The sequence below is a fragment of the Paramisgurnus dabryanus genome, chromosome 15, assembly GCF_030506205.2.
Source record: "Paramisgurnus dabryanus chromosome 15, PD_genome_1.1, whole genome shotgun sequence".
Taxonomy (NCBI): Eukaryota; Metazoa; Chordata; class Actinopteri; order Cypriniformes; family Cobitidae; genus Paramisgurnus; species Paramisgurnus dabryanus.
The window spans coordinates 1,545,569-1,605,879 of NC_133351.1; the positions used below are offsets into that span (position 1 = coordinate 1,545,569).

The following is a 60,311-nucleotide window of genomic DNA, read 5'->3' on the forward strand; positions in this document are numbered from 1 at the left end:
CTAAACTTGAAATTAAGGATTGCATGTCCCTTATGAAAATAAAGCATGGTTTTACTACGGATAAAACTAAAAAGAACAGTTAAAGTACAGTATGTTGTGTTTTTCAAGCAATTAATACAGAGCAATAAGTTACATTTAGTGCTGGGAAAAGATTAATCGCGATTAATCGCCAACAAAATAAAAGTGATTTTTGGCATAATAGATGAGTGTGTGCTGTGTGTAATTATTATGTATATAATAATTCAAAAATTTATATATAAATAAAAAAATATGTTTGTGTGGTTAAATATACATAATAATTACACACAATATGCCAAAAATCACTTTTATTTTGTATGCGATTAATCGCGATTAATTTTTTACCAGCACTAGAATATTCATTTGAATTCACTTCAACCAAAATGTTTTCTCCCGTCATTCAAATTGAGGAATTGAATGCCGCACAATCGTGAGGAGAGCTTGTGATTGTCAAGTGTTTTTCTGCTTTGGTCTCATCATCATATGAGGTAAATGGGCTCAATTAGACATCAGACCCTTTCCTGTAAGGCTCTATAGGGAATTCTTGAGGGGAAAATAATCATAGGTTCTCTATTTCAGTGAAGTAACAGAAGCGCTGCCCCGTACGGCCGTGCGTGAGCCCCCGTCTCTCTTTTCCCCCGGTGTCTTTACAGCAACTTATTATGGCAAACTAATTGTGCAGGAAAGCAGATTATGAAAGTGTGAGGATGTAACTCCTTGACCGTGCGCTAATGTGATGTCAGGGTTTTTTGTGGTGGTGGTAGTGGTGCTGATGTTGGGGGGGGGGATGAGACCGTCAGCCACATGCCAGGACACTCTTTGGCACAGCTGATAATCTGCCTTTGGTATTAACGCAGCAAAGCGGTTTGTTGAAGTGTGTATCCTTCACTAATTATTGCTACAAGAAAGACTTATATTGGCGAGGTTGATCTGTCATTAAGCGTGCTGTATGGAAAGGCATTGGCAGGCGTACTACATCCTTGGAGGATACATTGTCACCCCGGGGGCACAAGGCTTGCAAAAGCATCTTACAGAGGAGGAAGGGGGCAGAAAATTTGGGTCAGGCGTGTTTGCCAAAAACATGAATTTCAGGTCCTGCTTCAAAGGAGATACTTTTCTTCCTGCCTTATTCGCTTGCGATAAACAAGATCAATTTGAGCGTATTTGCAACAGTGTAATATGTAGGATTTTAATTTTCTGTCCTGTGCGACTGATGAGACCTCTCTAATATTGTATTTAAGAAATTAAGTAACTTTATTGAAAAGTTGCACATAATTTGCCACATGCACATAATTCAGAGCTTTCAATTATTTGTAAATATGTATCAGATAGGCCAAGAAATAAATGCAATGTATAAATAATCTACTGTATAATGATTTTGACAGAGAGTAGATACTGCTGTGTGTTATACTTCAGCGCTTGTATTTATAGAGCTCTCTGCTTACCGTCTGTCTGCCGGTCGGTCGCCTTCGCTCATCCTTAAACCCACCAGTCTGTCACCTCTGATTGTAAATCAAATTACTGCGACATCATAGATACTTAGAAACTCAATATCCAAACACCACAAAAGCTTTGCGATACTTGTATTTATCCAGGATCAAACTGCATTTGTTAAACTAATATCTTGAGATTTGTTAAACAGATTGACATTAGACTGTAATGATTCTGACATTAACAGTCTAATGACTGCATTTACACTTTGGCCTACATACATAAATTTGCGTTGTGACATTTTCTGTGCAGATTTTACCAGTTTAAGTCAAAACATGTTGCTTTTTGAAAGCATCGCTGAAGGGTTGACAATAAGCGTACGGTAAGGAGCTGAGGTTATTCTAGATTTCAAACATGCTCGTGGGTTAGAAAAGAACATGAAGATGAATACAAACAACACCAATGTGAGTACAAAACTTCCTAGAAAAGTTTTCACTGTTGACATTTTGTCAGGAAGAGAAGGGGAAGATACAATTCATGAGCAATGCAACTTCATTTTAATATTTGTGCATTGTCAAAAATACAATAATAAACAAGTGAAGAGGAAAAAAAATTCAATGTTACTTTGTAATTTTTTTAATAGCTATTTAGATTAGAGAACATCATATTTATAATTTCCTCTAGTTTTTCTGATATTCTGTATAAACTGAAGCACAATATTTTTCTGGTATGTTGATTAACCTTTCACAGTCATACGTTATAAAGATTGATGGGTTATTAAAATACAATTTGTCCCAGCTATGCACATAACCCAACCATGATAATGTAAACATTAAATACTGTTTTATTAAATACTGCGGGTGTTGCCACGCAATACATTGAGTTCAGTTGCACTGCTCATTCATAAAACAAACAGCATGCCTCTCCATTAAAGTTTTTATTGTTATTTTAGAAATATTGATGTTTATTTTATCAAATGGAAGTGATTATTGAGAAATATATGCATGGCATGTTCTTATGTTGCATTAACAGTATTTAACCTCGGTACTGAAGAGGGCAGTAGAGATTCAGATGTCAATGTGCAATTAAACTGGATGTGCTCTTATTAAATAACAAAGTATAAATATTTGACTGTACATTGTTGTCCTCTTAAAAGAGAAAGCTGTGAAATGCAGTAATCCTATTGCTCTGACAAACACAAAATGGCACAACACACAAAATTAAGCTGATAAATAGCTTGAAGCATTCATATAGATGTATTTACACAGAATCAGGACAAGAATTAAACACCCAATGTCAAAGCTTAACCACGCACATACTGACATAGACAATGTTTGGCCTCTTTAGCATTGAAAGTGTTTACAATATAGCACCAATAATCATACCAGACTGCTCACGATATATATTAGTGTACTTGCCAGAATTTGTGTGCACATTTCATTTACAAATCCATATGTAAAGTGATTAAATGTATAGCAGTTCAAACCAGGACATGCTTAACTAAACCTGTTAAAATGGGAATAAATAAAGCTGTATGAAATGTCAGTACTTTGCTTCATAATTCTTTATTTTTTTCTCTCATAAAAGCTTTGGGGATGTATTGTGGAACTTTTTGATCACATTCTCATTAAAGCTGTAATCTCAGCTCCCACCCGACACATCTGCATGAAAATAATAATAATGTGTTTTATTAATGGGCATATGTTGGTTCAAGTGTTTCCACTGTCAGGTACTTATCTGGTTTTGGCCATGCGCTGTCTCACATGATGATATTATACTAAGACTTCTCCTGAGGCCAAAAAGATTTAGTGTTTTTATTTCACACAAATGCATAATACCCTCCAGCACACAGACCATTAAGTATCATATCACATCATATCACTTTCTAAGACGCAACATAATTAATGCATGTTTATTTTTTTATTTTAAGCGCATTTGAAAAGATTAAAAATCCTCATTTTTAATCAATATTTTTGCATGCATTTTCAAAGATGCTTTAATAACCATTATGGGTTAAATCTTTCAAAACAAAAAATTCACGACAGCGTTAATGTACTGCTAATAATGGGATTTTTCAAAGTTTTTAGTTTTACAATAAATAAAGGAGCATCCTTTGCTGTTTCGTGTTGTAAAGTGCTTTTTTATGAAGTATGAGATATTATGTTATATTCTATTTTAAACCGTAAGGGCCAGTTTCCCAGACAGGGTTTAAATTAATCCAGGACTAGGCCTAAGTTATATAAGGACATTTATGTAGTTTTTATAAACGAACCATAACTGATGTGCATATTGAGACAAAACAATGGCACTGATATATTTTAAGATATTGCAGTGCAAGCTAACATCAGTTATGACAACTCAAACATTTATTTTAGACTTATGCCCTGTCCGGGAAACCGCGCCTACGTGTTTAGTTCTGTGTCAGATGTATAATAATAAAGTTTGCATATCTTCAGACAGTATACTTCATTTATTTTTGCATTTCAAAACTTTTATTATCTCATATTTTTATGAAAATGTGAAATTCACTTCAGCAATAACAATAAGAGGACGACCATCTTAAAAATATCATGTTGCAATTAATCCCCAAAAGACAGATAACCAAAAATGAATTTATTGGAACAACATCATTTCTTTAAATAAAAAATGATTAAAGATATTTGTTTTAATAAAAACCTGTCAGTATAAAGGCAACATACACATTTCTTGTATAAATGTAGATTAAATCATTAACTAATGGTGTTGTTTAGTGTATTAAAAATCTATACACTTTTATGATTAAAATTTTATGTAATTGTTTCCATCTTACAATTATGATTTATATTTTGTTGTCTAATTTTACAATGTTTGTCATTTTGACAGCACACCACCACAGAAAGCACACAGTGAACCAATATAAATAAAGATCATCTGTTGGTTTAAACCGTGTGGCCCTTCATGGAGACGATGACAGCCGGTTTGTTTATAGTCATTCTGTCACCTATATCTCTGGTAATTCATTCTGTAAGTGTGTCTTTCCAATTTCTATCATGTGATATTTTGCTCTCCTGTAGGCAGTTGCTCGTTGTATCCAATGCCCTGACACAAACTTCCTCTTTTAAGTGAAGAGTTCAGACTTCAGAGGACGTGTGCTGTTTATGTGAGCGTGGATCTCATTTCTGTTAGTGACCTTGGGCACAGGGACACGAGCGAGTTCTGAAGCTCCGATTTGACACGTCAAGATGTTGTGCTAAAGGTGGAATGAGAGATAATTTTGGGGGCTTTTACCTCCTCGGAGGGAACCGAGGTTAGGAAATGTGGCAGAGTCCTTCTGCAGAGATTACAGGTAATACAGTTCATTGCTCCCATAAACATGCTTGACACAAGGCCCCCGTGATGGAGCGATTGCTCCAGGAGAGACTTTTTCACACTTTAATTTGCCTTAAATGAGCTGGAGAAGTCAGGCAGGGCTTTGAGAGCTCGCGCTCGGTGTAAACTAGATCTCCAGAGTCCTGAAAAATGACATCAAATTACATCAGGTCCATATCTGCATGCAACTTTAGCAGTCCTCATTTTAAGTTGATTTATGCTCATCTAGGATTGGACACAAAAGCAGAATCAAAGTTTTCATAAAGCAAAGAAACAATAACAAATTAAGACACATAGATATAAAATCTTGTGTTGTGTTATGGCTGAACTGCAACCTTTGGTTATTTTTTTATCTTGTCTACTTTAGCTGGTGTGTGTAAACTTACACTCGGCACGTACAGAGATCATAAATCTTTAAAGGACATTTTTGCATATATATTCAAAACTCAAATCATTTACCACCAGATTTAGGATTATTGTGTGATGCTTGCTTTTGAGGATGTTTTTAAGGATTAACAGTAAATTTATTTTAGTCAAAATTTGTTTAAGTGTTTTAAATACAGTTTCTATTCTAATACAAAATGGAATGAGTTTAAAATGCTTAAAATCACCAAGATGTGTTTAAGCATAAATATCATTGATATGCAATAATGTTTGTAAAATGGGCAGCATTTATTGTATTTCATATTGTAGTAGATAGGAAAAAATCCTCTTCATCTTTGTGTTAATTTCTGGCTAATAAATAGCTAAAGTATTTAATTGTAACAAATTGCCAGATAAAAACTGACTCCAATAGTTGAGTTGATATAATTTGCGTGATTTATTTTTAATACTATATTATACTGAAAGAGATTTCTATAACATGCAACGGGATTATTATTTTATTTGAAAAAAAAATTATTTACCCTATTCATGTTTCACCATGAATACTCCAATCTGTGAGTACATGTGAAACATCAAAATTTTCTGTCCTTGTTTTTTTATAAGTGTGGTTTCTGTTCACGTCAGACATTGCTCATACTGCAGCTGATACAGTACAGAGGAGACACTTTGACACGCTCGGTGAAAAATCTTTTGTGTGTTGAAGCAACACGGATGATATTTGAGTCATAGGTGGAAACTTCTATTATCACGGCTGTTGTGTTTAGTGAAGTGAGTCTGAAAGGGATCAAATGACTAAAAATCAATGAACGCTAAAAAGACAGTGAATCTGAGTGTGTGTTGACCAATCATCCGTAAAGGATTTTTAGCTTGGATAAATGTGTTTTTTATCTTGTCTGATGCTTTGGTTTGTATAGTCATCATTGAATCAGTTGACATTACTCTGTTTTAGCTCTTTTGTGGTTAAGATATCTTTCTTAATCTTGTGTGATATCCGTCAAGTTTTGTGTAATACCATCCTAACTATTTGTGACAAAAAAAATCTCAGTGAAGCAGAAAGATGATTCAGTGTGTCTGAGGTTACAGTAAAACATGCTGATGTTCTTGAGCTGATATCTGATGTATGTTTACATTTATGTATTTGGTAGACGCTTTAATCCATTACATTTTTATCAGATGTGTGTTGCTTGGGTTCAAACCCTTGACCTTTTGTGGTGCTATGCAATGCTTTCCCACTGAGCAATACCTTAGCCAACACACAACGATAATGATCTGAGAACTGGAACAACACAATCGAAACAAAAGATATCGAGATGTCTACACTTACCATTTTGGTTTCTTATTTGACTCGCCACGAACTTTTTGGCCAAAGGAAGCCGGTTTTTGATTCGTTCATACAAAGGGACAAATTTATGCATTAGTCCATCAAAAGACTTTCTCATGTGGTTATTTGAATAGTTGCATCTCTACGTTTCCCATTGGATCTACTTTCCAAAACCCGAAAAGAAGAGGGAAAAGCATATCTATTCAAAAGCCATTTAGTTCGTTCCTTTTCTTGGCCTGTAAACCTATTCATCAATTGTTCTGCTTTTGTAGATGGCTTTCTAATGCTAATCTGCCGTGTTAAATATCTTTTTGTTCCCCTTTCATTCAGTTTATCCAGTTTTGGTCACCCATTTTATTTATTTATGCGCCTGGCTCCATTCATGTCCTCATGTATTTTTTATTATGTTGTTTTACTGTCATCCAGTGTCAACTCACTCTATTCAACGTGGGCTACTTGAAGGACCGAGAGGGACAAAGCGTGTACACATTGCAGCGCTATTCACCCCGGCCAGCTGGATGGCCTGAAAAAAAGGGGGTAAGAAAAAAAGCTTGTGAAAAGAAATCTTTAACAATGAACACAGAAGAAGTGCACAATGCTAACAGTTTTCCAAATACCACTGATTGCTTAAAGCACAATGAGAGAAAGCAGGCGCTTTTAGCTGAGCTCCACTTCAACAAACAACGGGCTCACAAAGGCCTCCCGACTCGTGTTTTGTTCCTAGACAAAACCTCCTCGACTGTCTAAATGCTGCTCCTGAAGGAAGACAAAGTTCTTTCACATACAGCCTCCTTTTTTCCTCGGGAGTGAAGATGAGGGAGAAAAGAGCGCATAAAGGGGAACGCTCACCAATGTGCATTCTTCTGCTGTAGAGCTGATGACAGATTTGGTGTGCAAACTGTTTTAGAGACAAATTCATGCATTGTTTTGGAAATAAAAAACATTTTGCTCTAATACCTAAAAATATGCTAATATGCGTTTATTCAAGTTAAAAAGAGTTTAATTTAATATCATCATCATCACAATTTTTTTATGGTAACTCATGTTAATAACAGCTTACAATGTTACTTTACTCCTTATATTACTACTGTTGCTAAAATATTAAATTTGAATAAAACATTATCCATTGGGAACATTAAGGCTTAAATTCTAATATAAGTCTAAATATTTCATTCAGCCAATTCTACTATTTGGTTTTTCTCTGTAACTGCTGTTTAAAATAAAATAATGATTTCATGTGATGCATGGCATACAGGACAAACCCTAAAAAAGTTACTAATTCTAGGTTAGTGTTATTTTATTTCTAGTAAACATAATGCACATGGGCCCATGTTTCTTCTGGATCATAACAAGTGAAAGAAGGTCAGTTCTGTGGAGGCTTACAATAGAGAATACAGAGCAGTCAAAAGATTCAATTAAGCGTGTCGGAGGTGATTATCCCTGGACAATCCAAATTAGTTTTCCATAATTGGTCTGAGGGAAATGAATTAACTTTTTAATGTCATCTAACAGGACCGTTTCCTGTATGGACATGTGATTTTTTTTTGTACATTCTTAATAGAAATTGCTGACTTTCTGTCCAAATCTATGTGTATTTATAAAGTAATACTATAGGACATTAAGACAGTGGTTTTTTCATCATGCATTTTTTTTTTAAATAAAACAAATAATATCCAACCGAATGTTTTATTGTCACGTATAATGCGCCTTATTTGGTTCTTGCCTAAACGGTTTCGTTTTTCCGCTTGTAGGGCTTAAAAGTAGACTCCACCGTTTTTATCTTCCTTCCTATTCATGATGCGAGTTGTGATAAATCAGGATTATGGCTCTTGATTACAAAGACTTGCTTTAGATTTCTGAGTAATTCTATTCAAAGCCTGAACAAAAGCGTCCTTTAGAGGAAACTTTACACTTCACCTGCTCCCACCAACTCAAGGCATTCAAGATACAAATCTTGTTCTCCATTCATCAAGAACTACAGAGCAATTTCCTTTTTTACCGCATTCTCTTTATTATATCCCCTCTGTTCAATAAATGAACAATAGGCATTTAGGTACATGTAGAAGTGGAATTATGCAAAACATATAACATACAATTTCACTTGTAGTTAGTAAAAATCGGACTGACGCATCTGACAGTCGTCTGTGGTGGATGTCGACGGACCAGCAGCACCCTTGAGATTTCAGAAACTTGGGCATGTGCGCATTTCACCTGTTTTTCTATATCAATAAATTACACTGTGTAAGTGCTCAATGGTCTCCCTTTTGTGCAAATATCTAAGGACACTGCGTGTCCCACGAATCAACAAACAGGGCAATGCTTCACTGAACAATAAATATTACATACATCCATGAATAGTATTTAAAACTCAAAATATACACCTGATTTCTAGTCCAACAGCTCCGGCACAGAGCACTAAACGCTTCAATAAAACTGTACACATTTACAGGATATGCTGTTTGATTTTGGGGTGCTGTTCTATAAATCCAAAATGTATAATTAAAAAAAATTATAATAATAATGCACCTTTTTATTATATTCAATACGCAAATGTAACCACGTTAAAAGCATCTATATCTGCGAAATGTGTCAGGACACAGTAAACTAGTTACAGCGTCAACAGGTTAGTGCACCAACCACTGACGTGAAACTGCATGTGGCATCTTTTCAAAACATTATTCACATTAATGAGGGCAAACTGGTTTCGTGGATCTCACTCGACCTGTTCAGCATATTTGACATTAAAATCCTTCCACTCCAAGCTGAACATATAATGTACCTTACATCAAGGCATAAATCATTAGACAAACAGGTGTGATCCATGATAAGATTATCATCATATCACACGTAAAGTTCTGTGCATGCGCCATATGTATTGCATGTAATCTATTTCAAATATCTCACTGGTCCAGAGTCTCATAACGCCGCTGCGTACGCGGGATAGGGTTCGAGTTGTGGTTTGCCCATTCCGGGTAGTAAAATATAGGCAAGTGGTGGCTGAAGCCCCCCGGACGGCCACGCCGCACAGTTACACGGAATCATGTAGCCCGGGTTACCCGGTGACGGGTGCGAATGCGTATGGGTATGCGTCCCGGTGCCAACCGTGCCCGCTCCAGAGAACGCCGCTGTCGGGTAACCCAGCGGTGATGCGTATGGAAATGACGGTGGAGAAAGCTCGCTCATTTTCGACCCGAGGTCAAAAAACGAATAGGGATTGGTGGACATGGACGGGTTGAAGAAGACCCGGGCCGCGGCCGCCGCAGCTGCTGCCGCCGCCTTGTCGGGGTTGCTCAGTAAAGACTCAGAAAACGCACCGCTCGGTAAGCCGCCCACTTTCAGCGCTTCGTGTTCTCCTAAGTTATACGCCATGGGGAAGGCGAATTTGTCTTTTTTCATTAAAGTCTTGGGCTTTCTCCTGGGTCTGTATTTGTAGTCGGGGTGTTCCTTCATGTGCATCGCCCGCAGTCGCTTCGCCTCGTCTATAAACGGCCTCTTTTCGGACTCCGTGAGAAGTTTCCACTCCGCCCCGAGTCTCTTGCTGATTTCTGAATTGTGCATTTTCGGGTTCTCCTGGGCCATCTTCCGCCGTTGGGCTCTGGACCACACCATAAACGCATTCATAGGACGCTTAACGTGGTCCATGGGTTTGGACATGATGGCGCGAATGTGCGTTTCACCTGTTCAGGTAAAAATCCTCACACAGAGTTGTCACTTACCCACAGGGCAGTCAGAAAAGTGTTCAAAAATACTGCGTAATTTATCACTGAAAGTGACCAATGTCTCCAGTCTTCGCTACTTTCAGTGCTTCATCGTGCCGCGCGTCTCCGTGGGAATCAAACCAGTCTGATCGTGCGTAATTTAATTTTCCTGCGTAAAACTTTCACGACAACGATGTTTCCTGAAACATTATAATATCCTTTTGCAAAGTAAACGAGTTCGAAGGCAAGAACAAGAAACTTTCCTGCTCAGATGTGGTCGCTTCTTGTTTTCCTCCTCACCATGGTGAAGTTAACAGCTGCTGATAGTTTAAACTGCGCGAGTGACTGTCAACCGAGAGCGGCAACATGTGAAGTAAAGAACGCACTGGCAGGTACTGAAAGGGCCTCTGGCGCATGCGCACTCCGCCTGTCAAACCCCGTGCGCTCCAGAATCCTACCCGGCGAGCAGACAAGAGTGAAATGATGAAGTCTGTTTGCTCAAAACCAAACAAGTCAACGTACGGTTCAGTACACATCACATGAATGTAGGCTTAATAATAATTGTTATTTTTCTTATCAATGCGCATGGGATTTATACAATAACTCCTCACATTTGACCATTCAAAGGAATTTCTATAGAAACCCGAAGTTCGTCGTAGGAAAACCAGACTGTGTTTATCGAGCTATATCACAATTACTGTGTCCTATACACAATGTGACGTATGTAAATCTTTAATTAAATGATTTGTCCTTACATGCATTAATGATCTTAACGGAAACTTCTTACTGTTGCTATGGTTATTGATGAACGTGTCTTTTAAGTTAAGATACAAGTAAAAATACAACCCTTTAATTGCAGCATTTAAAAAATACTTTCCAAAACATTTTAAAGTAAAGATTGATATTTATAGTTCAAGATAGACTTCTTTTATATAACACTAATAATAGTTAATAACATTTATAAGGTAGGCTACTAAATGTTAATGCAAATAACCCTGTTATAATCTCCTTTCGCTCTTCCGCGTCTACGCAAACGGGCGCGCGCACACACCTTCACAGCTCATCTCTCTCTCTCTCACAAACATGTGACTTACATTCTATTACAAAACCACTGGCTTCTCTCTGGACAAAATTGAACGTAAGTCTTCTTTAATTGATTTTAATGTGTTACTAAAGCATGAAGACATTAATGAGCTTAACCGGATAAAGCACAAGGTATTATCACACTAAGAAAACTTTATTATTTAGGATTCTTTCCGACTTCAAAGGATTTTCCGCCGCAGCGCAAATGAGGATGAAAAACTTCAGTCTGCAATTACAGCTATCAGACCTGCTGTCCTGCCTCCACCTTCACTCTTCTTATTATTAAAATGATGTTTAAAAAAACTGAAGTAGCATAAAAAATCATTGCAAAGTGTTTCACGTGGGTATGTAAGAATATAAATATCAAACATATTATTTTTTACAATAGTTGCGTTTCTGTTTTAAAATACAATATTTGCAATAGTACAATTGCTAAGTGTGTTATGCTATTAATCAGTAATACTGACTTTATAATTCGATTGTTATAATTCATCATTATTAATTATATCCAAATCGACTCTCAAAGCATGTGATTCATTTCAAGAGCTCTTATCAGTGATGATGGCAACATGATTAATAATCATATACATTGAAAGGGAGAGAGAGAGGGGTTTGTGAAGAAACAATGACGATGCAGATAATTAAAAAACATATGAGCAGTTATCGGGAAGCAAGTCATCTGCGTTTTGAACGACAGAAGCATCGCTGAATGTGAGACACAAGCGCTTGAAATCTATTGTTTGCAGTAAGCCTCGTTTCCTCTCCATTATTCGGCCAAACGTGCCTTCTGAAATTTAATTACGCCTATCGAATGAGATTAATGTGCCTGTTCTGTCACTGCCCTCGGCCTTAATATGCATGTGTATTGTTCAGACTGAAGTCCAGCGGGATGAGCTGAAGGTGAGGTTATAGTGATGCTGATGCTGAGGTGATGCTTAGATGATTGACAGCTGCTCAGTGTCTCACCCTGCGGGCGGAATATGTCAGAGATATAACCTGAAAGGACTTAAAACAGTCCGTGATAACAACCAATGTAATATTTGATCATTTAAACACACGTCCTGCTGTTTCTGCTTTGATGCTGATGTTCAGAGTCGGATTTGTTTCAGTGTTGTGACCCACATGTGATTTTCAGTATATTAATCAAATTGAAAGAGAAAAAATAAAGGCTATTCAAAAACTAGGCTGATAATGACAACAATATAACCTGTGGGGTGAAAAAATTAATTTCAGGGTTTTTAACAGGGGGTCCACAAAAAGGGAGGTCTAGGAATGTCTTAAGTCAAAATTCAATCTGTTAGGCAAAGCCATTGTCCACTGCACTGTTTCTATTTCAGGACATACTGTAGAAAATGAGGTAAAATAGTTTATTGTTAGTAAATAAATAATTATATTAAATAAACCAAGAAAATATAACATTTCATACATTATTAGGTTAATTGCAGGTTAACATCGACAATCAGGTGTCATCGAGGTCTATCAGGTGTGAAAAGATCATTGTAGTACTGAATTAGTAAATTCTGAAGGCATGAACTTCTTGTGAACTTGAGTAAAACTTTAGCGTGCACAGTAGAGGAAGTAATTCATAGGAAGGAAACTGGTCTCATGAGGAGTCGGACATTTCTTTGTAGATGTTTTGCACTTTTGGTTATCGTGTTATCGCTTGGTGAATTGCAGTAGACCTTCAAACTAAAACCAGGGTGTGTAGACTATTCAGTAGCTGATGAAAGTGTTGTCATGGAGAATATAACCAGACCTTTATCAGTATCTCTATAGCTGCCCTTCCTTCCTCTAAGACAAAGTTTGAGATGTTTAACTAAACGACGTGAATGAGCTAAATTAATCTTTGAAAGGCGGTCCAAGAAACTAAACTAAAAAAGCCAAATTAAATAAATAAACTAAAAGTAAAAATTATGGTTACAAAAGTCATGTATGCATTTAAATTACTTGCAGAAAAAAAATTAAAGATCCACACATATAACTTACAGTATAAAGCGTTTTATGTAAGTTTCTTTTTTTGTAAAATAAAGCTAACATAAAATGTAATTTATGATGTTTTTGTCTTCTGGTGTGTTAACTATGAGTTATGTTTATGGATTTAAATTCTGATGTGAGTAGCCCAGAAGAATAATGACTAAATAAAATAATAAACCTTTTACAAAATTTCATTTATTCTTTATTAATGAAATGCAAATATGACAAGATCATTTGTTCATTGTTATGACAATGAAATGAATGGATTCATGTTTATCCCTCTCATACTGAACAGACACACACTGTGCTTTAAAGTACATCTGAGAAAGAGACGAGAGGAGGTCCAATACGACACATCTGAAAGTGTTTCGCATCCACCTGACAGTATCTGTGCTCCTCCAGGCAGCTTAGAAATGATGCTGCTTGCCATAACAATCTCAATCATTTACCGTTTGACCTTCTGAGCCGTTTGCACAATCAAATTTGCCTTTCAAAGCTCACCGGCATCTCCCGAGAGCTACACGTTCAACCAAAGTAAAAATAAAGGGGGCCAGGGAAAGTATTCATCTTTTTATGTGTGTACCCCTGCGGTTTAGCAATTGGACTCTCTTCCCCCCTCAGGTATTGTGATGACTTAGTGGTGATACACTGTTTTAAAGCATTTAGCTGGTGCATTATCGCCCAGTTCCTTTTTCTTCATCCGTGCATCTTATCGCTGGTGCATCGCAGCCCGGTCCACACAGAGAGTTGTAATTACCCAGACTGCCACCTGATAGCCGCTGCCTCTATCAGCACCATCATCATCATCATCATCATTGCCTCAAACAGAAAGAGAGAGAGAGCAGGATGTAATGATAGCATTTTCAGCTGGAATCTGTTTAAACTACACAATACTTCTCACACTCACTCTTTTCTCCTATTATCAAATCACAATGCCCGTCGTTTTTTAAACACTTTCTCTAGAAGCAAATGTGAAGCAGCCTGACATTACATGACACACAGTAACATAACACAGCCGTCTGGTTTGTGTTTTCATGCTATAGTAAATCATCAGACAGTCTGTCCATGCTGACGTTTATCAGATTTCTCCAGCTTCTGTCAAGTTACAGATAGATTCAGGCCACAATACTGCAGAATTTCAATTTGATTGACACACGATCTCTGACCTCAGCCACAAAAGATGAGGAAAGCATTTTGTACTCTGTTTAGTTTTATTCAAGCATTAGTTCCCTTTATTAATTTTGATTTATACATTATTCTTCTGATCAAATCTGCAGCTTTAAGAAACAAAAGTAACAACACTGCAATCAAAGGCATATGTAATTTTTTTTATAAAATCTCCAAAAACCACTTGCACAGTGTTATGTTGTTACATTTTCCACTTACATTTCCAAGGATTTGTAAATCCAAAGAAATTCCATTTTTAAAACATGGCTCGTCCCTTGTCATCGTTGCCTGTCAATGACGTAATATCCGCGCTATCCTCAGTTTTCCACTTGTGAATTTTAAACAGCGGATGGTGAAAATGACATCTTTATTTATTCATTAAGCCAATGCTACAACAGAAAGTAAACATGGTGCCTGTGTTTTAAATCTTCAGATAATTTTTAAAAACATTTTCAAATGTTTACTGTACAGTGACGTTGCAGCAGTGCTCATTGAAACGAGCTACACTGTTAACCCAGATATTTTCTTTACTTAAACAATGACATAAACAACACTTAATATTTTGAGTTTTGGACATATACTTATTTACAAAACGTATAAAGTTTATTAAACTAAAACATTCAAGTGTATATAGTGCCCGAATATCTGATTATTTAAGCTTTTTTACAGAATAAGAACTAATAAGAATTACTTAAAAGTTTGTTAATAAAATGTCATAGAGGTTTAAGCTCTTATATTATTAATGCCATGAAGTAACCATTCAGGTGATCAGTACATGTTCAGCACATATTGTTGTATTTCTCTCCACAGTACTGATGTCAAAAATGCAGTTTTGTGTGTGTCATGTGGAGAATCAAGTTCATGACTTGTAGTCAGTCATTAATTGTGTGTTATAATGCCATTTATAACACCAAAACTTTAAAGTTAAGTGGAGATTGATATTACAAATTATTTAAGTTTACTGAACTTGCTGAATTCTATTGGAATAACTAGAAATTTTAAGTTAAATGTAGCCTACTCTTGTTTTAGTTCACATTGCTTTATTCTAATTGGATGATACAGGTATGCATTGTTTTTTGATATACACAAACCTATCAAATGTCTTAAAATAACCACCAGAGCAATGTTTGTGTTAACCGTTGTATAAGAGGAATAATTGACTTCGGAAAATTTCATGTCGTGCCGCATTACCACTTTGCATTATTTTCTAATAATTTAGCGGCTTGTCGTCGATTATTTTGTACAAAAGTACTCTTTAATTTATTATTCATTTCTTAAACCGTAGATCAAGGTGACGTTTCAAGCACCCAGGCTCTTCATCAGTCTGATGAAGAGCCTGTGTGCTCGAAACGTCACCTTGATGCCATGCATTAGTTTTTAATAATAAATATTTTGATATTTTTGGAGCTCTGGTGTTGCCGACTTTGCTTTTCTACACTACTACGTTCTTTTTTTGTCGAGCACCCAATTTAGATTGATGTGCGTGCTTTTGCCTGCTTTTCTTAAACCGTAGATTTAAAATACAGAACACCCGAGTCATCTGAACCATTCTGACATTTATTTGATACTCCTGTGATATTTATTGAGTCTGTCAGATGAAAAGATGATAAAGTTTGGGTACATAAATATATTTTACAGAGCCATGGCTTTTGTACTGTATTGTGTCTTGACCATTAGCATTAGAAAACTACAAATCCAGAAAATATAATGGTTTTTAAAACTTAACGTCCGCTTCCAAGCCAAACCTAAGAGACCTTATTTCCAAACGGCACATTGCTTTGACAGAACCTGTATACACTTGTGTGTCTTTCCCACTCACTTTACTTTACTCATCTTTACTCTACATGGAGAAAATGAATGAGAAGAGTTGAGCGGGCATTCAGTCTTAAACCCCCTGTCACAGCTGGTTGACATCTTGCTGTGCGCCACCGAGTTTTTCTTTCATCAAGCTAAGCTGAAATCTGGACTAATGTGCCTCAGAGAAAGAGTCCCACAGCGTAGCATCTCTCATTCTTCTTCTGTTGTTTTCTCTGGTCATCCACTTGGGATAATTACAGTTTAATTGGGTGACAAGAAATAAACACTGTGTCCACATTATGTAGGATCATCTCCTTTCATCTGCCATGAATTTAAAGATGCTTATGAATCAGAGCGAGGCCAGAGGCATTCAGAAGAAAATACAGAAAGAGAAGATACAGGAGATGCAGATTTTTAATAAATCAATATGATATGATTTCAAAAGGTTGTTTTTACCTTAAAAACATGAGGGACATAACATTGCAAATTCAAATGTTTTTGAAATGACATGTTTTGACTATAGGAGTTTTCCCGTACTGTACTGTTGAGTGTTTGTGTCTCTTTTGACAGATATGCTCACTGCTGTGGTTATACAGTATTTTTAGTGCAGATTTCATCCCAGCAAACAATAATAGCCGTCTAAACACAGCCCAGACATCTAGGCCCAAGTAAGGCAAAAAATTGAGCAGTCAGTTCCTTACGAAAAGTAACTATGGTTTTACTACAGTTAAAAAGAAAAAACCATGGTACTGTAATAAAAGAGGTAAAAATCTGATAGACGTCTAACCATAGACCAAAAATAAATCAAATTAAATAAATAAATGAAAGCAAACAGCTTGCAATCACTGTTGACTTTGTTCACATGATGGGATATATCAGATATCTTATTTTGGCAAAAACGACACCAAATTCAAGTTTATTTTGGCTAGAAGTGGGTTACTCATAGTCTAAAGGGTCTAATTGATGGCTATTGCTCTGGCCTTGCTCACAGTAATCATAATTCACATTTGCGGCAATGATAATAAATGCCATTTCATCATAAAGAATCTCCCCATAACCGACAACAAATGATGAAGCAAAGATCCGAACACTAATAGATGTTGTGGAATAATGAAGAAACGCTGAGACGATGGCGTTATTTGTGGATGGAGACGCAGCTCGGTTCTTTTCATTAGATTCTTTTCTCTGCTTCTCAAACTTCTTTGGGGGTGTGCATGGCAAGGTTATAAACACTGAGTCATTCTCATGGCCTTTGCAAGCTGTACCTTCCCTTTTGTCAGGGCTGTACTCAACTTTAAAAGCCCCTTTCAGGCGACATGAATGCCCTTCATTTTCTCTCAAAGAACTTTGCATTGATAGCCGGCAAAAAGGGAAGGTTGTTTAGAAAAGGAAGGATAGACAATGAGAACAAAAAACCCAAAAGCTTTTCAGATTCCATTATGAACATAGCGCTCCTATTCTTTCCCACTGTTTATACATGTTCTGCAGAATAATGCAGCCCGCTGTAGTATCTTCCTTGTCCTCTTGTTTGAAATGGGCCTTGTATCGAGGGGGGCAGAGATTGCAAACACAAGATGCTGTACAGAACCTCGGCTGCATTCACCAGAAGATCAAGGTAAAGCGAATGGATAAAAAATGCGAAGTAGAAAAAAATGCGATCGCACTGAAATGCAGGTGAGTGCAAAGAGACCTTGCCCGTGCGCTAAAGAGCCATTCAAGCCGCGGTCCATTGTGTAAATATTTAAGGTGGCCTGATGCTTGGGCGAGAGGAGAGACGGCCTTTCTTTGAGATGACAATGCGAATTCTGAAGAGCTTGCGTTCACATTTGATTTGACCTCAGTTGTACTGAAGACCAATATACATGAAGGATACGGGTAGGATTTCTGTTTAGGAGTGTTGGTAAGCCCAGACAAGTTGATTCAACTTAAAAAACATAGGTAACTCACGGCTCTAAAAATAGTAACTTTAAGTTAAATCTACATAACATTCAGAACAGACTACTTAAATTTGTAAATTAAAATTTGTAATGTAAAATGTCTCGTTCTAGCAATATATTCTTGTTAGATTAACAAAACATTTTCTGTTTTACAAATAGTCAAACCCAGTCTCACGGAGTTGCGTAAAAATAGCACAAAGTGTGAAATTGTGCAATACATACGCCAAATTCCAATTTTCCAATTAGTTGTGCATATGATACGCCAGTCCTTCCCATTCACTTAAACGGCACATCTTTTTTTGTCGTTTTATTTATTGGTTTCTCAAATTTTGTTCTATTTTTTTACCATTATCACTTGGGTTTTAGGGTTAGAACAACTTTTTGTTACATAAAAAAGACATCCTAACCCAAACCCCAATTTAAACTCCAACTCCAAGCGATGATGGCTTAAAAATAGACAAAAACATGGAGTAACCTGTATATAAAATAACCTCCTTAAGCAAATATCAAATCTAACCCCAAACCAAAGCGAAAATGGTTAAAAAAACAGAAAAAAAAATTGAGAAGCCAATAAATAAAACGACAAAAAAAGATGTGCCGTTTAAGTGAGTGGGGAGCACTGGCGTATCATTAATTGCACGATTTTCACACTTCGTGCTATTTATATGCATCTACATGAGACTGTGTAGAAAAGTCAGTTTACAATATGAGAAACTTTATTTTATATGTCTTATTTTAACAGTTTTATAAAACATGTAATGTTATAGGCAGGGTTTCTGATTTTGAAACATGCTAACTTTAGCCTACTAGCACTGAAATCACGATCCTACTCTCCGTTCAAATCCTCATCCAAAGTCATGCCTCCTCCGAAACACATGAACATGCACAGACCAGAAGTCCATTCATGTCAACAGTGAGAAACAGTAAGAAAACTTTGCAGGACAAAGTGAATAACATTACCAAAATAACCAACATAAACAACTGGTTTAAATCAGAATTAGATAGTCCACGGTTTCCGTTGTGTAGACGTAACTTAGTAGTTTGCTTGTAATTTGGAAAACATACATATTGTTACGCTAATTCAGAAAGGAACAAAAACTACATAAGCAACACAATGTTTCATCAAATATCTGAATCCATCTAAAGTTTCATACCACGTACCTAACTTTCTTTTCCAAATGAAACAATGCAACAACCTTTACAAACCCTTTTCCTCCAGCAGCTATAAGTTGTTAATTTTGGATTTTTCTTTTTCTTTGCTAATCCAGATGGGTTTTGTTGTTGTTTAAAAATATTTTTTTTGTTTTGTGGCTCCTGTGCAGGTTGCCAATTCAGCATAAAAAAGTTTGTTTACAGAGCGCACGTGAATGCACTAATTATGACGTATGATGTCTGCGTGAACAGGGTGGGCAGTGGCATGCAAAACACGTTCACAGAAGAGGAGCAAATATTGCATGGGTCTAATTATTGCATTAGTTCCAAGTTCAATCATTTGTTGAAAATGTTTGGTCCTACGCCTTTCACAGATGACATATATTTATACAAACACTTTAACATAGTGATTGCTATCAGGATGTGAGGAGACTTTTAACCAACATAACTAAAAATGTTTCTGGATTAAATCAGATAGACTGCCTCTAAGAAAACTCTGTAATCTTTGCCTCTCAAAAAAAGAGGACATCTTGCAAAGCAACTGTAACATCAAGTAACGCAAAAGTTTCAACTTCACACAGACACCTTAACACACAAGTCTCAATAATGGGGAAAGTATGAAATCTCATGTAGTGAAAAGATGAACTCTTGACTTCACTACAAAAATAATTAACAACAATGATAACAAAATATAAATGCAGTAGTATAAATAAAATCAACAAACACTCATAACAGTAGCAGTTAATTTATACATGCTGCAATGCATGATGGGTAAAAGTTTCAAAGGCAGAGATTTAAATAAGCAAAAATAAATTGATTCAACTCAAAATTTCTTGTTGAATAAGAAAAATCATGCAATCAGTGCATTAAACTAAAATATTTGAGTAATGGAGAAAATGGGTTTAAATCTAAAGATGATTAACAGTGTGATATCTTGTTGTTGCTTTGATTTAATTTCATAGGTTTCATCTGCTTTCCTTAATATTTATACAACTTGACACACACAAAAAGGGGGATTGAGTTTAGTAGTGGGACCCATAATGTGATGCTAATGATGTAATCAATTTTACGTTCTTGAGCAACTTGTGTTTTTATGTTTTTCAATTTGTGTTTTTATTTGAATGTTATTATATACATGTTTCAAAAAACAACAAAAACTATTGTTTGTTAGTGTCTTATACTTTTACCTCATTGGTTCTAATACCATAATTCATGGCCTTGAAAAACTACAAAAAGTGGTAGAGAAAACCCTTTGAAATAGAGATGTGTCTTCATGTGAAGTAAAACAGGAGTAAAAAGTGTAACTTTGTATTATGAAATAATAAATTGTTTGAAAGTTAACCAGTAGGATTTTTGAGCATAATAATGTAGTGATAGACCAGATCTGTACAGCAAGCCTATAAAGAATCATCCAGCACTCCTATCATACATCTAACAGTTTTTAAGACCCTGAATCTGACTTAACATTGAATCCTATTCACATCAAAATCTCTCGCAACGCACAGCTCAGCCTTGAGAAAATCCACTCTGGTTGTCAGTTTCTTTCTGCAGATCAGGCCGGACCCATGCAGAGTTGATGATGTTTAACAGTGTTCGGTAGGAGGAGGTGAAGGTTTTGTCGGGTCAGTGCAGACGATCTGTTTTTGTAATTGGAGTGCAAATAAGGTTTGATCAGTGTCCGGTTTAATCAACCGTTGAAGACGTGTTTAGTGGAGTTAAATCAGAGAGACGGAAGACCCCCGGGGGAACTCAGGCTGACACCCGGGACCCTCAGGGACACAAAATGAGAAATAAACCTGCAATGAATAAGCATTGAGAAATGAACTGATTGACTTGCTGGGTAGACACAAACCTGTAGATGTTTGAATCTGTTTGCACTGTGATACAAAACTGCTTTATACAAATAAACGCACACAACATGTTTAAAATATATACTGATAGTCAATAATAAGAGACATTTGCAATCTAATTTTGTGTTTTCTTGGAGAAAACTGATAATATCTGTTACTGTTGGATGGACAAAGATTGTCTGTGAAATCCAGACTAAAGCTTCATAATCTTATGATGAGATTAAGAGCATCAAAGTTTAATTTCACTATGATTTCAATCTTTGATAAAATCTTACTCAATATTTAAGATATCAAAGTTATATGTTCACAGAATGTTCTTTACATTATGTAGATTGGGTTTTGTAGGGTCACATTTTTGTGATGATGATTTTTTTGTATTTCTTCTAATGAATGTAAATGTAGTTTACTAAAACACAAATGTGACCCTGGACATCAAAACCAGTCATAAGTCGCACGGATATATTTGTAGCAATAGCCAACAATACATTGTATGGGTCAAAATTATAGATTTTTCTTTTATGCCAAAAATCATTAGGATATAAAGTAAAAATCATAATACCATAAATATATCAAAACTTTATATTTTTCAGTGCATGTAGATGATAATGACTTCATTTGGACAACTTTAAAAGCAATTTTCTCAATAGTTTGACTTTTTGCACCCTAAGATACCAGGTTCTTAAATAGTTATATCCTAACAAACTATACATCAATGAAAAGCTTATTTATTCAACTTTTATTTATTCATCTAAGTGGCTCTTGACCAGAGAAAGTTGAAAACTAAATCAGATTTCACGCCAAAACAACACAGACCCATAACCATTTCTATGTATTTTACGAGATTTTTCGTACAACCACATTTGCGTATGATTTGCTTTCACCCCTGCGATGTTGTGTTTAGGGTGAGGGTTCATTATTAGTTTGTATTTACATTGAACAAATTCATACAAATTAGCCAACTTGTAAAATATCCACAAATTCCCGTGAAATCAAGCTTGCCAAAAACAGGGGTTTGTGAAAACATCACGCTTTTTGTATTTATTATCTTTATAAAAAGAGAATTAAACATCAAATTCAAAAGAAATTCATCCTTGTGAGTGTGCATGTGTGTGTGTGCTTGTGTCCGTGTGTGTGTGTGTGTCTATCAATCTCTTGGGGAAGTGTTAGCCTAATTGTTTGGCTGAATGGCTCATTTCTTTCAATTACCACGGTTGAGCGTGGAAAAGCTCAGCAGTTTTAGGGCCATATGTGTAAAGAGCTCATGCACCTCCCCACCACCATACATTACACCCGCTATAACTGCACAGCTTTACCACACAACCATCTGTACCTAAACAGGTCATCGCGTTTAATCGTGACACCATCTGAAAAAACATTTAGCCTTTCTGCCTTTTCACATTAGAAACCTGACATCCCAGAGTGTTTGTTTGAAATCAAACCCAAGCAGATTATCAAGAAGAATCGAGCATTATGCAGGCGAGAAAGCCCTCATTCACCTCAATTGTTATGTGTAATGAAAACCTATTGTGGCTTTTACTGCTCTACACGCACAATGAGAAACTGACTGGCGTGAAGGTCTAAGTCACTGACTGTTTTCGAGACGCAATAAACAGCAGCGTTATTTGAATTCCCTCATAACCTGCCACAGGCGTCATTATCAGCGCTCCCGAGATATTACAAAGAATATTCCTATTGTATAATGTTGATTTAGCACGTCGTCAGAATATAAAGCATCTCCAGCAACACTTGAAATGAGCGACTCCGGTAGTCTATTGTATCCGAGCCGCCCCTCCGCCCCCCAAAACCTCCCGACGGTTTCCAAGCAAATTAATTAACAAGAGAAAGAGAAAAAGGTAAGAATGCAAATGGCAGAGCGAAGCCTCGCTCACTTTAGACTCTCGTAAGCTTTTGTTCTCCTTTATTGCACCAAATTATTTAATTGGGTCTCTCTGATTGTGTGCTCACACAGAAAGGATTTCAGGCCTTTGTCAGGAACCCATATAGCTAACAATGCGGTATCAAATTCAATTCCCATCAAAAAGAAAGAACTGGATTCGAAAAAAGCAAGCGAGCCGGGTTCGGGCTGGCCGTGGAGATTAATGACGATCTACAGAATCACCAGCGACTGGATGGAAGATTTCTCGAGCAAAATAAAAGCCTCTTTTCAGAGACAACAATGGCAGTCCTGTGAATGTGACGCGACTCCAGGAGATGTTGAAATAAATCAGACTGTGGGTTGAAGTTTACGGAGCTCTCGGGGTGCCCGAAGCTCAACGCATCTCATCTGGTGATCGAGGTTGCAGGTCCAGCAGCGACCAAAGAAGAACTGCATTGCTACCATTGTGTCCTTTAGTACTTCAGCTTTCTTCTTAGCTTGTGTAGCGCTGCTTTACCCTGAAACTCCATTGACCACACACAGTAATATAAGGCACAAATGCTTGAGAAGAGCTTTTGGTTTATGTACTGCTATTGTTGTGTGTCTTAAACCTGCTCTGTGCTTTCTTCCCCAGCAGCAGATTAGATGCATTTTTTGGTGGAAAAATCAGTTTAATAGATTTATAATTAATAAAATGTGTCTATTGGGACAGTAGACGACTCTGGGCCGGATCCGTGCCAAAGTCATCCGCTCCGGTACGGATCCGGTACAGATCTGGCCCAGTGTCATCTACTGTCTGTGTTTGAACCTGATCTCGCTGCAATTCGTACATATTTTATGAGGTGGTAAGTTCGTACAAAATTAATTCAAGCAAAACGCACAGTTATGAAGAAAAAGTATTACAGATTATGTTGCTAATCTGATTTTGTACAAAACTCAATGTTCTGAAAAGCTCTGTGTCCTCTGATTGGCCAGCTAATTTGTATGTTGTGATTGGCCTGAATACCTCTGACGTCAGCCGGAAATGTGACGGTCCTCACTGTGTTTTGAAGATTAGCTTCCAATGCAATACTGACCTACCCAGTCTCACAAGGTTTCGTGATATAGTCACGTATTTTTTTATTCTTTTACCGTGATATTATCACGAATTTCCGCGTTTTTTCATGATCGTATAATGACGTATTGGTTACTCAACAACTTTTTCCTATTTTTAAACCATTGTCGCTTCGGTTTAGGGTAGATTTGGTGCTTGCATTAGAATGTCACTTTATACATTAGTTTATACATTTTTTTTGATTGATTTTTTTATATGTCGCCTGGCATTAGGGTTAGAGTTGGGTTTGGGTGTGGATGTCATTTTATGTAAATCTAACCCTATAAACTGAAGCGACAATGGCACGAAAATAGTACAAAACAGTTGAGTAACCAATACGTGATAATCACACGAAAACAGGAATTCGTTATACGATCACGAAAAAATTTGGAAATCTGTGATAATATCCAACCTCCAACCTCACAAAAAAATCAGGGAATATATAACGAAACTTTCAGAAAGCTGATCTATTAACTTTACCAGCACGGTTTGAGCAGAATGTAACAGATTGGTAAGGTAAGAATACTAAAACATAAAACCATGTGTGATTGTAAAAATGACAAACAACAAGCGCTACTCTGCACTGCTCAAAACTTGACTTTGAATCATGGTTTAGTCAGTATAGTAAACTTTTTAAATATGAAAACATATGCCTTTGTGTGTCCAAGAAAAAATATTTAAGTTGGATACGATACCATAACTCGTGTCACCATTTAATTGCAAATACCTTTGCAAATAGTTAATGTACTAATACCAACACAATCTCACGGAAATTCGTTTTATAGTGACAACATTTTTGATTCATGTATTTGTATTGACACTAATTTCCGCTGTTTTTCGTGCCCCTGGAGCACAAATGTCTTTTTCGTGCACACAGCATGAATTTCTAGAAACAGTTTCTGTATAGTGTCATTTAATTTTTTGTTTTCTCATTGTTTTGTCCTATTTTTTACCATTGTCGCTTGTTAAAAAAATAACCCCAACTCTAGGCGAGAATAGTTTTAGAAGTGGATGAAAAACATGTAGAAATCAATGCATAAATTACATCCTAACGCAATCCCAATCGACAATGATAAAAAAAATTGAGGAAAAACAATGAGAAACAAAAAATAAAATAGTTTGTGCCACATGTCTTGTCAATAGCATGAAAAAATTAATCATTTAATCAACATTTTGTGACTATAACACAACTTGTCGTGAAATAGCGTAGACTAATACACACTTACACACCAAAAGAAATATAAAATCATGAAACAAATAATTTGCGCTCTTTAATGATACCCCACCCCTATCTCCGCCCCTAAACCAAGCGTCACAAAGATGAAAGCAAATCATACAAAAACTTACAATTAAGATCATACAAATTATTACGAATTAACCACCCTGTATAATACGTACAGTATGATTATCATGAGATGATGACAGATTGTGTTAGTGGTTGTATAACTGAACAGTACAGTGCAGTGTTTTTATTACATTTCACCATCTAGAAACAGCAGTCAGCTGGTTGAATAACTGTAATTTGTTTTCTCTTTACTGCATAAAAAGCTCACTGTTAAAAACATTAAAAAGGTTTTTTTGGGAGGGGGGTGAGAAAAGCATTTCTTGACTGTGATTGGCCAGTCGTGTTGCTTCAGTATTTACTCTATTTCCCCTGATTCATAGACGCTGCTCACTGGACCGAAACCTTGCAGCTGCCACCCAACATCTCATTATTTTTGGAAATATCAGGCTTGTATCATCTTGATAAATAATTCCTTGCAGTATAATGTATCAGACTAAAACATATTTTCAGGGGGCCAGCGAGGTTAAAGTGCCAATCTTACCTTTTTACATTTTTTTCTAGCCCTGAAGACAGTGATTTCCATATATAGAGTGAGCGGGGTTTGTGTCGAACACGAGCGATTGGGATGTGGCGTCAGGGTGACACATATTGCTGTCAGAGATTGGAAATGAGACCTGCTAACTTGTAAGAAGCCTCCCAGGACCAATCAGCTTTCTGACTTTAGCCATGCATTATATCCGACACTAAAGAGAACCGGCGCTGTGAAGTTTTTATCGCACTTCTTGACAAACGTTACAGTTTAATGCAGCTGTTTCGTAGCTCTGCATTCTTATGCCTTGCCGAAAACATTTATCTACTTGAAAGCAGCAAAATAGTCGCTACGGGGAGGGATTTCTTTTAATGGATCACAATAGGTGTGGTATCAGACACGTTACCGTTTTGGTTCAGACCGAGGGCCTCGATATATTCGTAGCAAAACTATTTATCTTCATGCTCAAAATAAAGTAAATACATTAAGGAGTTTTTCACAATGGCATTTCATATTCATCCTAAATGGCTCTTCTATGACTTCACCCACCCACCTTCATTTAAAATTTGATTTCAGGGCATTTCTGTGAAACTATTTATCATCTCAGGCAGACGGCGGACACAAATATGGAATACATTAAGAAGTGAAAAGAATCCAAAAACTTGAGCAGATTCAATACTGTCTAAGAGTCAAATTTAATATCAATTCTGTTCTCCTGTCGACACTGATGACTCTGTCTTTAGCATATGCATGTTTAATTTAAAGCTATAAACAAGAAACTCTTATTTTTAACCCCTGCTTAGTCCATTTTCTCTCATTTATGTAATAGGTGTAACTGATTTTAAAGAAAAATATATACCAGAATTTGTGCCACAAGTCATTAAAAGAGCTTTCAGAGTAAAACTTAGTTTGCACATCCAAAGCCCAAAAAACGACACACATGAGACAATTGTTGACAGAGCATTTTTTGTCAACAAAGCGATTTGCTTTCATACCTGTGATGTTGGGGTTACTGTAGCTTGACCTGATTTTGCCAAGTGAGAGGTATTGGGTTGACCAAAGGACAACATTTTTGTAAATGAAACCTAAACCCACCCCAAATCCCAACCATAACTGAACTGAAATGATAAGTGAAAATGAATGGTCTAGAAACAGCTAATCCTGGTTGTAAGCTTAAACTTTAAACATACGGTAAACTTATTACTGAAATCTGATTGGTTGATTGTAATGTTGTCCCAGGGTGTGAACCCAGGTGAAAAAGTAGTACACTTCCATAATATGTACTTAAAGTGCTTTATTTTCGCACACTTATTTTGTACTTAATATACTAAACATTCGTCTTTAGAACTTCTTAAGATGTTCTTAAGATCATCTAAATCTACTTCACTGTGCTATTTTGAGAAACGATAAATATGAACTAAAATGTGCTAAAAATTTATTTAACACATGTATTTAGGTACCACTTGTAGTAAACTTGAACCCATCTTTGTATGAAAGTTGAGTTCAAGTTTAATACAAGTGTTAACTAAAAACATTTTTTAATACAGAGACAATATGTTAAAAGTGCATTTTAGTTCATATTCATGGTGTCTCAAAATAGCACAGTGAAGTAAATATCCTCACAACATTTTTTTTTCTCAAAACTTTGACAAAAATTATTTTCAAAGGAACTGTATTCTTACAGTTATTCAAAGATGCACACATTATTCTGCATATGATTTGAATATTAGACGAGAGTATTCATATAACGGCAATGAACGTCTCATATAGCAATAAATATCCACATATAACTTAACATAACAGCATAATGAAATGAATAAACAGACAAGGAAGCAGGATTGACATGTAAATTGTATTATTATTACATTGGATAAAAACAAAATAGGACAAAACAATGAGAAACCAAAAAAATAAACTCTGAGGTAAATGCGCCAAACACGCTGTTAAACGCACTAACAAGTCTAAATAAGCAATAACAGTGGAAAAAACATTATTATCTCTAAAAACTATTAGATTAGACTAAATTATTTTAAAAGGAAATATTCTTACAGTTATTCAAAGATGCACAAATGATATTATTTCCTGTTTAAGAGCACGTTTGTCTCTGGCCTCGCTCTGTTATGTAATAGATTGACATGTGCGCATCCTTGTCTTTAAAACAGGTAGGCTGACATTTTATAGTTACTCATTTAGGAAAATTAGCCATGATTTTATTATTATTATGATTTTTTTTTTTTTTTTGGCAGATTGATTACAATTTGTATTACCCTTGATTTACTACAAATACAATACCTTAGTTTTTTTTTTTTTTTTTTTGACCACAGAGGGCCAGTAATCTACGAAATTTCCTGGTAGATTTTTTGGTCCCACTCCACCCCTGGTCACATTATGCACTCTATGTGTACAGAAACTGAGATGACAGGCCAGAGCTTGACATTTTTGTGATGAAATATGTAATTTCTGCATGCAGAGCTTTTCATCATAAAAAACACCTGGAAGGACAGAAAGAGTTTAAGCCTTAGCCAAGAAAAAAGTAGCGCAAAAGTAACTAAAAAGTAACGTAAGCATTACTTTCCATGAAAAGTAACTAAGTAACGCAATTACTTACTTTTTTAGGGAGTAACTTAAGATTGTAATGCATTAGCCTACTTTTAAAATGAACATTCCCTAACACTGGTCGTATGTTTTTGCATGATCAAAATCATGCATTAGCCAACTCGTAAAACATGTAGGAAACATTTGGGGGATCAGGCTGAAAACACATGATGTTTCAACAGCTGTTGGAGAGTAAATAAGAGTAAATATTACAAAGATCTTAAAGAACATAATTCACAAGACACTGTAACACAATGGCTGATTTGAGCTTGAACCGCATATAATCCTCTATAATAAAGCCTCCATCAGTTCTGCAGTCACCTCCGCACTTCACAAGTTCAATTAATGAATTCATAAAATTGCTTAAACTTTTGAAACGAGAAAGAAAACATCTGCCGTAGCTCTTTATCGAAGCACTTCATATTTCAGGGAAGTGGGTGATCGTTGTGTATTTGCAGAGCAGAACTAATGCTATATAAATCTCACGTAATGAACGGATCCCTGGAGGTGTTGTCTAAATGAAGATTTTACAGCCAATCTCAATTTGCCCGCTGCATTACTCTTCTGCCTTCAGTACATTTGTTTAACAGGTGTGCCAGATTCTTTTCCTTTTTCTTTGCGCCATCGCCAGAAGGGAAAACATTCCTGTTACAACTCATTTTATTGAGCTTTAACTTTACCAAAGAGCATCTGTTAGAGGAACGACCTTAACAACTTAAACTGCCATCAAGGTTTTCTTTTAGAAATGTAGTTGAGCCATTCCACCGAATCAATGCCATTTCTGTCCCCAGGACATTATGAATGCAGAAAAACTAAAAGACATTTTATTATTAAGCAAGGTGTCTTGCATGTTAATCTAACACCATTTAAACTATATCATTTAAAACATTAATAAAAACTACATTAAAAACAGCATTTTAACCCATCCCTGCTCTCTATCTCTATACATTACATTTAAACATGAATATAAAGCATAAAAATAATCTTTTTTTGCATTTTTTTTTTTTTTTTTGGGGGGGGTCCATATCCCATCTTTCCTTTAAGGTGGACATTTCACAAGACTTTTTTAAGATGTAAAATAAATCTTTGGTGTCCACAGAGTAAATATGTGAAGTTTTACTCAAAATACCCCACAGATAATTTATAATAACATGTTAAAATTACCATGTTTTTAGGTGTGAGCAAAAAAGTCCTGTTTTTGGGTGTGTCCTTTAAAATGCAAATGAGCTGATCTCTGCACTTAATGGCAGTGCCGTGGTTGGATAGTGCAGATGATGGGGTGGTATTATTTATAATAAGATCCCCTTCTGACATCACAAGGGGAGCCAAATTTCAATGAGCTATTTTTCACATGCTTGTAGAGAATAGTTTACCAAAACTAAGTTACTGAGTTGATCTTTTTCACATTTTTAAGGATGATAAAAGCACTGGGGACCCAATTATAGCACTTAAACATGGAAAAAGTCAGATTTCCATGATATTTTACCTTTAAATATTTTGACCATTGAAAGTCATAATAATTTAGATAAATGCACATTTTAGTCAGGTCCGTGGGATTTCACTCAGTCATGTTACCCACAAGTCACATTTTCAAGAAGAAGTGACATCATCTGGATCTTCTGAAGGCCATGCGAAGAATTAAAGTCACTTTTCTCATTTTCTTATCTGTATATTTTATGATATTGATGAAAATCTTAATGTTCAGTCCTGTTACCTATATTATTTATTTGATGTTATCAGTTTATTTAAAAATAAAAAATTGGTAAATCACTAGAATTTGCTAAGTGTCTTCATGCCATAAGCAGATATTTAATGCAGCTATATTTCATGTATTTACTAAAAACTCAGTCCTGTTACCAAAATGCCTCCATCCTCATTAAGAAACCATGTTAAAAATAAACGAGTTACCTCAGATTACTCATTTTTGAAAAGTAAAATATGTGTATTATTAGATTTAGTGTTAAAAAAAGAAAAAAAAATCAACTTAAATTTGCATACAGTACGTTACACCATGCAAATGGCACAGATTCGGTGCAATGGCCCAGTTAACTACACTACAAGTTATGTGTAGCTGACTCCTCCAGAGGTTAATAAACCATTCATAACCTATTATGAAACAACATATTTTTAATGCTTAGATTCACTATGATAAATCAGAGATATATTGTAGAGATGAATGTGTTTATTACTTCAGCTATAAGGTTGTGTGAGCAATGTCAAAAAATGTAATGTCTCCACTTGCTCCACATAGCAGCATATTAAACACTAAATATGTTTTGATTGGCTGTCTTTGTCACATTTCCAATAAAGCAAAAACAAATGAGCTGTCATTTTAATAGGACACAAGGCCTGTTAGTTTCATCCTGAGCTAAAAAAAAATCTGATCATGCAAATGAGGTACAGAAGATCATATAGTATTTTTTTTATATTTGTCGTTGATCATACAGTATGTGCAGTTTTGCAGCTGCTATGTTCCCTCTATGTACAGCTTATACCACAAACTAATGTACTGTAAAATAATATCCATAGCCGGCTATGACCGGACAGTTCATGGACTTCACTGCAACATCACAGGATCACATCTCAGAGATTCAGTCCCCCAAAGGAGTTCCCACCCAATCTACTCCTCGCTTCATTAGCAAACTAATCATTACACCAAAACACAACAATCTGGTTGGGGTGAACTCTTGTGTATTCTGGAAACACTTTGGCCAGTGTCACAGAGCTTCTCTTCTGGCAGTAGACGTCTCCTTTAATTTCCCCACTGGCCTTACAAGGGAAGGGTGAAATCAACTAAAAACCACAAGCTGTTTAGCCGCCTCTTCTCATAATGAATCTAATGAATATAAAAAGAGACGGCGGGAAGGTGGAGAGGGTTTGGTGATGCATCACAGAAGTGAATTCATTCTGTCCTGACTGTGTGGCTTTTTACAATGCGTTTCTGAACAACAATAATAAAACAATCACTGGGGGGTTTATCTCCTAATTTGACTTTATGTAAGCGTCATCACTGCTGTCCAATTAGACAGAAAGTGCTGACTACCCCGACTGTACCTTAAGATGAATCACTCACACAGACAGACACAAAGAGAAGAAAACTGCTTTCAATTATTTCACTTTAAAACTCCAAAACTTTGAAACATTCATTTCTTAAAGTAGAGATAAGAACGTTTGAAAAAACATTGTATATACTGTAGTACTCTTCTGTCACTTTTTCATGTAACGGTATGTTCCAGAAACAAACATTGGTAACACTTTATTTCGATAGTCCACTTTAGACATTTTACTGATTATAAGAAACTTTGCAACTACTTATCAACTACTTATCAACTACCAATCTTTAGATAATTAGTAAACTGTCTGCTTAATATCTACTAACACTTGATTGCGATGATATCTCAACAGACATTCAACTGTCTAGAAGTATCTTTGCATGTGCATGTCAACTTATTCCACTAACCCAAACCTCTTCCCTAACCCCAACCCTTACAGTCTACTAATACTCTAATGACAGTTAGTTGACGTATAGTTGCAAATTATTGAAAGTTAGTTGACATGTAGTTGCAAAGTTATTTATAGTTAGTAGAATGTCTAAAGTGGACTATCAAAATAAAGTGTAACCCAAACATTAGCTTGTACCCCGGTCTCCCAGTATATTTTACTTAACCACATTACTGGTGTGTCATTATTCAGCCTGCATGGTCTCACTGTTAATAAGTAATATTAAAAATTTACTTTTAAGTATGTTTAAATATATGCTGGAGCGTATAATGTAGACCTCTTTGCAACATTTAATCGTAGCATTATTACATTTTTACAACTATAAAATGTAAAACATTTACAAATCTTTCATAGCATAAAGATTGCTGTATAATTTCCCTTTAACCATTTTATCAATAATGTTACCACCCTAACCCTTCCCCAAACCTTATCCTAAACCCAAACCCTTTTATACAAAAAGTTTTAAAATACATAGTTCGTTTTATACTATGCAATGTAAATGGACAGATAAGAAAAATTTTAGCAAAAATAATAACAATATAGCATTTTAAAAATATTATACAGTCCTACAAAACAATTTATTAAAATCATGTATAGTTAAAAATAAAAAGCATAACAGACAGACAGAAGTGTAATCACAATAATTTATTCATTGTGAAATTTCAAAAGCAAAAGTAGTTAAGATACTTATGTGCTGCAGGCGCGGTCCTGTCTGGAGTTTATGAAGTACAGAGAAATATTAAAGTTAATAATCCACGATAACATTAATCCGTATTTTCTCTGTCAACTCGCACATTTCAAATTTCATCGACTGAAAGATCGCAATGTCAAAAATCTGTGAGCCAATGAGCATTTGATATCACTGTCATGAAGCAATGTGTCGTAAACCTTCTTGAGGCGCGAAATTTAAATTTAAAATCATAAACATGAGATTTGACGTTTACGGTCGCTGATGAGAACTGGGATCAAAATGGCTGGATAAAGAGCTGAATTTGGATCTGTTCCTCGCAATCGCATGAATTTATAAGATCAGGATTACAGCGAATGAATAAAATCATCTTTTGAGAATTTATGTTGTGTTTTGGTATAATTATTGTTGCATAAGAGAAAACACCTTTTGTGTATCATGGCAAACAAACTAAATATTACAAAAGGTTAAATTATTACAGAAATGTTATTCATTTTAAAGTTTTAAGTGTAGTCTTGTTTAATAATGTATCATTTTCTCAAAGTCATGAACATTTTATTAGGTAAACTGTCTTAAATAAATAAGTCAGAAAATATGACGGAAAACATGTCATTAATATGAGTATGAAACACCAATGCCTGCGATTTTAATATTTATGAATTGGAATAGGGACAAATCTGTACATATATAAAGCTGTTAATTACTTAACCCATTAGTCTTGTCAACACCTCAATATTATATGTTAATACAGTGTTTATGAAAACCTAAGTAAATGTACGTGTAGTACAACCACATTTTGCGTAAAAATGCACACATATATTCTCATGAGATCACGTGTCATTATAAACATCCAGGTATCGTTTTTAATCTTTCTTCCTGTTTAATTCTCTATACATTGTTCAGATTTAATAGGCATCTAATTTGTGTTATCAGCTTACAGGGCAATAAGTAATAATTTGCATGGCTGCTTTTAGTAAAAATGCTTCTGTAAGCAGCGCAGAATCGGATAATCCTCCATATTGGTTATGCCCTGATGATCAATGCTAAAATTTTTTAGGTGGAAGATTGAAAGATTGCTAAGCTCATCCTCGCAGCCGACCGAAACGTCACAAACCCCTACAAACAAACACAGATATACCAAACACACAGATCTGACAGCTAAACACAACATCTGTAACAGATCTTATTATCAGTAGAAATATTACACTGTTTTGGTGTTGTTCGTGTGTAACACTTTTAATAAAAAGCTCGACTAACAAACTTGTGTTGATGTTTTGCCAAACAAACTTTTTAAAAACTGTAATTGATTGAAAACCCATAAACTACATATGGCCAGCATCCTGGTGAACGCGACTGTATCCACAAACTACATCTGAGATCATAAATAAGAGTCTACAATCTGGTGGGTTCAGAATCAGATTTTCTTATATTAGTCCTTGGGCTGCAAATATTACTACGATAAAAAATATTTAAATAATTTCCATAATGTTACAATGACCTCATGCAAACATCACTATCTGCATAATAATATCATCATGATGTGTAAAATATTTCTGTGAGTTTATAAGCTGTGGTATAGGAGAAACATAGTCTTGAGAATTAACCCTTTGTGTAACAGCGTAAGAATATAAATGCATGCGGTTATTGAAAGTGTTTGTATGCAGTAGTCATTGGCAGAAGTTGTGCGGTTATCTCTATGCACACTGACCGGTGATAAGAAGCTCCTGTGGTTTGGAGGTCAGCGTGATTACCTGAACCTCTCGGCTGTACACCTCAGAAGCTATCTGGGCCGATAACCTTGTGACACAGGTAACACTACAAATCCTCTTAAGACACAACCAGGGGTCTCAGTTATCACAGACAGCCACACAGGACCATCAGTCCTCGTATGCGAGACAACAGAGAAACACTGGGCTTCAAATGTTTCAGTGCAAAGCAGCGAGGAAGAAATATAAGAAACAAGTTTAGAAAATGGTCAAAGCAGTGTCTGCATCCACACTGTCAGAAAACATGGTATAAAAGCCATCAGTGAGGCAGTAATAATTGTTTAAAAGGTCCTAATATTTACCATTAAAGTATACAGTACCTTTAGTATGCTTTCTTCAGGTACAGGTGTACTTTTTCAAAAGAGTACGGCCCCAGTGAAACCTTTTGTACCTTTTTTGTGTTTGTGTTAGACCAACACTGAAATATTGTATTTATTATCTCATTTAAATCATTAAAATGTTGTTATTGACTACCGGAAGTTAAGTTTGGTCCATGAAGGCCGTTTGTTTATGTTGTTGCTGCTGAAAGCGTCTATAAAGTTTCTAGATGGGGTTCTTTGCAGTGATGCCATAGACATAAAACAACCAGATTTGGCTCACCAAAAATCCTTTTAAGTCCAATTGGTTTTTAAAGAATCATTTATTTTTTTATCTTTTAATAAAGACAGCCTGATAAAGACCATGTTTGAAACTTTTATTTGTTATAAATCAAGATTCTGTCACTCAACCATACCTTTACTCTATGATTTACTCTTGATATGAATACAGGTAAGTAAAGCAAAGTGTTTAAGTGTTCAGTGTTTGTGCAAAGAAACAAACTGCTCCAATCAATTAGACTTATAAATAAAAGATTTAAAGTGGGCTGTCTGTAAAGATTAAAGATTGATTAAACTCTTAAAGATTTTACACGCTGTCACGCTGATTAAAATCTCAAGCTTTGTGTTGTTCCTGATGAGAAATCCTCTTTACTTGCTGAAGTCATTGTTGATTCAGTTATGATATCAATAGAAAAATAATTAATAATGATGCGTTAGGGTGGAGACAGCGCCTGTCATTTAATCAATGAACACAAATCACATGCAGTGATCATCTGCACAACACTGAATATTAATATCTCCCTGTAACTCTATCAATGACCTGCATGTATTATCTGGAGATGTAAAGAGGATTTATCTTATTCACAAAGGTGATGCACACTTTTGTTTTTCTTTGTTTTCTTTGCTAGTTTGATTGTTGCAGTTTAGTATGAATCACTTTTGTTGTTTTTAAAAAGTCATTTAATATGAATTCATTAGGGATTAATTAGGGATGATTTCCTTTTTCAACTCATCTCTATAAAAAAATTAAATATAACATGATGCAGCTATGCATTTCTTTAAGTTTGACTGTATGCCAATCTTGACTATAATCTTTCAATATAGTCAAATCTGTCCTTTGTTTTCTCTTATGCTGTTTTCCATTCCAATTCGTATTAATTTATACAACCACGTTCATATGGTTTAATTTGCTTTTGTCCCTGTGATGTTCAGGTTACCTGTGGGATTTTATGATTGTTTTAGTACCAATTTAGTAAGAATTCATATTAGCCAACTTGTAAAATACATATGAATTTCTGTGAAATCAGACGGCACTAAATCATTTGTGAAAAGTAACAGAAGTGAAATAAGAGAGTGCATGACTACACTACAGTTTAAAAATCTGGTGAGACTGGCAGAGCAATCGTCCTCAAATTAGCCGGTGTAAAAAACAAGATATTACTCTGAAAACCTTTTCATTGGTGAGGTAAATGGCATTTGGGATTCCTGGTTTCATTATTTGATAAGAAGTTATTCGATTGCACTTAATGAAAATATCAGCCAGAAGCTAAACATGCCAACACTTGATTTCAAAATCCTTACAGCGAGAGAGAGAGAGAGAGAGAGAGAGAGAGAGAGAGAGAGAGAGAGAGAGAGTCATAGCACTATAGTGCATTCATTAAATAAATCTCTTAATGGACATCATTTCAAGTGGAGACAGCAGAAGTAAAATCTCTTCAGCTCTGAACTGTAAGGATGAAAATCTGTGTCAGAATAAACACAGAACATAAGGATATTCGTTATAAAAAGCATTCATTATTGATCATAATAATTATAACTTATTATGCAAATAATTTTAAAAGCACAGTTTAAACTGTGAATAAAGACATTGTAATATTCCTTTTATTTAAAATGCATTCAAAATGTCTGTTATGATACTTCACAGAGTGACAAAATAATCTTTCATATCACATTACAGTATGTCAACTAGTGTTAGGTGTAACTAGTTACCAAGTAATTAGTTACTGTAATTTAATTAGTTTCCCTTGAAAAAGTAATTTAATGACAGTAACTTCTGGTGTAATTGAGTAAATCCTGGACTGTAGATCAATGATATATAATACAATAGTGGATTTAACATCAACATTTAAAGTCTAAGGTTAAAATGCATGTTTTTATGAATCCTTCTCACTTAAAATACTTTGGTGAATTAATATGAATAATGATAACACTCTTACTCTATTAACTGGTTGGTTATTAGCATTACTATTACTGAGATATTGGCTGTTTATAAATACTTAAAAAGCACATATTAATGCCTGATTCTGCAAAACCTTATTACATCCTTAATCCTCCTACCTAATTCCAACCAATACTTAAACTTAACAACTACTTTACTAAGTACTGTATTAATAAGCAGGTATTAATTAAGTCAAAAGTATTTAATAGTTAGTTAATAGTGAGAATTGGACCTTAAAAAGTGTAAGCAGAATAATTGATGTACTTTTATATGATTTATTTGAGCCATTTCTTTGCATCATTTACTAAATAGGATTTAGAAAGTTATAAGTAAATAAATACTTTTTTTTGGAGAGAGTAATCTAGTTTCATTATTAATTACATATTGAAGATGTAATTAGTAACTAGTTATTCATTTTTTTTTTAAAACTTACCCAACACTGATGTCAACAATTGTCATGTGAGCTTTAAAGAGCGTTGCCTAATAAAACGGTCTGCTGGAGTTTATTTGACACACATGACAGAGAAATCACTCAGATCAGATCAGTCAGGATTGTGGTAAGATTTGAGATGAAAAGGTTGTGAGGAATCCGTTACAGTCCTGTAAACTCAGCTCACCAGAAGTCTGGTTAGGTTTGTAAGGTGTCAGTCAGTCAACTTTAATCTGCTATAACATGACATACAGTAGATAACCTAATGTGTGTGCATATCTCTCATTTTATTATTTTGATTCATGTGTATGAACTCTGACATTTTCACTGTTGTAGGAAATAAAATGCTTTTGAGATTTAAAAGTAATCCAGTCCAGTTCTCTGTGACAGAAAGTTTAAAATATACCAAATATATACAAAACAAAACATGTACAATCATTGATCTGAACTCTAACAGATATCACTGTACTGCCTTTTTAAATGATAAAGAGCAGCTGAGCTCAGTCCTACATTGAATATATTCAGTATTTTAAGAGAAAGATTGTAAATGCGTGTGAATTTAGTGCAATATAAGGTTCACACAGAGTACAAATGACCTGAAAGCCTAACAGACATTTCATTTTCATTTCACGGGGTCTAATGATGTCTAATGTAACACAGCAGGCAAAAGAAACCGAGAAAATGATTTCTAAAACAACAAATCTATTTCTGAAGCTTTGTGCATTTTGTATTTCTGCTCTTTGTGGCCCTGAAAAGCCAGGGGCCTGAATCCGAAGCCACACAGACTCAGATAATGTAGCGTTTGGTGCCACAAAAGCAGACGAATCGCTGTGCATTAAGAGCGGCCACACAAAGAATAACAATGGCGTGCATAAACACCATTTAGAGGCTTTCAGGAGGCATTGAGGGGCTGGGCGTCAACGCAGCATAGCAGCTGAGCCGACGTATTGTGGCGAGGTGAAAAGATGCCTAATGAACAGGAAGCTTTACTTGAGTTCAGTGACAGGAACCATACAACGGCCACATTGTGGGCCTGCCACCGACCCTGTGGGTCTCTGCATTAGGAGAAATGATGAGAAAGTCACCCCCACCCATGCACGTACGCACACACATACAAACACACTGGCCCCACATCCAGGGTCCCCTACTATAGACTAGCATCTGGATTTGTCCCCGCTATGACACGATTCAGAACGGTTACATGCTCGGTCCGGCACAGACACATCCCTGTGGGCCAAACTTTGAAGTCAATTTGGTGGAAAGCTGCGAGAGGCTCTGGCAATTTCACTTTTCTTTGCTTTTCCAACAAACTCTCCCAAGAAATTCAGATGGGCTCGCTCCCATAACAAACACGCTCTCAGCGGCCAAAGCGTTAAGGATCATCAATCATGGACAATGCCATGACATCACAAATGAGCATTCTTCACCTCTGCTGTAAGAACCAAGTAACCTTATTTATTGATGAGTTAAGCCTCGACCCATTGTCCCATCCATTCATTTTCAGCTTTGCACTCACGGCTAAAGAATCAAAGGCCATTTAGCCAAAGGTGACAGAGCATGCAAAGGATTTAAGAGTGAAAACATGCCACTAGTTTCCTATTTGCCTGCCTCGCAGAGACCCGAGCTTATAGCCAGCGGCTCAGAACGGAAATTTGCCCAGTGCTTTCTGTGCATTCGGGCTCTCTTATCGTTCAATTTCTTCTTCTCGATGTGCTGAACTTCATGCAAATTGATGACTGAAAACTACACACTTTCAAGGTGAAGACCCCTTAGTGAGAATTGTGTATAAACAATGAAGAAAAAACATTGTATAATAAATGAAAGATTAAAAAAGAGTTGTGATGCATGATTTTAAAATGCACTTTTTAAATTAATATTAACATACAAGCTAAAGAATTATAAATATTAAAAGTGGAATAGTTTTTTATTATTATCTTTTTTCTTAAAAATAGTATTTTGTTTATTTTATGTCAATATTTTGTCACATTTATCAGTGTTATTATGTGGCCACAACGTTGAAGCTGGATTGAAAAAAAATAAACTTTCAATTAATTTATTTAGGGTGACCATACCTGCCATTCTTCCCGGACGCGTCCTGGCCAGGATTTTGGTGCATCTTTCGGAAGTCGTATTTGTTGACCGCATACGCCGTTCAGTTAAAACATAAGACACACAATCGTAGTTTCATTCTTACTTTAAATGTAATTTAAATGGTTGCTTTTCTGTAATAATAATAATAATATGCAGGCAAAAAATACGACTTCCAGAAGACGCACTGAAATCCTGGCCAGGACGTGTCCGGGAAGAATGGCACGTATGGTCCCCCTAATTTATTATTCATTAACCTTATTTTACATTTTTTAGGGTTTCTACTGTACATGTTAAACAAAGTACATTATGTTTAATAAATCATATAAAATAAATTAAATCACATGTTTGTCAATAACTAAAGCATTTGTATTATTTTTACAAGGTAACTAAGGTGTGCTGGGAGTCAGGCTGAGCTTTTAAACAGGTCTTATTTTCTTATAAAAATGGTTTTGAGGACAGGACTGTAAAAGCTCCAGACGTCAGATACGCTGTTACCTCTCATTTTCTGGATGAGAGAAAGTGCTGGGCGTCAGTCAATCTCCAGGGATTTTCTCACACACAACTGCTGTCAGTCCAACAAAACATCTACGCTTATACACCAAAATGTGCACCATCACAAGATTTATTTCTGAAAACTTGATGATAGAAGTCAGAGGAGAGACAGCTGTCACAAAACAAAGGCTTTGTTTCAGAAAGCAGTTCAAACTTAAATGACACAAATCCTTGTTTTCTCTGGAAGTAGTTCTGTATTTTTTATGTTAGCTTTTACGCTTTATCTGCACGACTGTAAAATCATTTAAATAAACATGAAAAGTCAGTAAATACCCAGCAAAATAGTCATCATTTGACTAGACCAGATATAGTCCAGCTATAGGTAACCCATTTTTAGCCTAAAAAAAAACGTTTTGCCTAAAAAAACTTGTGGGATGTCTGATATTCCATCATGTAAGCAAAGTCAACATTTTATTTAAATGCTTTCATTTATTAATTTTTTCATTAAGACACCTTTTAAATGTTCACTAACAACCTAAATTTTTTTCTTGTTTAAGCCTACAGATGTCTGGACTGTGTTTGGACGGCTAATTGATGTCTTTTAAAGCCAATGCTTGCTGGGCCTCTAATAGGTTAATAGTAGATTGGCATGTTGTCACAAAAGGTCAATGTGTGTTAATTGAAATTTCTTTGTTTTCTGGATAATAATAATGATGATCAAAAGTTGCTTCCTTGTAGTCCCTTTTAAGGTTTTTCATTGTACAGAAATAATGCTATCTAATATTACTAGTAAAAAGTGTTTCAAAAACCATACACACAATAAAATACTGAATCATTGTTGTCCTATAAATGTATGATTACTTTACAAATCTGTCTCATTGTGAGCAACGAAAATTCTCCAGAGTTGGTGTCACTTTATTTTCTGGTAAATATTAAGCCTCACTTGCCTGATGGACAGCGAGGTTTTTATCAAACTGAATGCATTTACACCTCAGCAAAGACTCTTAAATGTATTCGTCATGTTTATTCATCACACTGCTATTGTGCTGACTGTCACAGATTGTATATATTTTATATTCTCTTTCGATTTACTTCATTGTGCAGCGGCCAGACTATTCCTTCTCTTCGTGTGCATCAGCATCACATTGACAGGAGCTATTCGCCTGAAGATCAGATAAGAGTCAAAACGCTTTTTATATGAGAAACGTGGATACGGGGAAAAGTATTGGTATAATAACACTTTATATTGTGCCAACTTTGTTTGGAGACGGCACTTATCAGAGAGGACACAGAGAGACTGGATTTCTGCTGACTGGGTTACAGATCGTTCAGTATTCAATCTCTCTCTCTCGCTCGCTCGCTCACCGATGCGCCCTAAACGCGTCTGCGCATCACAAGGGCCGCGTCGCTACATCTGCTGCGTGCCCCGGGCCCCTGGCCGCCTGCCCTGACACCCGACACAAAGTAATCACAGATCACAGCATTTAATCACTGAAACAAGCACTCTGGAGAGATGCGGTGTCAATATCCCACTCTCTCATTATCTCTCTGGATTGCACATCCACACTGTCAGATAAACAGAGTGGAAAATTAAGATTAAAAATATGGTAATTTCATTTGAGGCTCTGGCTGCCCCATTATGCTATTGATCACTCTCAATTCAATCTCTCTTTCAATGTAAACTTTAATCTATTCGCCACCCAACAAGCCTCCGTCCCCCGGGGCTATTTTAGAGTAAGTAACCATTTAATATAACGCTAAGTGAGAAAATCGCTATCGCTAATGAATTGTGTAAATCGCAGGGCTTAAACAAGCTCATAGTTTTCAGTACGAAAGCCAAATTGTCCTTCATTCTGTCAAGTGTATTTAACAATAAGTGGCCCCAAATGTGCTTCAGAAGCACAGGACAACCCAATATTTGATGATTAGGGGGATATTCAGTGAAACAAGGCTGAACATTTAAAGAGATCATTAACACACTGTGATTCTGAAACATATGCCTTTGTGTGTTTTTTTTTTTTTTTTTTTTGAAAACAGACGTGAGAATACAAGCAGAAATAATTCTTATAAAACAGTAACACAGTGCTAATGATCATTAAGTAATGACTTGTGTACAGAGAAACTATTAGACAGAAAGCTTGAGATGCACATAAAATGAAGGTGCTTAAAAGGTTCACAGCAATGCCAAACTTAAAAATACACACCATTCTTTTCAAAACAACATATATTTTTATGTTACTTTAACTTGGAAAATGAAGTTTAAAACGTAAAATAGTAGATTGAATTGACTTGTGAAACCAAGTTTTAATTTTAATGCTGCATATTTTTTACAGTGAGGAGAATAATTTTTGGTTCCTTAAAGAACCCTTTATTCATTTTTTTACATTAAAGGTTCTTTATAGAACCCTTTGGCCAAAAATGGCTCTTCTATCAACACAGTCTCACACCCATGGCGTCAATATTTGACGACACTTGACCATGCGTCAATATGTTGACGCGGAGGGTATACCTTTCGCGTCACTTTTTGACGAACTGGGGACTTCAATACTATTAGGTACGCGAAATTAAACAGTTGTCGCCTGACATTGGGGTTAGGGATAGGTTTGGGTAGGGATGTCATTATGTAAATCTAACCCTAAACCGACGCGAAAATGGTAGAAAATGGTAAGAAAATAGGAAAGAGAATTTCGCGTACCTGATAGCATTGAAGTCCCCAGTTCGTCAAAAAGTGACGCGAAAGGTATACCCTCCGCGTCAACATATTGACGCATGGTCAAGTGTCGTCAAATATTGACGCCATGGGGTGAGACTGGGTTGCTTCTATGGCATTGTGAAACACCTTTTATTTTTAATCTTATATATATATTTGTAAATCTGTGTAGATCAGATGGATATTAGATGTTTTTGTATATAAACTTTTTAGTTTTAAATGATGACTTTTTTCATATATAACAGTATACAGGTTTGGGACAACATGTAGGGTTTAAGTGGTATATTTTTTATGTGATTTATTTCTTAAGGAACAAACTGGTTGACTACAATATTTGAATAAAAGTTCAATTAAAAACAAAATTAAGAAATAAAAACTACTAAAAAAGCAAAAGTAAGACAGAGGCATTTATTGTAACCGCAGATATTTATGATGACATGACTTATCTCACGGAAAGTCATGTTATAATCACAATACATTTTATTTATAAATTTATTTGTGTCCATGGCACAAAATTCAGCTTTTTTCATGCCTTGAGCATGAATGTGTTTGTCATGTCACTCACATGAATTTCTATAAATAGCTATTTGTGTCCATGGCACAACTTTCTTTTTCGTGTCATTTTATGCATTGTTTTCTCATTTTTTCCCAATTTTTTAAATCATTGTCACTTAGGGTTGGGGTTAGATTTGGGAATTGAGTTTGGATGTACTTTTATGTATTGTTTTTTACATGTTTTTCTTTCGCTTTTAATTCTCGTGGAGATGCGGTTTGTGTTAGGATGTCTAAAAATGTGTTAGGATGTCTAAAAATGTGTTAGGATGTCTAAAAATTTAACAGAAAGTGATTCTAACCCCAAGCAACAATGGTAAGAAAATAAAAAAACATTGAGAAAACATACTTAAAATGAAACAAATAAGAAATACAGGTAACTGACACGAAAAACTATCTATACTATAGAAATGTGTGCGAGTGACACAAAAAAAGACATTCATGCTCAAGGCACGAAAAAAGCTGAATTTTGTGCATGGACATGAAAAAAAATTATACAATTTTTGATTTTCCGTGAGATCAGTCTGGAATATCTGAGTCTGACATATATAGACAAATTCAGTGATAAATCTGCAGAAATATGCTTAAATATAGTTAAATATTCTGAAAAAAGATGGAAAGACGAGTAATGAAATGATATCCAGAACGATGCGTTTGCTAGGACACCAGAAAAAAGATTAAGATTACAGCTGCTCACTTTTGGAAATATTTTTTTTTTGCGTCTCCATACCAATTTCTGTGGTGAATGAGATACAGTTCAGCTGATAAATGTGTGTCAGGAACAGAAAAGAAATGAAGGAAATCATTTTTACAAAGCCTGTTTGAAGTTATATCATTGTATCTCTGCTTTCTGAGAGATGCGCATAAGAATTGAAGGGAACAATGTATATATCCAACCCTGCTTATCTCCAGAACGGCCAGACGGGGAAACACGTCAGAAATGAATTTGAAAAAATATATATTTTAAACACAAGTGCTATTATATCAATCCTAATAGATATTTGATCTTAAAACCAGACAAAATTAAACTGCTGTATTATCAAATGGATCATAAACAGAAAGGCTGAGACAAATGTTTTAAAAAACAATTAAGATCTGATGAATTGACTGTAAAGAATTTGTTTTATTTTTAAAATGTCCCCAAATCTTTTATTGGACTTTAATTTATATGACTAAATTAATTAAGTAGTGGACAACTGTAATATTATTTTACCATTAGGCATCTTTAAACATACATTCGTTTTGTGGTTCCTAACTTTTGGGTCCCAAAACGCATTGCAGGTCTGTTCTGAGGATATAACTGTGCATTATGGTGTAAGGTACCACCCACAAGCCCAACGACAGATACAAGTGGAGTGGGTGAAGGGGTCTCGTGTTCGTTCCTTCCTCAGCGCTTCTAGAAGAATAATTCCATATCAGGATTAATTAAAATTCTTTTGACCTCTGTATTTAAATTATAATCTGACTCCAATTTACTATAGTAAGAATTTAGTGTATTATTCCAATTATCTGTTGATCATAATTTATATATTTTATTATTTATAAATTCCCATAGTCTTAGTTATTCGTTCATTAGGGACCCGATATCGCACAGGATATACGCCGGCCGTTGCGTACATCTCACGGACACAAAATTGCCAGTCTGATCTTAGTCAGAGGTTGCCGGGTAAACTAATATTTTTACGTCTGGCCGCCCCATGCTTGCTCCGATCATAAAAATAGTTATTTTAGTCACGATCATGCAACTTGCTAAGTCAGGTGATAGACATAAATCTGAGAATCCTGGTGAATGTGCTACCTGCTCCATTCAACATCAAAAAACCAGTGTGATCATATCCTGACATACTTATTTTGCGGTAATACCAGACTCCTTCTAATCTACTGGAAATAATAATTTCTGAAAGAATTAAAATAAATCAATACATTGTCTGAAGAATTCAGATGAAACAAATGTAACAATTTATTATACCAGGCAGGTTCCAGCTTAAAGAATATCATATAATACAGAATATGATTCAATTCCAATTCGTTAAAATGATCAACAGTTACAAAGTCATACCTGGCAATAGACACTCTGGCTACAGAGTACTTCCATCATGAATATAATATACCCAAAATGGTGTAGGAAGATTCTTGTTAAAGATTTCTCCCATAATGTTTGAATACACACACACAAAGTGTGGGGAAGTTTCTTGCTAAAGAATACTTCCATAATGTCTGAATACACACACCCAAAGTGTGGGGAAGATTCTTGCTAAAGAATACTTCCCAGAGTCTCTTGCCAAGCCACCTTATATACACAAAATGAGACAAAGAATAATAAAATCTCAAAACAGGATTTGGTTGGTCGGTTCTCGTGACCTGAAGAGGAGCACCAAATGGGACTGTTAACCATCTGTAATCTAGATCTTCTCATGATGTGACACCCCTCGCAGGAGTACAGATTATGTCTTTAAGTTTTAAACTTTGATACACTTTCTCTTAGAATTATAGAAATTAGACCTTTTTAACCATCGCACCATCACCTTTAAAACGAAACCAAACATGAAGATGAAAACTTTTGTAGCATCACAACATATGATATATCCAATGTTACATGTGTTTAGTATATTTCCAGTAACCAAACCCTTAAAGGAGAAGAGAGAGGGGGTGAAATACAGATCAGTTCCTGGGTATCCGTGACCCCTGTGGAGAGAGACAACACGTCTCTCAAAAATATACACAGAATGTGTTTTTTATTGTTTTATGGTCCAGCTCCAAAACCAAAACTTGTCCACCTGTCCTACAACTCCTCCCCTGACCCCCTTGGGTCACTGTCAGAGTACCTAAGGGGTCATTTTGGGTGGACTTCTTTGGTCTCCATACGTCCTCTGTAATTGTAACAGTCTTTTCAAGATGAACACCTGTAATGTTAAACAATGCCTGCAGATATCAAAGCAGGAACTTAACTGTGATGAACAGGTGTCTGTGATGGACAGAATCTTTGTGGTTTGCATGGTTAGATAATCTCCCAAATGGATCTGGTTGAAATTTGTTGTACAAAGTCCATTGTGTCAGCCAAATGCATGTGCTCTGTTCATGGAAGCTGTCTCCTCTCACCATTTAGAAGCATTTGTCTCTAATGGGGTCCTCCCCTGGATATTTTCCTGACCTTTTGAACAGTCCTCTGTTACCTATTGGCAGAAGGTATTTTTTGATAGAAAAGTCAGACCTCCGTAGGTGAAGGAATTCCTCACACTGAGAATGCACCACTGTATGAGAGGGAATTGGAATTTAATACACATGACCATGAAATGACTGAACACTGATGAACTTGACTTTCTTTGGAAGGAAATAGTTGTGAAGGATTACAACAACACATGACATTATTAGATGTTTCTTGATATTGGTGCGAATGGTAAATAAGGTCTCATTTCCTTTTTCAAAGTAATTTGTCCCAAAAGGTGATCCCATTTAATTACCAAACTCTTCACTACTATGCATATTGAACATAGAGTGGAATTTTGATATAATCTGTGTATTTTAAAGGAAGAGTGGCAAAAGTTTTTAACTGACCTATTTACCAGTGGTATACATCATTAAAGCATATAATACCAATAGTATTCAAATATAATACAAATAAATGTACTTATATGTATATAAATACAGATATTTATACTAAGATATACATAATATGATATATTTATATGATATATGACTATATTTTAATCACCATATTATTAGTTTAGAACACTGAAATGCAAATTAACCATGTAGATCTAAGATTTCAGTTAAACAAATTAAAACAAAGAGAACGTACAAAAACAGATTCTGAATTTCTTATTTAACCATTGTTCACAAATTCTATACATATACGTTGGCAAAGTCACATTCAATGGTTAGAAGTCTGATTGAGAATCAGTTGGTTGATCAATAGAAATGCAGCACTTCAGATCTAACCATTTTTAAAGTTTGGAATGTCATTAGACATGTTTGCAACCACATCAAATGGCTTAATTCTTCACTTATCTTATTCTCAAATAGGTCTTATTTAGAGTTTTCAGGTAGAGTTTCTACCTTTTATTTATTCAATCAGAGACAAAAACCTTAATTTGTGACTACCATGCATATGTCCTACATACACTGTAATGTTTCACGTAGTTCAAAAGAAAAATGCAAACATAGTTTTATATAAAAAATAAAATTAGCATCATGAGTAAATCTCTGATTTCCTATGTGTGAGATGCTAAATGGTTTCGCATGTATGACAAACTCTAGAGTTTGGGTTCTTAGTCATTAATCATACATATGTGTGGGGTTTTCAGCCTGGATAGTTTTAAAACTTATACCAGGTAACAGTGTTATGTTGTTTCAATTGTGAAAATATGTGCATTATAAATTCATGCCTGGGAGTGGGTGGATTCTAACCTAAAACAATCTGTGTTGCACAATTTTAGTTCCGATGCTACATCGGGAGGTCATATAATTAATATAGTAGTTTATTTCTGTGAGATGTGTATGACCCCTTAAAGAATTATCACACCCATCTCCTGCATTTCAGGTTTGTGCCTGTATATTTAGGCTCAGACACGTCTCTAGTGTCAGGACTCTTATGGAGTCATAGAGATCCACCTGAAAGGAAAGATGTTAAAATAACAGACAAAGAAACATGCATTTCTAACTTTGGTCAATTTGCATTAAGGCATGGCATCATCTTTAGTTTCCAATGATGTCACTACCACACATCTGTCAATGACAGCATTAGGTTGTTAATTCTTCCTGTTAAGAAGATTTGTATCATTACTTTCTGCAAATTAATTTCAGAGGCCAGATTAAATTGGGAACTTTCTGTTATATTTGACTATGTTGTTTCAGTATAGTCTGAGTGTATAGCACCATAAACTGCACTTGCATTTAAACTGTGAGCATAAGAAATCCCAGTTTTGCTATGGAAATTTCTGGATTAACCTTAATTTTAATCTTAAACTTAAATGACTTTACTCTGAGTTGTTCTCAGTACAGTCAGCTCACATGTTTAACTGCTGTGATGTCTGTTTATGGTACACACTTTTAACCTTTTCACATCTTTGTGACCTGTAGGACTGTAATTTCTGATGATTTAACATTTCCCACAGTTTTAACCAACTATAAAAGTCAATTGACTAATCAGATTCAGTTAAAGTTGATGTTTCAAACTTATAAAAAAGTTGTTTGGTTTGCTATCTTGTGCCATAGTATTTTTCAGTGTTCCTGCAAAGCAAAAAACAAAGCAAAAAAATAACAATAAGCAACTACACATACCCCCGTTTTGGCACGAGATAGTGGACCAAATAAATCTGTATCTAGATCTAAAAGGGTCTTTTGGTAGGTCTGAACCATTTTAGTTTGAAATGCATGAGATGCATCATTTTTCACCATCTGAGGCCTGTCTGGCCATTATAATATAATATATATCATAATGTGATTATAATATAAATTACATTATATTAAAAATAATATTGATTAAAATAAATTTTATAACTGGTCTCAAGGGCTTCTAAAATGATATTGAATTTGCAAAATTGAGAACACATTTCTGTGAATTGACCCTGCAGTAGCAGCTGCATTAACATGTGCACTAACACCAACTGCTCTCTGTTGTTTTTAGCATGCAATAAACCGCAGCACATGCTGGGTACAAGACTTAACTCATTGCTCAGCTGGAGTTTTTGTGACCCTCTGGAATTGGCACAATATTCTCATGTTTTTAGCTGAGGTCTCATTAAGTCTTCTTTAGATGTTATTCTATTTGAATATGAAAAGTAATCAATGAATAGAGCGTAAGGCACAAATTTTGTTTTAGATTTAAAAGTCCTAAACATTAAACCTGAAGACATACAGAAGTCTAAAAACACTTTTACTAGCTCCCACTGATTCACTTTAAACAGGAATTCTGTATTCCTGCTGTGATTTCAGGACTCAGCTATAAGCTCTATTTTTATGACTTTCACAATCTTTAGACAATTAGACAACAAATTGCTCTTTAACAATTTCCACAATCTCATAGAGAAACAAAGACTCAGCTTCAACAATCTGTAGACAACTGGACTAAATTGTTTATTTGACAATTCCCATAATCTCATAAAGAAAGGACTAAGCCTAGAACTTTTAACACCGCTGTACTGTATATCATGTTGTTAATCATTGCCTTAAATCACTTTGATTGATTCACAGAAAATAATGATGTATTTTATTTGTTACAACCAAGCTAAAATATTTCCCTTGAAACAAGGAGAAACAGCAGATCTTTTCTGAGAGGGTCTCAGTGGTGAAACTTTCTCAGTAAGATAAGATCACAGGTGTTTTATTGACCATTTTAGCAGTTTCATCATTATCTTGCTGTGCATCAGTCAAAGCTTTAGCTCAATTTACCTTATTTACACAATGAGAAATCCTGCATTAATTAAGGAATTGTAATAAAACTTCCTGGTTCCATTCTATCTACACTTATCCAGTTCTGAGTGTTCTTTAACAAAATCACTCCTAATCAATCCATATCAATCGATTTGTTACAAATCTCTATCTCCCTACTTGCTTAATATCCAACATTTAGTTCCACTCTGCATGCACTGAACCGCTAACCCCACAATGCTGCCTTCAATCATTTAAACACTTCCATCTCTCCTTCATTATCCATAATTACAATTATCTCCTTAACTCATCATGTATAGTATGTAAACTGTATAGTTTGCTGCATTTAATGATCCTATAAAGATTAATACGAACATTTGCTCTTGTCATATCAATCATGTAAACTTGAAATTCACTCCTCATATGCAAACACCTTAACTTACACTGTAGTTTAAATGTATTTAACATCCCTTTAATTAAGTTAATTCTTGCTCTGAAGGATTTTGTTCCTTTAAATGTTGCACATGTGCTGTGAACAACATAAAATCTCATACAGTGAGTTCAAATGTAGTTATTACTTTATTAATTCAATGTTTACCCTTATTAGAGAACCAGAATAAATTTGGCTGATGTTACTCCATTTTAAGTTAATCTTTTGTTGCTTTCACAAACAAAAGATCTTTGATTTGCTAAAAAGAGAGTTTGTCCTCATCTACACTGCTGTTATCATACTGTGTAACATTATTTCCATTAACAGAGTTATTATCGCCTGTTTCGCGCAGGTTTGTTTACATACGTGGACGCATTGACTTGGGCACGGAGTTTTGTCATCCGACTGGACTTTTATTATTCACGGAGATTCGCTAATACTTTACGGGTTTCCGATATAGTTGCGAGATCGTTCCACGAAGCAAATAGATAATCGCCACGGCGATGTTTCCACTTTTAGACTCAAATTTACGACTTTCCGTAATGTACCACGATAACATTTAGTCATTAGTCCATGTAACATTCACTCCTACTGAGTGTAAACACAGGAGATGATGTTTGATTCGAAGCGCGAGAAAATATATTTTTTCCTTATCCGCAATGTTATTATTTCTCTGACAGCTGTGTTGTTATTCTAATTTTCATGCCTAACCGGATTTCTCCGGACCTTCAATGGGAGTTTAACGTCCCATTCTACAACATACGGGTGCGTTTATGCTCACCATCAACATTTCTAATAGGCAAATAAAATCAACTTACCAACACAGCTGCAGACAGAAAAATAGACGTTTAAACCTCCTATTTTGCGATGAATGGAATACTCTGTTATGGTTGAAATGTCGCGCTGGAAAGCTTCCTGGAGTACCACGTCACTCGTTCGGGTGTACTACGTCACCTGAATCACGTCACGTCGCCCGTGGTATACGTCATCACGTCGGGGTCACCAAGCTGTAAGGTACCACCCACAAGCCCAACGACAGATACAAGTGGAGTGGGTGAAGGGGTCTCGTGTTCGTTCCTTCCTCAGCGCTTCTAGAAGAATAATTCCATATCAGGATTAATTAAAATTCTTTTGACCTCTGTATTTAAATTATAATCTGACTCCAATTTACTATAGTAAGAATTTAGTGTATTATTCCAATTATCTGTTGATCATAATTTATATATTTTATTATTTATAAATTCCCATAGTCTTAGTTATTCGTTCATTAGGGACCCGATATCGCACAGGATATACGCCGGCCGTTGCGTACATCTCACGGACACAAAATTGCCAGTCTGATCTTAGTCAGAGGTTGCCGGGTAAACTAATATTTTTACGTCTGGCCGCCCCATGCTTGCTCCGATCATAAAAATAGTTATTTTAGTCACGATCATGCAACTTGCTAAGTCAGGTGATAGACATAAATCTGAGAATCCTGGTGAATGTGCTACCTGCTCCATTCAACATCAAAAAACCAGTGTGATCATATCCTGACATACTTATTTTGCGGTAATACCAGACTCCTTCTAATCTACTGGAAATAATAATTTCTGAAAGAATTAAAATAAATCAATACATTGTCTGAAGAATTCAGATGAAACAAATGTAACAATTTATTATACCAGGCAGGTTCCAGCTTAAAGAATATCATATAATACAGAATATGATTCAATTCCAATTCGTTAAAATGATCAACAGTTACAAAGTCATACCTGGCAATAGACACTCTGGCTACAGAGTACTTCCATCATGAATATAATATACCCAAAATGGTGTAGGAAGATTCTTGTTAAAGATTTCTCCCATAATGTTTGAATACACACACACAAAGTGTGGGGAAGTTTCTTGCTAAAGAATACTTCCATAATGTCTGAATACACACACCCAAAGTGTGGGGAAGATTCTTGCTAAAGAATACTTCCCAGAGTCTCTTGCCAAGCCACCTTATATACACAAAATGAGACAAAGAATAATAAAATCTCAAAACAGGATTTGGTTGGTCGGTTCTCGTGACCTGAAGAGGAGCACCAAATGGGACTGTTAACCATCTGTAATCTAGATCTTCTCATGATGTGACACCCCTCGCAGGAGTACAGATTATGTCTTTAAGTTTTAAACTTTGATACACTTTCTCTTAGAATTATAGAAATTAGACCTTTTTAACCATCGCACCATCACCTTTAAAACGAAACCAAACATGAAGATGAAAACTTTTGTAGCATCACAACATATGATATATCCAATGTTACATGTGTTTAGTATATTTCCAGTAACCAAACCCTTAAAGGAGAAGAGAGAGGGGGTGAAATACAGATCAGTTCCTGGGTATCCGTGACCCCTGTGGAGAGAGACAACACGTCTCTCAAAAATATACACAGAATGTGTTTTTTATTGTTTTATGGTCCAGCTCCAAAACCAAAACTTGTCCACCTGTCCTACAATGGGATAGAAAGTGGGCACAGAGAACTGTTATTTACTAAATGTCATTAAATGCGATACGTAAGCAGCTGTGTAAGAGATCCTGCTCAACGCTAAACTGAATTTACCTTAATTCACCTCAATATGTTTGACTGTAAGTTATCTTCAGCTCATGCATTACTTTTATATTTGGTTTAATTGGAAATGCTAAATAAATTTTTCTCACCATGTTGTAAAATATTTGATATCAATTTCAGTAATATTATTAGAATGAATAAACACAAATAACCTTTATCACCCTTGTTCTCACCCCCTCTCAAGTTATAAGATTAATAAAAACGTGGTAAACACAGCATAGGTTTTGTTTTTTGTTTCTCATAAAGAAAGTAACAGCTTCATGACAGTGTGAATCTTTCCTGGGTTGAATGAAAACTAGGTTGGCATCTACTGTTAGACATTTGGATCCTTCATTATTTTATAATCTAATCACTGGGGAAGGTTGATTATTTTGGCTGGGAGAGTAAAGTTGCCTCTCATTATTGGCAGTAAGGGGCCGTTTGACACCAGTTTAGGTGAGGATTCTTCCTGCTGTTTTCCATTTGGTGTCGTCCTTCACCTCGGTCACTGACCGGACGGCTGGCGTTCCTCACGGATGCCCAACAAATGCTGTCACAAATGCTTCTAATTGGCACCTCTGCAGGTCTGACCGGAGGACAGCGATGATCAGGTGACCACACGCGGGTCACAGAGAAACAAAGTTTTGAGTAAACTCACTTTTTCTAAAGTTTTTTTGTTTTCATTTTCGTGGATTTTTATTTATAAATTTAAATCCTGATTTAAAATCTAATTTGTTTCTCATTTCTTCAGCAAAAGGCATCTTTGAACTCAAAACATTGTACGGATTTTAATTCAGTGTTCAGTAACATTAAGGTATTATAGTAGAATAAGTGTTATTATTCCCAAACACCAGAACAACTCATGCCAGAAAATAACAAACACTGTCAATAATTTAAGCTGTCACTGATACTGTACCCTTTACAAATGTCCTAATATTTATCATTTAGGTACAGATGTGTGCCTCTGAGGCACTAATACAGTATTAATCTTTCAAGACTAATATGACCCTTTAGGTACAAAGATGTACTTTCTAAAAAAGATACCACCCCAGTGTTTGTACCTTTTGTATGATGTCACAATGTAGGCTTCTAATAAATGACAAAATATTTTTTTTAAATATCATCCATAACCAGCCCAGTCTCACGAAATTTCGTTATATAGTCACGTATTTTTTTGATTCTTTTTTCGTGCTATTATCACGAAATTTCGTGTTTTTTCGTGATCGTATAACGAATTCCTGTTTTCGTGTGATTATCACGTATTGGTTACTCAACTGTTTTGTCCTATTTTCTTACCATTGTCGCTTCGGTTTAGGGTTAGATTTACATATAATGACATCCCTAACCAAACCCAACTCTAACCCCAACGCCAGGCGACATATAAAAAAATAAATCAGAAAAAATAGTATAAACCAATATATAAAGTGACATTCTAATGCAAGCACCAAATCTAACCCTAAACCGAAGCGACAATGATTTAAAAATAGGAAAAAGCAGTTGAGTAACCAATACGTGATAATCACACGAAAACAGGAATTCGTTATACGATCACGAAAAAACACGAAATTTCGTGATAATAGCACGAAAAAAGAATCAAAAAAATACGTGACTATATCACGAAACTTTGTGAGACTGGGTAGCCATAACTCTTAATCACAACACAGCAAAGCATGCAGATCTGAAGAGGTCAGTGTTTCCAGTTTGCTTTCTCAATAATCAAACATCATTTTGCTGTATGGTCAAAGTTTACCTTTAACTTTAGTATCATGTGAAATACATAATGCACACACATATACACTTGTGTTTCTAGTTTCACTAAAGAGCCATGTTTATGAATCAAAGTAGTGAATCTTGGTGTTGGTCAATAATCCTTTACATAGCTGACAACAGTTTAATCATTAAGTACTGGATGAGCGGTGAGTGAAACATCAACATAAACTCTTAAGGGAATACTGTACAGTATGCATTAGCATTAAAGGCAGAATATCTGATTTAATCCAGACACATTTTAGTTATGTTGGTTGAAAGTCTCCTTATATCCTGATAGCAATTTTTATGTAAAAAATTGCTGTAATTATGCAGCTGGTTGCCAGTAATTTACTGTAGAAGATAAAGACTTGTTAATGTTTATGTTCATTTAACTTTGAATAAACTGTTTGACAGTAAATAACATCAATTTAAAAAAAAAATTCCAGCTGATCTCTGGGTCTGGCGCTACCACTTTTAGCATGGCTTAGCATAATCCATTGAATCTGATTAGACTATTAGCATCACGCAAATAAATAACCAAAGAGTTTGAATATTTTTCTTATTTAAAACTTGACTTTTCTGTGGTTAGATCGTGTACTAAGACAGACGGAAAATTAAAATAGATTTTCTAGGCAGATATGGTTAGGAACTATACTCTCATTCTGGTGTAATAATCAAGGACTTTTCTGCCGTAACATGGTTGCAGAAAAGTCCTACTACTAAGTTACTAAGTTACGTCTACACAATGGAAACGTGCTGTATCTAATCTTTAGGTTGAAACAACTTAATTTTTTTAAGTTTAAACAACTTTTCACTTTTTACAGTGTACACAGCCATCATTAAATCATTCCAATGAGCCTAAGCATTAGATTTGACATGTAATGTTTTATCAACACCTCTATTTGTCATTAACATTTAAAGTCAACATAAAATGATCCTGATGAGTCCCAGACAGCAGACAACTTTGGGTCGGATCAACACCAGATCCACACCGGAACCGTTGAGTTTGAAGTTGTCTGCTGTCTGGGTGGGTTTTACGTCTTGAATGACATAAATTGTTGAGATATTCAATGTTAAACAGAAGAGCATTCAGGGGACCTTGAGATCAGAAACATGTTCAAAATTTTATCTACCAACTTCTACAAACAACAATACACAGGCTTATTCTCATTCTAGTCCATATTTACAATCAGTGAGACATCAGGACAAACAATCTATGAACAGCAGAATGTAGACCATTAGGACAAAACTTATCAAGAATATGTGCATGTCTCATTTCACCTCAAAATCAAATTGCGGAAATGTTAGTGAGAATATGGGATAAACACCCCAGACAGCAGACGACTTTGGGCCGGATCTGCACCAGAGCTGTTGACTTCAACATTGATCCGGCTTAAAGTGTTCTTCTGTCTGGGAAGTGTTTATTTGTCGTGAAAATAATGTTAACAAAATTGTAAGGTGAAATATGACCTGCACATGTTTTCCTGAGATTCACCCTAAACTCTACATAAAGAGAGAGTATGAATGTCTGTTGAAGTATACATTGAATCTCTGTTTGATTGTCAGTACTGAGATTGTGTTTTTGACACTACACACACATATACATACATCACTATACAACATCTGCCACACTTGAAGTAACTAAAAATACAGCTGGATCTAAGAGAAGTATCATTTTAACATCAGTGGTACTTGGTTGACAGCCATGGGAGAACTATCACGATAGATCAGACCTAAAGCTACGAAAGCTGGTTTGATCTCAGTCGAGCTCTGTTCACTGCCAGCAGCACAAGTAGATGAAGGTCGAGCGGAGATATGGGTTAAAAAAGAAATAAACAAAATCTTTTATCGCAATCCAAACACCTGAAGTACTTTTTACTGCGTGTTTGCTAGGAAACTTGTTTAGAAAACGAAGGTGTGTGTTACTCATCAAGAGGTGACATGAATGAGACTTTGTGATGGCTACAGAACAAAAGCATCATACATTCATCAGGACAATATGAAGAGAGATAACATCTCTGTTAAAGGATCAGATTTGTGCTTTCATTGACTGGCTTTTGTGAGAAACAACCGGTGACACTATGGACCAAAGTGGGTGCAAACAAACTCGTGAGTCGTTTCAAAAGCTAGCTGGCATAATGATGCCACCTTCTAAGAAACCTTGTACTGATAAAATTCAAAGGTGGCATCACATTTATTCTCTGCAGAGAAATCAATCCCAGAATGCATTACAGGAAGCTTAGTGAAAAATATCCAGAGTGAATATAAACTTTATATACCCAGAATAGTATTGACTGTAAAATTGGGGTTATGAGTTTATTCATATCCATAACTTCTGTGTAGATCCTACGGCGTAGCCTCATCTGTTTTTATGTGTCGTCATCCGCGTTGACATGCAATTACACATGCAGACCACTAGTAGGCAGTAATCACGCTTGTTAAGTTACTCCTTAACTTGGCCCATCTTTGTTCTTACCATTGCAAGTGGAAATGTCTATGAAGAAATACGAAGCAATTTTTTTTTTACCTGACAGGAGGGATTCTAGTGGACCAATCATAGCACATGCGGTCCGTGTAGAACGGATAAAATTTTGTCTAGGTGCACGTTATGCTACACATAACCTACACTCAATACATCCATACATACAATACATAAAATAGCACTAATAGCTCATAATCATAGGGAAACCATTTTTAGTGCTATATAGCACCTTTATACCACTAGTCTGTTGAATGTTGTACTCTGAAGCGTGGTTTAACAGGTGAGACGTCAGTTGCACGACAGTCATTTAACTACTTCTTTTTCGTAAAAAACCTTCTGATGAACACAGCACAGTTGTGAATATCTGAGCGGCATAAGCGATGTCATTGCATCCAAAACGACTCAAAATAGAAGCCACAAACTTAACATTACGATGGGCTCCAGTGTTGAGAAAGCACTTTACTTCCTGTTTTCTTCAAAACATTGTATTCGCAATGACAAAAGTTTGCTCTGGCACGGATCGATATATGTACAGTTTAAATATGTCTGCGATTATGCGATCTGGCAAACACGAGCTGCTCTTTTATTATAAACCCTTTAGAAGCATCTGCAGCAGGCACTTATTTTGACAAGAAATGTGATGTACATACACGAACTCGACGCGCATAACACATATTTTGAAATAAGGAACCACACACATGGCGGGCATCGAGCACCCACGAAAAAAGAAGTCACCGGCCGCCACTGACAGTATGTGTGAATGCATTCCGGAAAATCATTGGCAGTGTGAATTAACCAAAAATCAAATCCGGATGCATTTGCCGTGTATTTTCTGTAAGCTCTGTGTGAAAAGGACAAAAGTAATTATTCTGAGCCCAATGAGATACCCAAGTATGTTCTTACCTAACAGTCATTAATATAACTCACACTTGGTTTAGTGTCAGTTATAAATCCCTGTAAGGGTGAGTTTGAGAGCAGCTTTCAATGGACTGATGATGATGTGCTTCAATAATTCTGCACCTTCTGTTTGCTTGGGTTCTCGTTTTGACTTTTGGTGTCAATTCTCCTCTTTCAATAGAACGTGAAATGGATTCTCTATTGACTGCTTCACACTAATACAACTTTATCATAATCAAATCTCTTAAGGATTGTGAAGAAGAATATGATTTGGGGATTTCTGTATGGACCTCTGTATGGAATACATATCAGAAATCACAAAGCCGGTGAACAAATACCTCGTATCGTATTATTTTCCATCTGAAAAGAAGAGTGAATCCTGTTTTTTTTTTAAATATATCTAACACACAGTGTGGTGAGAATAAAAAAGTTTACAATGGAAACCCGTCCTGCTCATCGTGAAGGAACGCTTCTCAGAAATATACTTTATGACCTTTATGCCTTTGCTTTTCTGTCGAATACATAAAAAGAAATTTCTTCAGATGGAGAAAGGGGTGTTTAACAGAAAAAATAAAAGCATGCATTCATTTCAAGGGAAACGTGCTTAAACGTAAAACCTTAATCATCAATTACATCCAGAATAAAAGATCTTAATGTTCCCCTTGACAACAACACTGTATGTTTGCTATAGCGTAACAGCCGACCGCTAGAAAATCTTGTCCTGGCACAGCGAGGTCTCGTTCACCTCACTCGGATTGCTCAGATCCAGCAGGAAACAATTACAGCTTTATAAAGGAGAGAAACTTAATCTGCAAGAGTATCGATACCAGAAACCCATCATGGCCATGACGAAACCCCTAATGAACTTGTTTGAGAAATCTAGGCTACGATCTCACAAATGCTAAGCAACTTGACTTGAAGAATGAAGGAGAAGCCTACAGCGACGGACGGGGTCTTTACTAAGCAGCTTTACCGTGTTTTGGAAGAGGAGGGCAAAGGCAAAAAGAAATAATCTCCTCAGACTGACAGGAGCTTCTCTTCTCTCTCGTTCTTCAACTCTCTTTATGACCGTGGGAGTTTTTTCTCGTGTTTGCTCGCCTCGCACTACCCTGCAGGCTGGCATTTTCTTAATGTGCTATCAGTTTCAACAAGCGGAAATAAAGTTTAAACTGTCTCAGGGCATCTGTCTGTCTCGCTTACTGATATCCCGCGCAGACAGGAAGGGAGACGCTCGGGTTTTCCTAACCAGCTTACATCTGAAGTAACCAAGCCAGAAGCTGACAAAGGTGTGAAGGTTTTGGGTTACGACTGCTAGCTCACCTGGAAGGGTGCAGACCGAGTCTCGTGTTTTGTAAATAAGCAGATTTGTCATCCGTGCAGTAAACTGGAGCCCTTTTGGTAATCTGAAAATGCCAGACATGTTTGGATTACATCTCTTGTGAGATGCAAATATAAAGGATGAAGGCAGGTATCCTTACAGAATCCATTTTCTAAATAACTGTGACACAACAATAAACACCGAAGAGCTGGGGGAGATGGGAAGAAAAGTACTTCTCCAAGTTAAACTAAGTTTGCATTCGACTCAAAACATTATGTGTTTGTGTTGATGTCTTTATACAGACGTGAGATTAACTGGAAACAGAAGTGTACATTGGACATCAAGTGGTGACCCAACAAAATAACTGTAATAATAAAATTCTGTTATGAGGATCATTAAGATGTATTATTATTATTATCAAAACTACATGCATTTTTTTATATTTATTTTAAATGGAATCGGAATCAGAACCTGGAATCGTTAGGCAGAGCTGGAACCGGAATCGTAACTAGAATTTTTTTTTACGATACCCAACCATACTCATGACAGACATGAAAAAAAGAGCAGCCGGCCCATCCACGTCCTCCACTCGTAAAATTGCAAAGAGTGCGATCGACTAAAGTATTCAAATTTAATATGACGTTGATTTTTACAAGCCATACACATGCCACCATTAAATGTGCTGCTACACCAATCTCTGAAAACTCATGCAAATTGAATTCGTGGGCACCGAAGGCTGGTTTTTGAAAGGCAAGTGATATATGTAAGGAATAATTGATGACAGGCCATTGAATTATAAGAAAATAATGCACACTGAAGGTGGTAATCCCAAAGTGGTCACACCGCGGGTGTGCATTATTTTCAAATAATTCAAAGGACCAGAGTCAATTATTCCGATTATATCGCGGTTACCAAAAACATTGCTCTGGTGCCTAAGACTTGTAACAAAACACAGGTGTGCGGTTTACAGAAAAATAATCAACACCCATGGAACATTTCTCAGCCAATCAGAATAAAACATTCAACAGCTCCATGGTAAAATCGATAATAAAAATTTGCACATCTTTAAAACAACAATAACAACCATATTATAGCAACGGATATATCTTGCACACCCCTGGCTCTTTCCTATTTTGGGAATATAATTTTAGGAAAGTGGTTATTAACAACACAGCACCGTATGCAGA

At 35.8% G+C, this 60,311-nt stretch overlaps 1 protein-coding gene across 1 annotated transcript; it reads right to left on the reverse strand.

Annotated features, from left to right (window-relative positions):
- Positions 1–8,224: 8,224 nt before the first annotated feature.
- sox21b (SRY-box transcription factor 21b) lies at positions 8,225–10,646 on the reverse strand. Its single transcript, XM_065252375.2, has one exon. It carries the CDS (start codon positions 10,154–10,156, stop codon positions 9,419–9,421), a length of 738 nt encoding a protein of 245 aa, XP_065108447.1. The 5' UTR covers positions 10,157–10,646; the 3' UTR covers positions 8,225–9,418.
- Between the last annotated feature and the right edge of the window lie 49,665 nt (positions 10,647–60,311).

Bases quoted from the DNA above. Each gene is read 5' to 3' on its own strand.
- sox21b (XM_065252375.2), bottom strand. From the start codon at position 10,156: ATGTCCAAACCCATGGACCACGTTAAGCGTCCTATGAATGCGTTTATG.